Source organism: Alnus glutinosa, chromosome 11 (assembly GCF_958979055.1).
Source record: "Alnus glutinosa chromosome 11, dhAlnGlut1.1, whole genome shotgun sequence".
Taxonomy (NCBI): Eukaryota; Viridiplantae; Streptophyta; class Magnoliopsida; order Fagales; family Betulaceae; genus Alnus; species Alnus glutinosa.
Window position 1 is genome coordinate 11,125,143 of NC_084896.1, and position 72,089 is coordinate 11,197,231.

General features: G+C 38.5%; 3 protein-coding genes across 4 annotated transcripts in view; 1 reads left to right on the forward strand and 2 right to left on the reverse strand.

Moving 5' to 3' along the window:
• Positions 1 to 1,731, forward strand: part of LOC133882748 (uncharacterized) — a 6,987-nt gene extending 5,256 nt beyond the window's left edge. Inside the window, exon 5 of the mRNA XM_062321965.1 lies at positions 1,065 to 1,731. Within this exon, the coding sequence (XP_062177949.1) occupies positions 1,065 to 1,153 (89 nt within the window). The 3' untranslated portion in view covers positions 1,154 to 1,731. The remainder of the gene's footprint in view (positions 1 to 1,064) is intronic.
• Positions 1,732 to 7,859: 6,128 nt separating this feature from the next.
• Positions 7,860 to 38,134, reverse strand: LOC133882104 (RHOMBOID-like protein 10, chloroplastic). The gene is made up of 9 exons (XM_062321207.1): positions 37,909 to 38,134; positions 36,510 to 36,766; positions 36,229 to 36,283; positions 36,048 to 36,128; positions 35,865 to 35,961; positions 35,713 to 35,780; positions 18,841 to 18,939; positions 18,452 to 18,493; positions 7,860 to 8,299 (listed from the first exon to the last, which is right to left on the reverse strand). Exons 1-9 carry the CDS (start codon positions 38,074 to 38,076, stop codon positions 8,147 to 8,149), a joined length of 1,020 nt encoding a protein of 339 aa, XP_062177191.1. The 5' UTR covers positions 38,077 to 38,134; the 3' UTR covers positions 7,860 to 8,146.
• Positions 38,135 to 54,856: 16,722 nt separating this feature from the next.
• Positions 54,857 to 57,376, reverse strand: LOC133882682 (E3 ubiquitin-protein ligase RING1-like). Of its 2 annotated transcripts, XM_062321887.1 has the most exons (4): positions 56,368 to 57,376; positions 55,641 to 55,676; positions 55,372 to 55,487; positions 54,963 to 55,087 (listed from the first exon to the last, which is right to left on the reverse strand). In XM_062321887.1, exons 1-3 carry the CDS (start codon positions 57,224 to 57,226, stop codon positions 55,453 to 55,455), a joined length of 930 nt encoding a protein of 309 aa, XP_062177871.1. In that variant the 5' UTR covers positions 57,227 to 57,376; the 3' UTR covers positions 54,963 to 55,087; positions 55,372 to 55,452. The 2 variants fall into 2 exon arrangements, with proteins under 2 accessions (XP_062177870.1, XP_062177871.1); XM_062321886.1 differs by lacking the exons at positions 55,372 to 55,487; positions 55,641 to 55,676 and having other exon boundaries at positions 54,857 to 55,087; positions 56,368 to 57,374.
• Positions 57,377 to 72,089: the final 14,713 nt, after the last annotated feature.

Sequence of the window (72,089 nt, forward strand, 5' to 3'; positions counted from 1 at the left end):
TGATAGAAATATTGTTCTTTTGTTATTTATGAAACTGCATTCAGCTTCTCTTATATATAATGTGTTCAACTGTTTCAGGTAGTAAGCTATTGAGCTGATGTATAGAATTCTTTGCTTTAGGAAAGATCTCTTTACGAGCAACTCTTTAACTTGAAAAGGTGGATGGGAAGGAGATGTTAGAGCCTGTCAAGCATAGCCTTTGGAACCTTGATTTTAGTCTTGCTCCCTAGTCTTTGGCATTTAGGGCCTTTTTAATTTCTCCCTCTTAAGTGTGTATACAGAAAAACCCTATGTGATTTGTAGTGGTGGTAGTAATGATTATACTAATAATAGTAATTATTATCTTTACCATTGCAAAAGGGAAGAGGTCCCTTTCTTTTCTTCTTTTTTTCCTTTTTTTTTTGGGGGGGGGGGAGGGTGGGGGGGGGGGGGATTTGATGGAAAGGGGAATCTTATTTAGAAGCAGTTTGCTAGAAACCCGAAGTATTTCGACTGGCAGAAGTCCCTGCAAGTGCGATATTACTGCTGATCCTGACCTAATCCAGCTATGGTGGTGAAAGCCTCACTACGGCGAGTCTGGTTTCCCAAACAACCTAGACTCTCGAATCAAGTAACTTATGGAATCTTGTATTACAATTGTTCAAGAAAATTGGTTAAATACAAGGCAACGATCCAACCAAGTACTGATTTATGTGGTTGACGTGTTTCAGTTACATGCTCAACTAATTTGTCTAGAGAATATCCATCCTTCAAACTTGACTAAGTTAATAAGCAAGAAGAGGCAATTAAAGAGAACTCGCACACACCATATCTACAGTCTATATAATAAGTAGGGGCATAATCCAAACTTGTAACTATTAAAAGTAGTGAATGACATAACATTTTGACAACTATTTGATACTCTCTTGGTGGATGCGTTCTTAATGTAGTGTTGATATTCAGTCACAGCTATACATTGCTTTTGCTGGTCAAAATTATTGAAAATTTAAGTCTTTTTTATGCACATATATTTTGTTGTTTTTAAAGGCCCACAAGTTATATTCACATGATGTTTGTTTATGCAGCTTTAGCAGTAGTTACTTTCTACCAGAAGATCTGGCTATTGGGGTTTTCTGGACTCTTGATATTTCTTCTCTTTTGTTGGTCGGCTTGATATTTCTTTCTCATGATACAAACCAAAAACAGATAGTTTCCAAGGCATACAAAAGCACAACAGCATAGAGATGTCCTATACACAGTTTTGTTCTGTCAAGGATGATTAGAAGCTCCTGTAAAAAGTTAATAGATTTCCGTTTCCAAGCAACATTTACATAAATGAGTAAGAAGATGCATTACAGGTCAAAGCCAGAAAAGGTGGCAGGCCTGCCATCTATGTTCTACATTTGTGGATGTTGCAGGAAACCATGGAATGTTCTTCCCAAAGGGAAAGACTCCCAGCGGCTTGCAGATTTCAAAAGGGATCATCTCCTCTCTCTTGTATTCACTGAAGTCTAAAATATGCCGGTTCCTTTTGAGCATCTGCAAAAGGCAAACGATTGTGATGCAGAAATTTGAGAAATTAATGTCATGTACTCAAGGTATACTTTATACGAATGCTGTTGGGTTTGGAGCTGTGAATTTCCTGATTATCTTTTTTATTTTATTACAAAGAAAATGTGAAAAGACAGAAAAGAAAATATAATGTTAAGTGGAAAGAGAAAAATGTCAAAAGTGGGAGCAAGTTTTTGATCAGTAAGATGTTGCATGCTGCAAACAGTCACCTAGCCATTTGAAGATGCAATGTCCTACCACGATAGAGATATGCTAAGATGTTATATTTTGTGTGCACCACTAAAAGTAGTAGACTGTTACATGAATGTCAAATAACTTGATGATGTGGCAATGAAAATTAGCTCATTTATTAGGACTTGTAAAAAAATAAAAAAATAAATAAAATTAAGGGCTAATTTTTATTGCTAGTCATTTCATTTGTTTGACAATCGTATAACGGTTTACTAAATAACATTATACCAAATAATTTGATGATGCAATAATGAATAACGGCTCTTAGATTAGTACTTTTAAATTTTTTTTTTAAAAAAAAAAAAAAAAAAAAAAAAAAAAAAAAAAAACAGAGGGTTAACTTTTACGGCTTGTCATTTCATTTGTTTGGCAATTTATTAACGGTTTACTAAATAATAGTACTCTTAAAAGTAAGACATGTATGTGAATGTGAAGAGAAATGCTAGATATCCCAACACCTTTTTCTAGAATTTGGTTTCAAACTGATGTGTCACAATCCTATGAGATTGTGACACACTTTTCAAAATAATAGATCTCATAATATTATAACACATCAATTTGGAACTAAATTCTGGATGATGGTCGTGGAGAAAAAGCGAATGTGTTGGTCATTTTCATGTGTAGCCCACAAGCTGAACTTTCGTATGTCATCTTTTGGTGTTGATGTGCATCCATTGTTTAGTGCAATGGTAAAAGTCGTGGTCTCCAAACTCAAGTGGATGAATTCGAGCAATAAGAGTAGCCGTGTCATGTGAAAAAAAAAAAAAAAAAAAAAAAAAAAAAAAAAAAAAAAGGGTTTAATGAAGTATAGGACTCGAGGGAGTTGGTCCTCTCAGGGTCTAACTTAAGTGGAACTAGCATTGAGTAATGACCATCTTTTAGTATTGATTAGTGACCGAGAAGAAAAGGAATAATGCTATATAACACTTTTATCTCATTTTGTTAGTATGCTGTTGCCAATAAGTCCTTGATTTTTTTTATTTTTTTTTAATAAACGCTAATTGAAAGTGCCACATTAGTAAATTGGGATAAAAATGTGATTTTTAACATTTCTTAAAAATATATATATATATTGGGGGTAACTAATCCTCTTTGATTAGTTTATCTAAGGTAATGTTAATATATAAAAATCTTGTGTTTCAAGTGAAGGAATACGGTAAAGAGTGTAAACGAACAAAGCTACCTTTGAGCTCGCTCAAGCTCAGTTTGATCAAGCTTGACTCAGTTATTAAATGAGCTATTCATGGATACAAAACTATACTCGATTATTAAACAATACATATCTGTATAAAACTCGGCTCGCTCATTTAAAGTAAGTAACAATAATTAATTGATTATATATATATAAAGTAACATAAATGTATTAATGTACATATATGTTTATAATGTTATATATTTATATATTATAAATTAAAAGTATATACAATAATTTATGTTGTAATAGACGTTAGAAATTTAGAAGTGTATAAATTATATGTAGAATTTTAGAAATATTATACAATATATAATTATAATGCTAACAAAAAAAATATTACTGTGGTATTTAAGTAATGAACATTAGAATCAATAATGTGTTTGGATTTGACAGTATACAAATTAAATAATTAGCATTATAATGAACAACGTATTATAATCACAAATTAAGTATTATAAATAGAACTTATATCATATGATTATATGATCATGATTCATATCATATGTATTATCATTAGATATATAAGACCATATTATTATAAAATAATCTAATATTGAGATTTAAGATCTAATATCATATGAATTGTTACTTGTTAGATCATATGATAATACTTAGATTATATTATGTTATACAAATAATGTAATGTTAATAATAATTAACTTCATAGTGATTAATCAAAAAAATATAATCTATAAATCTATGACTACAATACTAACATTAACATATTAATGTATAATATGTAATAAGTATCTTTATTAACATAAGTTATAAGTAGTTAGAAAGTTAGTTAATAACTTAATATGTACCTTTCAAAAAAAAAAAAAAAACTTAATTAGGGGAAAATGTAATATGTTAATGTGTAACATTAAATACTAACTTATACACTATGTTACCATGTTAGAGAGTGTAACATTATATACTAGCATTATGTTAGTAATTAGGGGTGCAATTTCGGACTGGTTATAACCTTCCGGAAAATCGTAACGGGGCACAAACCGGCTCCGAGTAATCGGTTTGGTACCCGGTTATTTATAACCGGGTAACTGGGCACCTGGAGCCGGAGCCAATTATTCAATTCTTTGAAACCCAGGTATAATCGGGTAATTAACTCCAGGTGTAATAATATTATATATAATATAAAATTACACTTATACCCTTTACCCTAATATTTTTCTACATCTTTCTAGACTTTTCTTTTACTTTCCCTTTCGTTTTGTCTCTTTTCCTTTCAGTGACTTTTCTTCTCTTCAGACGATGCTGCTGCTACATCTAGGTTTGGTCTCTTTGCTGCTGAAAACACTTGTGGACAGCGAAAGAAGCGTATGCGAGAAGGCAATGGGTGCTCTTGACGGGATATACAACGGAGAAAAGAGAAGAGAAAAGGCCTGGAGGTTCTTGAATCTTGCGATTTGCAAAGAAACTTGCGCCTTCATGTTTGCTTCTAATCTCTATCTCTTTGCCCACAAACATCTACCCAAAAGTAAGGAAGACTTATCCCGTTCTACTATATCTCTGTCTTGTTTCAACATTTGGTGGAAAATAGAGAAAAAGAGAGAAGGCAAGAACACCTTAAGGTGAATTTCTCAATTATTAGAGTCTGAATTTATCTGCCTTATGGTTCTTGTTCAGTTTGTCAGATTTAAGCACATGAGATATCTTGTCTAGATGGGTTTGAATATGTTTTGTGGAGCTAGTTTTGGTTAATTTTGTTCTTGGGTGCGGATGTAACATCTGATTCTCGATCTTTATTCCTTCCTTTCATTTTGTTCATTCTTTCTTCCATTGTTGCACAGTCTCTGGATGTAATGGATCTGGTTTTCTTATATATATATTCTGATTTTCTTTCATTGAGAAAATTTTCCTGTTTTTTTTTTTTCATCAACGAGGTTTTATTATTATTCTTTTTTTCAAGTAACCAGTTCGGATAACCGGTTTCACCAGGGGTAACTGGGTAACCTCCGGTTAACTAGGGTACCCAATTTCGAAGCCAGTTACTGATTTTCAATAACCGGAGACTCCGGAATCGATTCCTAGTTATCGGCCAATAACTGAGAACCGGCTCCGAGTTTACATCCCTATTAGTAATTAACTTATATTAACACGTGTTGATATGCATAATTCATAAATAACATATTATACACACACATATATATACACTAACATTAACCTAATAACCTATGATGATATTAATATGTTAGTTAAGTGTTGTTATTATTTTAGTTTAAGTGTAATTAATAAAATTTAGGCGAATTATGTATAATATATCATTTATGGACTTATGTCATTTATGGTTAAGTATAATAAAGTGTAATTTCTATATATATATATATATATATATATATATATATATATATATATATATATATATATATATAAAAAGATTTAAATAATTTGACTATTGTAAACGGTGCGTATTGATTTCCTGCAAACTTTGAGAGACAAAAGCCACAAAACACTGCGTTTTGGCAAACTATTTTGCGGACGAAGGAGTAAATCAGCAAAAGTTACGCATAGTTCCAAAAAAAATCAGTAAAAGTTACATTAAATGGCAATTTTTTTTTTGAAATTAGTGAAAGACCGTTTTTTATTTTATTTTATTATTATTAAATTTAAAGCAGATATGATTACAGCTATAGAGCATTATTTATATAGAAAATGTTTAAGGAGTGGATAAAACCAAAAGAGATAAAAAGAGTTAGACTCTTTCTCTTTCTCCCACAGCTTCTCTCTCTAAGTAAGAAAGTTTATTCTTCTCTTTTGATCTCCCTTGCGGGGGAGGCCTTAAGCCTCCCTCCCGGTTGTTTTTCTTCCTCTTAGCCTTGTAGGGCTAAGGAGCTTTTGTTTTTTTCCCTGATTTTTTCAGTGGAAGCTAGAGCCCCTCAACCATTAGGGTTGTGTGGTGTTTTGTTTTCCCGGCTTAAATCCTGTAATTATTTGTGTCCTTTTTAGTCCTTTTGGACTATGAAGGTTTTGGTTTTGTTATTTTTCTTTGGATTATGGCAGGGAAACACCCAATGAGGTGCCGGAGGAGAAGTGGTGCTCCATTGTGTCATCGGTAGCGGTCCTGGCCGGTTCTAGCGAAACAAGCATGTAGTGAGGACCAGATCTGTGAAACTCCACTGCCTTTTGTTCGACACGCGTCTCTCACCTTGGGTCGCGGAAGTCTTCTGGGTTAGCTGCTGGTTGCTACGGCCGATTCGATGGTCTGTGTTCGGCGTGTAGTCTTCATGCACCAGGTTTTTCTTGTCTTTATGGGAGGCGCATGAGGGCCACGCTATGCTCCCTTTCGTCGTGGTTCGGTGGCGTCCAGTGGTTTTGGTGGCTAACTTGTTGGTAGGGTGTCTTCTCTGTTTGTAGCTCTGGTTGGGTGTTTTCTTGTTTGTTAATGTATTGTTTGAGCTTTCTTACTCAGCTTGAAGTTCACACCCTAAGGGTGTTGTTCTGTGTAAACTTTTAGAGGTGATTTATATCTGTTGATGGGAGATTAATGAAAGTTTCACTTTTGTTTCAAAAAAATAAAAAATAAAAAGAGTGGCTAAACGCACGTTCCTTCGTCTGATTCAACGACTAGGATTAAATCATTATATATGCAACTTTAATCTACTCAAGACCGTTGCATCGAGTTAGGAGAAGCATGGAGATTTGAGCCACCCCACAACTTGCTTTATTCCCCCTAGGCCTAATTTTTCCACTTACAGAAGCTATGCTTTTTTATTTCTCCTCCTCTACACATTTCTAAGCTTCTCGCTCACCGAGCCTTCATCTTCTTTCTCTTATTTTCTCCTGAGTGCATTCTTGGTCACTGCATGGCGTGGTGGCCGTGTGGGGATACTTCTAGGGGCGACATCGTCGACATGTCAACTGTGTATTTTACTCGAGTTGAGCGAGCCGAGTATTCAACAAGGCACTCAACTCAACTAATAGGCAAGCTCGAGCTTCCACAAGATTTTTTCCTTGGCGAGCCGAGCCAGAGTTTAGATACTCAACTCAAGCTCAGCTCGAGCTCGAGTAAAGTTTGAATGAATTGGTCTTGAACATATCCAACTTGCTCAAGCTCAGCTCGTTTACACTCCTGATACGGTGGTAGAAGGGGGTGCAATGGTACAAATGGTAATTCTTTTGTTATTTTTCTACTAATTAATAAATACAAAAGGTAATTTTTGGTTTTTAATGGTCAAAATAAGGCATTTTTTAAACACTTAAGTAAACTTTGATTTTCCATCAAACATAACGGTCAAAATTGACAAATGTGGCTAAATAATAACAGATTGATAGTTTAAAGGGCAAAATCTTGACACTGGTCAGTTCGTGGTGCTTCATAAAAATTGGTTGTTAGTTGAGAGGGCTAAATAATATTTAACCCATAAATTCTAATGGGCCACAAATATAGTATATATAAGAGTAGGCAGTTAGCCTAACCTTAAAACCGCCCCGCCCTAGGCGGTTAGCGATTTTTTAACAACCGCCTATAAAAGCAGTTATGCGGTTAGCGGTTAATAATCGCCAGCTTGTACCCCCATAACTGAAGCTCTTCTTGACACTAGCTATTCTTCCACTCATTTTACCGTTGCACCTCCTTCTACCACCGTATTCCTCCACTAGAAACACGAGATTTTTATATCTTAATATTACCTTAGATTAACTAATCCAAGAGGATTTGTTAATCCAAATAGACCCTGACCAATATAAGCATCATGTCCACCACATGGAATAGGCTGTGCCATGTAAGTATCAGAAGATCTTCTCAGACAAGGCAAACCTGAGCATCATATGTACAATCTTCACATAAAACAGGCACTCCCAAGTCTCTCCTATTATGATTCCCTTTTAAGGGAAAAACAGACTCCTTGGACACTGATTGTAATTGAAGTCAGAATGTGCATACAAAATAACTATCTCAAACAGCATAATCATTAGCTCAATCCCTTTTTAAAACAGATTTCACAATATTTTATTCTTCAGTAATACATGACCTTTGGAAAAAACCAACTATAATCAGATAATACAAATGGCTAAACACACACATACACAGACACGTGTGTGCTTAATATATTTATCCAGGTAGGTGGGAACAAATTGAAGCAATCTCTCATTGTAGATAAAGAATAAGCATTCTTTCACTGTACAATAATTTTGCACATTGCTGATTGTTCTCATTCTAAGCACTCATTAGAATCGCTTGGGTTCCCTTTTTCTCTTGATGATAGAGAATATTGGCGCCCTGTCAGCAAAAACTCTTCGACCATCACTTGACTTGGACTCGTACTTCCATGCAGGTCCGAGAAGCCATGATGCAGCAACTCCACCCACCAAGCCTCCTAACTGAAGTTTAAAACGTTGTATCAACATAGTAATAATAGATCAAATTAGAAGGTTGTCTACTAAGGATCTGTCCATCTGAGATAGATATACAAGGATTAAATCGCAAAAATTTCAATTCAAGTCACCATCTCAATCCAGAATATATAGTATATCAACTAAAGTTTCAGTGGAGTTTTTTTTACCTTCATTTCAAATCATCACTGACCAAAATTAATGCACAAACTTCATTTTGCAGACGAGAGATCCCACATGAACCATGTAAGAGTGCACCATCAAATTCATCAATGAAGCGATAAGCACCCTTAGGGCTGTAAATGAACAGCGCCATTTGCGAACAGGCTCGGGTTCAGTTCATTTATTAAACGAATAGAGTTTGAACAAAAATTTAGGTTTGTTTATTAAACGAGCCGAACTCGAATAGGCTCAGCTCAACTCGTATAACTTCATTTTTATTATTTTTAACTTTGTAATGAGACAATGTTAAGTATTTAAAAAGATGAAAATGACTTCTCATAATGTAACAGATATAACTTGAATTATTGTAATTGCGAGTCTTGATATAGATATGTGTGTTTTTGTGTATATGAGTGGGTTTATGTGTGTTTATATATATGTGTGTGTGCGTGTGTGTGTGTGTGATGAATGTATATACAAACTATAAGATAAACATATAAACTTGTTCACTCAAATAATAAATCTTAACAATAATTAAATAACTAATAATTAGTATGAATTAAAGAAAAAGAAAAGAAACTGAACAATCACGACATTTACCTTATATATAGAACGAATAAATTAACTGAATAGCTTGTTCGAAAAAAAATATATGAACATATTATTTAGTTCAGGTGTTAAGCACGAGCTCGGCTTGTATTACAAAAAAAAATTACACAAACTAAGCTTGAACATTCAATACTCGACTCTCGGCTCGATTACAACCCTAATCACCCTATTAGAATGACAGATAGCTAGCTAGGTTCATGTTTGTGTGAATTGGGATTGTTGTATTGTAAGAAGGAAAACAATGGAATTGAATTACTTCTCCACTTAGGGTAGGAGGACAACACAAACAATTTGTCTGACAAAAGTTCTCAATGATCCTAAGAGACCTAATTGACCTAATTTATAGAAGGATCACCTGATCCTTATTCAACTACTTATTTAAAAACTAGGGGATGACATGGATTAACAATACAATCATAATTGAAATTAATAGATAGCAAATAACAACCAACTATTAAAGGGCAAGATTAAGATCACTAGTCCTTATCCTGTGGCGTCTTCCCTTCCTTCAGTTCTAGTATTTTGGGTTGGGCCTCCTAGTTCTACGGCTTCTACCTTGTCCTCAAGGTTGAGTTCTGGAAATTATTTGATGTAGGATTTTGACCTCTTCCCGTGTAGCATCTTCGAGTGGCGGGTTTTTCTAGTGAACTAGTGCTTTAGTGCCATACTTATCTCCCCGTTTAACCCACCAGTAGTCTTGTGTCAAAAGTGGTTCGAGACACAGAGTGTGGTTGTTGGAGAAAGGAAGTAGGTTTGGTGTGACCTTGCTGGCATCCCCAATTTCTTCTCAAGTACAGATACATGTAATACATGATGAACCTAGGCTTACTCTGAAAGAGTCAATGGGTACGCCACTGCCCCTATTTCTTCAAGGATTTGGGAAGGCCCAAAAAATCTATTGACAAATTTTTGGTAGGCTCGATGGAAGATGCTTCTATGACGGCATGGGTGCAGCTACAGGTAGACCCAATTGCCAACCTTCAGCTTGCATTCTCGTCGACCCTTGGCTACATATTGTTTCATGCAATTGTTAGCCATCTGCAAATTATGTTTCAGTTGCCTCAACAGCTCATCTCTATCTCATAGCTCATGGTCCACTTCATCTACCATTGATGCACCTGCCAGATAATTGACGAATTGGGGATGGTCAGCATAGAGTGCATGAAATGGAGTAGTACCTGTTGACCGATGAAATGTGGTGTTGTACCAGTATTCTGCCCAGGGCAGAAACTGTTCCCACTTCTTGGGATGTTGGCTTGTGAGACACCAAAGGTATTGCTCCAAACTCCTGATTATGACCTCGGTTTGGCCATCCGATTGAGGGTGGTAGGCAGTGTTGCCCTATAACTTAAAGAACTCACACCAAAAAGTACTGAGGGATATAGGATCTCTGTCACTCACCATTAATTTTGGGATCCCATGCAATCAGACCACATTGACAATGAACAGCTCCCCCACTTTCTTCACGGAATATGGATGGGCCACTACAGTGAATTACACATATTTGGTCAATCTATCAACAGCCACCATGATTGAATTCTTCCTTGCCGAGTTTGGTAGTCCGTCGATGAAATCTAAGGAAATCACTTTCCATACTGACGGTACTGGTAATGGTTGCAGCAAGCCAGTTGGCAACCGTGAGCCCCTCTTGTTCCATTGGCAGATGTTGCACTCCGCTACATAATATCTGACATCCTCATCGCCTCTCAACAGAGCGACTGGGCTAGGTGTTTGTAGGTGTGGAGAACTCCAAAATGTCCCCCAATCTTGGAGTCATGGAACTCCTGCGAGAGCTTGGCCTTGAGAAGAGAGAACAGTGGCACCACCATGTGGCCCATGAAGAACAGCAGTTTGTCACGCTCCTGGAGGTATCCAGCCCGTAGGTCGAGTTTGGTGAAATATTTGGACCCATGTAATTCATCTAACATGTCATCAACGGTTGCTATAGGAGAACGATCCTTGATCGTCATCGCATTTAAAACCCTACAGTTTGTGCAAAAATGCCAGGCTCCATCTTTTTTCTTGACTAACAAAATGGGTAAGGAAAATGGACTGGTGATGGGCCTGAGTCTAAGTAGCTAACATCTTATAGACTCGTTTCTCAATCTCATTTTTTTTTTTTCAGAGAACAACTTTTATAGGGACTTGGCACAAACCAAGTCCTTTGTGCCCTCCATTGAGAGGATGACACATCAGCATGCAACAACAAAAGTGAGTGTCGTAAAAACACAAGATCTTTACCTTTTTCTATCACTCATCAACAAAAATTCCCTATTTCTCGCAGGCCAGTGGTATGGTGTTGGGCTCCTTCAATACTAGCTGAAAATCTTGAAGCACCCGCAGGATACACGCATGAATAGGTTGGGCCGGTCTCACCTTCACAGCAAATATCTTGCCCCCTCCGTTTATTTCTTGGCCCATCATAGCATTGCTAATGACCTGTCCAGTCCCAATGGGTTGAGCCACAATCTCATAGGCCCAGTCGCCCCACCTAAACTCCATCGACATTCTTCCCGAATCGCAGATTACCGGCTGCAATTTCTCCAACCATTGAATCCCCAACACAATATCGCCGTTCAACAGAAGGGAGAATAGAGTCACCATCAACTCGAGTCCTTGAATTGACAATCGGAGCCAATCATACTTATCGCGGCATACCAACCATTCATCGTTGGCCACTGTGACCCACGTTGATGGCGGTAACCGGCAGTTCCAGCAATTGAGCAATCCCCTTGTTGATGAAGTTGTGTGTTGAACCACTATCGATGAGGACCATGACCCTTTTGCAACCAATTCAAGCCTCGACCCTCATGTTGCGTGGTCCTAAATACTCTATTGTCTAGAATCTTCTCATTTGGACTTCGCTTCAATTAAAAACACACGATTCACATGGTATTTGTGGCCTGGCATGAATTTGTTGTTGCAATTGAAGCAAAGACCTTTTTCACGCTGCTTCCGCAATTCCTCCCATGAGAGTTTTTTAATAGGTGGTAGAGAGGCAGTTGATTGAACAATGGGGAACCCACCCTATTTCTCCCACTAGATTAACCTTCGATGTCAATTTTGTGACCTCTGGCCGTGAGTTTCTTCTCGATTTGTTCAGCCTATCATCACGCATCCTTGCCAACTCAATTGTATCTTGCACTGTTCGTGGCTGTTAAAGACATATCTAGCCCTCAGCTAGATAAACGATCACAATATAGAGATAAACCTAAATCTACATGTTCTCAAGATAATGATAAGTCTAATGATAAGATTAGTCGTTCAAGTTCAAATACTAGATAACGTAGTTTAGATTTACTATACAAGTGTAACACTTTAGATCAGAACTCTTAAGTCTTTTCTCTCATCACAATTGTAATCTCCTAGTTCTATGTAACTACTTTCTCTATATATACAAGAGCCTTAACCAGTATTTGGTAAGGCAGCACAAAGCAAACACATTAGTCTCTATATTTTATATGGTATCAAAGCCACAACAGTGACTCACGTCTTTTTTTTTTTTTCATTCCTCCCTTTTTTCGATCATGTCTACCTCAACCGCACCCGAATCCAATCCACCCCCTGTTATCATCTCAACCCACTGTCAAACTCCTCCGTTGGTAACCTTCACCAACTTCAACCCTACCAAACTCACCAGCACCAACTATCCAGTCTAGTTGCCTCATATTGTTCAACACCTCAAAGGCGGCAACATCTTTGGATACGTTGATGGTTCCACACCATGCCCGTGTGACGTCCACCAAAGATGGTGTCTCAACTACATCTCCCAATCCGTCTCCCACTGTGACGTCCACCAAAGATGGCGTCTCAACTACATCTCCCAATCTGGTTTTCCTCCACTGGAGCATGCAAGATCAACTGCTGCTTTCCGCTATTAATTCAACTCTTTCCGAAAAGATGTTGACTCATGTCACCCAAGGTGCCACATCCCGTGATGTGTGGACCACCTTGGAGATTCTTTTCACGTCTCAGACGAAGGCGCGCACCATGTAGGTGCACTATCAACTGGCGACCCTCAAGAAAGGCTCCTCATCCATCGCTGATTATTACCACACATTCCAAACGTTGTGTGATGCACTAGCCATCGTTGGCCAACCTCTCAATGGTTTTGAGAAGGAGTCCTTCCTCCTGGCAGGCCTAGGATCTGCTTTGATCCCTTTGTCACCTCTGTTACAACCAGAGCCGACCCTCTCTCTGTGGATGAGATCTATGGCCATCTACTTTTCCATGAGATGCGCTTAGAACAACATCAAGCCTCTCTTGATCTCTCTATTGCCGGTGCTAATTTCGCCACCTGAGGTAACTCATCTCAGCACTCATCCCGTGGCATGTGTGGTGCTCGTGGACACCACTCCTCTGGCCGCAGCTTCTCATCTGAAACATCCCGGCCCTTTTGTGGCAAGGGTCGAGGCTCCTCTAGCTGTCGTTTCTCCTCCAGCAACTCCCACTGACCGTTGTGTCAGGTTTGCAACTGCTATGGTCATGTTGCTCTGGACTGCTACAACCAGTTCAATGAAGCTTACTCTAGTGAATAGACCCCTCAAGCCCAGGCTTATCTCTCTGCCCCCTCCACCAGCAACTCTGATCAGAACTGGTGCCCTGATTCGAGAGCCACTCACCATCTGACATCTGATTGGACCAACCTGAACATCAAGGCAGAAGACTACATGGGCTCGGATCAAATCCTCATAGGTAACGGTAAGGGGCTCTCAATCAATCATATTGGTACCACTTGTCTGTTCACTCCTAATTCTCAAATTGATCTCCTTGATATTCTGCATGTTCCTCACATTTCTAAGAATCTCATCTCTGTTCACAAGTTCACTACATACACTAATATCTTTTTTGAATTTCATCCTTCCTATTTTCTCTTAAAGGACCGTCGCACGGGGAAACTCCTTCTCCACGGGCCGAATAAACATGGGCTTTATCATTTTTTCCCTTCTGCAAATAAGCCTCCTCACTATGCCATGGTGGGTGAGCGCGCCTCTACTTTTCAATGGCACTCAGAGCTAGGCCATCCAACCTTAAAGATCGTTCGTCGTGTCCTATCTAGCTTTAAGCTTCCAGTTGCTGCTCCCAAAGACTCTTGTTTGTACTGCATGTCTCGGTGCCAAGAGCAAGCAACTTCCTTTTGCTGCTTCTTCCGGAACTGCCACCTGTTCTCTTGCTCTAATCTACACTGATGTATGGGGACCAGCCCCAATTACCTCTAGGTCTGGTGCCAAATACTATGTGTCTTTTCTTGATGCTTATAGCAAATACACTTGGCTTTATCCTATTTCGTTAAAAAGTGATGTTAGTTCAGTTTTCTTAAAATTCAAGTCATATGTGGAACGTTTCTTTAACACCAACATAAAAGCAATTCAATCCGACTGGGGTGGTGAGTATCGCCCTGTCAACCAACTCCTCCAGCAGCTTGGTATTCTACATCGTATATCATGCCCACACACTCACCAACAGAATGGTGCAATCGAACGGAAACATCGACACATCGTCGAAACCGGTCTAGCTCTCATGCATATTTACCATTAACCTTTTGGGATGATGCTTTCCCCACTGCATGCTACCTCATCAATCGCATGCCAACCACAATTCTCAAAAATCAATCCCCATTTGAAGTCCTATTCAAACGCAGTCCAAATTATAACTTCTTACGTACCTTTGGATGCCTTTGTTGGCCTAATCTCCGTCCCTATAATACCAACAAACTCCAACCACGTTCGGTCCCATGTATATTCTTAGGTTACAGCACTCTCCACAAAGGCTACAAATGCCTTCATTTACCCACAAATCACCTATATATCTCACGGGATGTTGTTTTTACTGAATCCCAATTTCCATATCCCTCTGACTCCTCACCAACAGAATCTCCTTCTCCAATTTCCAGGCAGCCATTCTCCCTGCCTCTTCTTTCCTCTCCATTGGTTCCACCAATCCCACAACCAATCACTGAGTCTTCCTCTCCCGCTTCCTCTTCCTCTCTACTGTCAGCTCCCTTGCAATCTCCCACTTCGGTATCTGTCACCTCTGCTGAGTCCTCTCTTCCTGATATGTCTGCAACTCCCTCTCCACCTTCAAACCCGCTGGGATCAGTTCATCCCATGGTCACTCGTGCAAAAAACATCTCCAAAACTCGAGAATTTACAGATGGCAGAGTTCGGTATCCAATTCCAAGAGCCCTTCTTGTTGAGCCCTCATCATTTGCAACTGAGCCCACTTGTCACTCATCGGCTGTGTAAACTGGAGAGCTGCCATGAACATTGAGTTTGATGCACTTCTGTAGAACCGCACTTGGACACATGTTCCACCTGACTTGGCCACAAACATCATAGGCTGCAAATGGGTCTTTCGGCTGAAAAGAAAACCCGATGGAACTATTGATTAGTACAAAGCATGGCTTGTCGCTAAGGGATTTCATCAACAACCTGAAATCGACTATGGTGAAACCTACAATCCAGTGATCAAACCTACTATGGTTCGCATTGTTCTCTCTATTGCTCTTTCTAATGGATGCCCTATACATCAGATCGACATACAAAATGTGTTTCTGCATGGCGACATTTCAAAGGTGGTCTACATGTCTCAACCCCCTGGCTTTGCTCACCCTCAGTTTCCCACACACATTTGTAAACTCCAAAAGACATTATATGGTCTTAAACAAGCACCAAGGGCTTGGTTTTCCAGACTTAGTGGCAAGCTACTGACACTCGGATTCAGAGGATCACAATCGGACACGTCTCTATTCATCTACAAATCGGCTACATACACTATCCTAGTGTTGATTTATGTAGAAGATATCTTGATCACATCCTCTAGCCCCTCTGCAGTCCGTAATCTCTTGGACACATTAAAACTAGATTTTGCTGTCAAGGACCTTGGCCTCATCAATTATTTTCTGGGTATTGAAGTCCTTCCCAGCTCCGGTGGCTTTTTGCTTTCTCAGCATCTATACATCTTGGACATCCTCAGCAGAACAAAAATGCTAGAAGCAAAACCGATCAATTGTCCTATGGCATCTTCCACCCACTTGTCTGCTTGTGAAGGTGATTTATTTTCTAATCCCACTCTCTTCCGCAGCGCAGTCGGGGAACTACAGTACCTATGCATCACTAGACCGGACATCTCATTTTGTGTCAACAAGCTAGCTCAGTTCATGCATAACCCCACTGACCTTCACTGGCAGGCCGTGAAAACGCTCCTCCGCTATCTCAAGCAAACCGTTCACTATGGTCTTCAATTTTATCGTGCAACCTCTGCATCCATCCAAGCATACTCCAACGCTGACTAGGCAGGAGACCGAGATGATCGTCGCTCAATGGGCGGCTACTGTATCTTCCTTGGAAAAAATCTCATCTCTTGAAGCTGTAGAAAACAGCATACGGTTGCACGATCCAACACGGAGGCCCAGTACAAATCTCTTGCCAATACTGCAGCTAAACTTTCCTGGATCCTCTGTCTCTGCTCCGAACTTGGTTTGAGTCTCACACATCCACCAACTCTTTGGTGTGACAACATTGGTGCCACATACTTAACCTCCAATCCGGTTTTCCTTGCCCGCACCAAGCATGTTGAAATAGACTTCCATTTTGTTCGGGACACGGTGTCTAAAAAGATTCTTCGAATTCAGTTCATCTCCAGCAAAGATCAACTTGCGGATATCTTCACTAAGCCACTCTCCTCCTCACGGTTTGCCTTTCTTTGTTCCAATCTCAACGTTCTTCCTCTACCGTTGAGATTGCAAGGGCGTGTTAAAGACATATCTAGCCCTCAGCTAGATATACGGTCACAAGATAGAGATAAACCTAAATCTACATGTTCTCAAGATAATGATAAGTCTAATGATAAGATTAGTCGTCAAGTTCAAATACTAGATAACGTAGTTTCGATTTACTGTACAAGTGTAACACTTAGATCATAACTCTAAGTCTTTTCTCTCATTACAATTGTAATCTCCTAGTTCTATGCAACTACTTTCTCTATATATACAAGAGCCTTAACCAGTATTTGGTAAGGCAGCACAAAGCAAACACATTAGTCTCTAGCTTTTATAGTGGCTTGAACATTCTTACCCGTGCGGAGATTTCATCTTTAAGACTGCCCAAGAAGGTCCCAATCAATGCCTTATGCGGCCATTCAGTTACTCAATTTGTCAGGCATTCGAACTCCCACTGGTATTCTCTAAGGGTGTCGTGTTGCCAAATTTGAGACAACGCCCCGTCGTAGTTGAGCCAGGGTGACCTTCTGCTCCTCTGCCGTCTATTGATACTCAAAGAATTGAGTTACTCGATCAAGCTACACAGTTGAGTCTTCCCCAGTATACTAGGGAAAATCCATTTTAACCTGTCGGCGATTGTTATTCGTCTGATGATTTGTCTCAAGTTTGATTGGCCCACAAAGTGGACACTCATTCGTCACCAGCCTTCTTTGGGGTGTGATGTTTGCCATCGTGATTCTTGTAGAGCATGCCCAAAATTTCTTGCAAGGTATCTTCTATACTCTGCATCCTGATTCTGTGCCTTCTGAACCCGCTACCATTTGCTGAATGCCTTCATTTCTTGCATATTAGCTTCTAGGCATGCTCTGATACCAGATTGACAAACTATGCTTGCAGCTAAAGCATACTCTGCATCCCTTGATTCTGTCCTTGTCGTTGCCATGCTCTGATGCCAGATTGATAGGTAGCTAGGTTGATGCTTGTGTGAATTGGGATTGTTGGATTGTGAGAAGGAAAATAATAGGATTGAATTACTTCTCCACTTAGAGTAGGAGAACCGCAACCAATCTGTTCGACAAAACTTCTTAATGAATCCTAAGAAACCTAATTGACCCAACTTATGGAATGTTCACCTGATCCTTTATTCAACTACTTATTTGAAAACTAGGGGATAACAGGGTAGGAGATAATAGGGGCTAACAATACAATCATATTTGAAATTAACAGATAGCTAAAAACAACCGACAAAATAAAGGGTAAGATTAAGACCACTAGTCCTTATTCTGTGGCTTCTTCCTTTAGTTCTGGTATTTCAGGTTGGGCCTCCTAATTTTGCGGCTTCTATCAATAGAGAATAATTTTGAACAAAAAAAGGACAAAAAGAAAAGGAAAAAAGATATCAAGAGAAGATCTTTTCTTTAAGTTTGATTGCATTTTACACACTGTTAACTGGGGCACCGTAGCATTTTCTGTGTGTCTCACTTTGAAGGTATATTGAAATAGGTTTCAATAATACGCTGGAGCATTCACAATCGCACTTTTTATACGCTCATCATTTACTTGGACTTTGATTCTCTTAATTGTTTAAAGAAATAATTAAGACAAGAAAAAAAGTAAGTAGAAAGAAAAGATGCCAATATCATACTTACATGTCCCCAGTTGTCAATGCCTCGGGACAATAGCCCAATAACCTGCATAACATACACTTCTTGCTATTAATTCAACCGAAACAAAAATGAAAAAGGCCTGTTGCAAATATGCCATTAAGTAAATGATACCAAAGCACATGACTTTTCATATGTACTTTTGTAACAAACGTAGCACATTTTTATTTTTTCACTACATGCATTTCTGGGTAGAGCAATGACTAGATGACCTTGACTCATTCACAGAGAATTTTGACAACCCAATGGACTTGATTCAATAGGCTTGGAAGAAAAAGAAATCACTGTTTGATTCCCCTGTATCTTTTTCTTTCAGAAAATAAAATGCAAAAGTTTAAGCCGTTTAAGATTGATAAAGGAAGTGAGGTACATACCATGTTCAGAACAATAACCCGCACTATGTGCTGCAGTTCTTTTTTGCCACCTCCAACCAGTTGTCTATGCCTTGTGACAAACACAGCAACTGCTCCAACCTTAATCAAGCGCAGGGAGTTTTGACTAAATAAGAAGAGCAAACATGCCTCAATATAACTGGTTATTTTTATTGTCATAGAAACTGTAAAGAGGAATGGAAATGGAAGAGAACGTAAATAAAGAAGGGCCGTATCTAATTCACTGTACAACCCTCAATCCATTCCAAATATAAAGGAGAATTAGTTACAATAATTGGGAAAAAGAGAGGTCAAGAATTTAGAATGCTCGATTAATTTCGATGCTAGGGGTGTGGGTTCCAGTAGGGTTAGAGGCAAGAAGTTGGGGGTTTGGTGTAACTTTTCTTCTGTCTTTTGGGTTTTGCGGGTGTTCTTCTTCTTCTTTTTTTGTTTTTCTTTTGTTTTGGTGTCCTTTTTGTATACTCCCTGTATGCTTAGGAGCGCCTTTACGCTTTTTTAATGCATTTTGTTTGCCTATCAAAAAATAATAATTGGGGAAAATATTCTGATAATGACAGCTAGTAGGGACAGCTGGTAGGAACAGATTTACTTTAGAGGAGTACAACATATTGTAGCATGGCATTCTAACACTCTCCTCAAACTGGAGCACATATGTCATATAAGCCCAGCTTAGAACAAATTGACTCTAACCAATATCTACATAATGACTTTGTAAAAAGAGTAATACTATATACTACACCCCTATCCTACTGTGCTATTCTAATAGTGCTACATCAACCCAGTGGGATGGGGGTGTAGTATATAGCATTTCTCTTGCGAAAATATCAGCAAGTTGGTTCTCAAACTTTATAAATGGTGTGGTTGTGTCACCACTCAATATCTTGTCTTGGATAAAATAGCAATCTACTTAAATGTGCTTAGTCCTCTCATGGAACATAACATTGGAGGCAATGGGAGAAAATATGAAGCTTGATTATCATGAAACAGTGGAATAGGAGTAGGTGTTGGGAAGTATATCTCTCGAAGAAAATGTCATAACCAAGTTAGCGCACTAGCTGTATGAGCCATAGTTCTATAATATGCTTTTGCACTTGATCGTGAAACGAAATTATGCTCCTTACTCTTCCATGTTAGGAGATTTCCTCCCAAAAAGGAACAATATCCCATAATCAACCTTCAGATCGAAGGTGATTCTACCCAGTATGCATCAATGAAGCCTTCAACCCTTTTTTTTATGACGTGGAACCCCTAACCTCACCTTTCGGTAGGATCGGGGTAAACCCCGGATACCTGCCCCCTCCCGCTAGAGACAAGTGATGTGGGGAGATTAATCGGAGAAATAAAGCAAGAATTTAAGAGGAAGAAGAAGCAGAAATTAAGAAAGAAAGAGAGAAGAGAGCCGAAGGAGATAGAGAATAGAGAGAAAACATGGCGGCGCACGCTCAATTAATCAATATTTTTCATTCTTCATAAATTGTCTATTACAATAAAATATTATGCTTAAATAGGCTCATAGACTAAACCCTAACCCTAACCCTAATGTGACTCACTTTGGGCCAAGGGCCAAGCCTATTATTAAATAACAAAAACTTAAGCTAATGTGAGGGCTAAGCCCATTATTAAATTACAAATAACTTAAAACTTTGGGTCAAGCCCCATAATTTAATTCAAATAAAACTCATAATTTAAATAAAACTAAAGATCTAATTAATCTTGTCTCATCCTGCATCATTCTCCCATTCTTCGAAAAGAACTCGTCTTCGAGTTTAGATGACAATGCTTTGGACCAAGCCCAATTCCTCAAGTCTTGAAAAGAATGTGAATGGGTTGTTGCTGACTTGGGCTTCAACGTGGACCAAATGAATTGTTGCTGGTATGGGCCTTGCTTCTGAGTTCTGACGAAAATGAGACTCTTTGTTTTTTTGTTTTTTTTTTTTTTTTTTTTTTGTCTTGCTTTTGGAGTCTCTGACAAAAGCTTGAAATAGTGACACATGCTCCCACATTTTGTCTTCGTTTGACAAGCTACTTCCCCATTGACCAGCTGGACAAACATAAGAAACAAGCTTTCTTCTCTTTGACTTTTGAACCAAACCAAAAAAAGACTTAGCCTTTTCCCTTCTCTATAATCCAAACAAAATAGTAACCTCTTGAATGTTGATGCGCTTCTCTCACAACACAGTAGGAGAGGCGAGGGCCAGGAACATGGTGGCAATGCAGTGCAGAAATAGCTCATAGGTGGTGACCTGGCGGCGTGGCGCGATTGAGTATGGCTATTGGCGGTGCAGATTGCCGGAGGACCGGTTGGGGAACGGGTTTTGGCTGATCACTGGAGGCCCAGTTGATGGCACAGACCACCGGCAGCAAAGGTAAAATTTTGGGTGGAGGCAAGGACACCACTTCAGGTGCGGTGGGGGGTTGCAATGTGTGGAGGGGTTTGTGGATTTGGGTGGGTTGTTTGGGATTTACTAGTTGGGTGTCTTTTGTGGGTTGTTGTTCAGGTAGGTTTGCTAAGAGCGATGGTGATGGGGCTAGGGACTTTGATAAACTTACCTTTGCTAGCATCCCGTTGAGGAATGTTGCCATCCGGGAGTTTGTTTCCTCCATCATCTGCATTAGGCTGGAAATCTGTTGCTCTAGTCATTCAAATTGCGACTCTGCCATGGAAGCGTTTGGATCGTGATTGTTGTAGGAAACAATCAAAACCTCTTCATGTTGGATAAACTGTTGCGGTTGGGGGTACTGGGCATGATGGTTAGCCTCGTACTTCTCTTGCAATTTAATTTTTAGACGAAGGCGGTGATGATATTTTGCAACACTGTGCCACCAAACACGTGCTTCACCCTTGAGCATCATCTTTACAAAACACACCTTTCGATTTGGAGAGATACCTATCCATTCAAGATAGTCTTCCAATGCATCAAGCCAATCTTGGAATGCATATGGATCCCTTCCGCCATAAAAATCTGACACATCTTTACCCCCGTATTGAGAATGCCCAGGAGATGGACCACGATCAAGATCTTCATAGTGCCAATAACTCATGTTATGTTTAGGGCTGATAGAGATGCTGGGTTTCAGGGGTGTGGGTCTATGTTGTTGAAAGAACTTTCAATGGAGGACTAAAACGATGGTGGTACAGGGGTGGTAAGGGTTGATGCAAAACTGAGAATATCAAAGCTTTGTTAGGTATGGTGCCTAAGATCGTCGATTGCTTGAGAAAACAACCGGGTTTGTGGCTTTGATACCAATTTGATGTAGGGAGATTAATCAGAGAAATAAAGCAAAAATTTAAGAGGAAGAAGAAGCAGAAATTAAGAAAGAAAGAAAGAGAAGAAAGCCAAAGGAGAGAGAGAATAGAGAGAAAACATGGCGGTGCACGCTAAATTAATCAATATTTTTCATTCATCATAAACTGTCTATTACAATAGAATATTATGCTTAAATAGGCTCATAGACTAAACCCTAACCCTAACCCTAATGTGACTCACTTTGGGCCAAGGGCCAAGCCCATTATTAAATAGCAAAAACTTAAGCTAATGTGAGAGCTAAGCCCATTATTAAATTACAAATAACTTAAAACTTTGGGTCAAGCCCCATAATTTAATTCAAATAAAACTCATAATTTAAATAAAACTAAAGACCTAATTATTCTTGTCTCATCCTGCATCAACAAGTATCGCTTAAGACCAGGGTGTTTGTGTAGGGAGTTGAACCTAGGCATCCCAGCTAGGAAGTGGTACCCCAAGCCGACTCTACGACGCCCATGCGGGTAGTGAAGCCTTCCACCTTAAGATGACCATTTTCTCTAAACAATATGCCTCGTCCTAGGGCTCTCTTCAAGTATCTAACAATATGAATAGACGCGTCCCAATGTGAAAGTCGAGGAGCCTCTAAGAAGTAACTCACCACACTAAGTGCCTGTGAGATATCTAGCCTTGTAATGGTAAGATAATTGAGTTTTCAACTAGTTGTTAGTATCTGGTAGGATCCGAGAATAACTCTCCATCTCTCACGAGTTTATGATTCGGATCCATACAAGTATCAACAAGCCAAGCACCCAACAATCCAGTTTCCTCGAGGATGTCAAGTACATACTTCTTATGAGATATGTCAATGCCTATCTTTGACCTTGTAACCTCAATTCCCAAGAAGTACTGAAGTTTACCCAGATCTTTAGTGTGAAAGCATTGCTGTAAAAACTGCCTCAACTTGATGATTTAGTCAGTTACTTCCAATAATCATATTCATCTACATAGATAACTATGATATACCTAGGAATGCCTTCTTCAATTTGCAGGCACTGCGCTGATACTCCTCCTGGGCAACAAACCCAAGTAGTAGTTCCATATAAACCTCCTAAGTAGACCATCATGAAAAAAATGCATTCTTTACATCTAATTGATAAAGAGGCCAGTCAAGATTGGCAGCAAGAGAAACCAACACGCGTGCAGAAGATATCTTTGCCACAAGAGAAAATGTCTCATCATAGCCAACACCATAGGTCGTAGCCCTTAGCAACCAGCTGAGCCTTAAGGCAATTAACAGAACCATCAAGGTATTTAACAGTATGTACCCACTTGCAACCAACAGTGTGCTTTCTAGAGATTAGAGGAGCAAGCTCCCAAGTCTCACTTTGATGTAAGGCTCGCATTTCTAAATCCATAGCCTTCGAGTCAGAGAGTGCATCATGAATAATCTTGGGAATGGAAAGTGTGGAGATAAAACAAGAAAAAGGAAGCAGATAAAGACTGTCAGGAAACAAAGTTACCAATGGGATGCTTGGTCACACATGAGCGAGTACTTTTCCAGAGATCAATGGGAAGTGAATTAGAGTTAGTGAGGATGCAGGAACTATAGGCTGGGAGGATAAAGGGGGAGCCATTGGAGCTGTCAGACATGGGTGTTGGGAATACACTTGTAACAGAGTTGGAGCCTTTAGAGGCAAAGGCATGGTGGAAGATACAGGAACAAAGGAGGAAGGTAGGGAATTCGGAGTCAGAAAAGGGATAGACGATGAAGAAGACAACTCGAACTGATAATCCTTTGGAGAACTAGCTCCAGGGAAATATGACTAAGAATTAATAAAAGCAGCACCAACACTTGTAAAGTAGTGCTGCAAGACTGGAGAGTAGCACCAATATCCCTTATGAGTCCGAGAATAACCAAGAAAGACACACCAAGTGGAACGAGGATCAAGTTTGTCCAAACCGGGTCCAAGGTTGTGAATGTAACAAACATACCCAAAAATTCAAGGAGATAAAGGGGCGATTGGGGAGGAAGGAAATAAAATGGAGCAAGGAGAGGCACCATCAAGGAGAGTGGAAGACATCTTGCTGATGAGGTGGCATGCAGTAAGGACTTTATCACTCCAAAAACGTTTGGGTACATGCATATGAAACATGAGAGCTTGGGCAACATCTAGCAGGTGCCGGTTCTTGCGATCAACAACACCTTTTTGTAGTGGTGTGTGAGGACAAGTGGTTTGGTGCACAATGCCTTTGTCAGATAAGTAAGAGAAGGAATAAGAAACATATTCTTTGGCATTGTCGGATCATAACACTCAATTTTCTTGATTAAATTGAGTTTTGACCTCTTTGCGAAAAAGCTAAAAAAATGGACCTCAATTCAAAACGATTTTTCATTAAAAACAATCAAGTCATACAAGAGTAGTCATCAACAAAGGTAAAGGATTATATCAAAATGGACTAACTCAAATGAGTTACACACCTAACCAACCAACCTAGATGGAAAAGACACACGATGGTGTTTACTAAACTAACAAGCTTCACCTGAAAAATGTGATATGGGACCAAGACTCTCTACTTGACGCTTCAAAGTGGAAAGAGATGGATAACCAAGTCGATAGTGCCACTGGAAAGGAGATAGCGAGGACTGAAGAGCACGTGGAGGGGCAAATAGGAGCAAATCTAGATAGTAGAGACCACCAACTTCATGCCCCATACCCAATAATCCTCTTCGTCTCGAGATCCCAAAAAATACAGAGGAGAGTAAAAACTCACAGAGTACTGAAGATCTTTTGTGATTTTACTAAGGACAATAAACTAAAGGGAAAACCAGGAATGTGTAAAACAAATAATAACTCTATGAGGACTGAGATGAGTAGTTCCGGAGGTGTGAAGTTTGGCTAAGGAGCCAATGCTAGGGTAACACTCTAAGGTGATGCAAAAGTATGGTAATCAGAAAGATGAGTACACGCCCTATTCATATTCTCAGTCGCACCAGAATCAATGACCCACGAGTCGGAAGTAGAAGATTAGGGACAATGGGATGCAGTACCTAACTAGGCTAGGGTGGTTGTGGAAGAAGAAGAAGCTCACTTTTGATGAGCAAGAAACAAAGCATACTCATCTCTCGAGATGGAGATCATCGTAGAGGAACCAAATGCTGGGGTGGAATCATCATGGTAAATGGCTTGATTGGCATCAAGATCCCAACAGTAATCGACAGAATGATTGTTGCGACTGTAGTGCGTGCACTTCTTAGGTTCTCAACTACTAGAGCGTCCACCACCCCTCTAATCTCGTCCACCTCGTGTACTACAGCCTCCTCAGGATCCACCAAAATTTCCACGAGAGGCAACAAGAGTAAAGCACTCACTTGGAACAAAGTCCATCTCAAAAAGAGTAGAATGCTAAAGACGAGAATAAACCTTATGGAGGGATGGAGATCTGAGCTACACAAGATTTGTGAAAAGATTGGCTCATACTCCATCTTCAAGCAATAAGAAATCAAACAACATCCATATCCCGACCCTACTTCCCCATACGTTTGATACCAATCGTGAGGGGCTGATACATATTCCTTTCCTCGAGAACTCACATGACCTGATAATAGAGTATTCTGCCAAACTCCAATTGCCTAGCTCAAGGCTAAAATATTGCTTGCATACATCACACAAGCAACTGACATTCTCTGCCCCAGAGTAGATATGTTGCAAACGGTCCCAAATGGCCTTCAAAAGGTGCAACAAGGTGGTCCCAATGATGGATCCTATACTGCTAATCATGCCGGATATGATTAGATCATCCTCCTAATCCAAAAGACTCAATGCCGTTAAAGTGTAGGGAATATGTTTGCGTAGCGGAAAATAAAATTCTCATGCCAAGATCACAATTTAAGAAGAACATGTAAAGAACTATGCTATTAAAAATTAAACTGTAGAACATGAATATTTACTTGAAGATCACGACCACTCCTTGGTTTTTATTAATGCAACTCACGCACAAGACTCACAGTTCGAACATGAGTCTTGTGCGCTGCAATCTATTCGGAAGTCTAATGCTAGGATCCGAAGTTCTAGTGCTGATGAGATAAGATACTGTTCTTCTAATGTTTAGCTTCTATGTTCATAGTTAGATAGATAAGAGATAAAGCTTGATAGAGTTCTATCCAATTGTAAAGAGGGCGTAGTGGGAGAACAGGCGTACATCTCTACTCTCATGAGTAGCGCGTGAGAAGCTCGGAGGCGCGTGAGGAGTGTAGTGTAGGAGTTTTATTCAAATTTTATCATGGGTTATGTCGGATTTTTCTACGTTGAGGCGAAATCCTTCGAGATTCGATCTGAGTTTAGTGTTGGGGATGGCATAAGGTTAGCAGAGAGGAGCAAAGGTCTCTTCAAGGCAGTGTTCTTGAATAAGTTAAGTTTATGATGGTTTAGGAGATCAATGGAGGTCGGGGAGATACGAGACTTTTGCAGGACTTTCTGAGTGGGTTCTATGGTGCATATCCTGCAACAGAGAGGAAATGCTCATGGAAGATTTTTGGAGCTGTCAGAATATGGCTATGGTGGTCGACGGACGTGCGTGATTTTACCAGAGGGACGAGAAGGTAGCGGCTGGGCCAATTGTCTTGCACAATTGAGGAAGTTAGAGAAATATTTTGAGAAGAAAGCTGCTGGGGGGAAAATAGGTGGAAAGCTACCAATTGCCCCGACGAGGGTGATGAAGACGGCGATCCATGGCGGCTGAACATTTGCGGCGGTGCTGGTAGGGCAAGGCAATGAACTGGAAAACAGAGAATCAAGCAAGGGCACTTTGGGAACTTCCGGAGAGCAACCCATGTCGATTTTGGCAAGAACGGAAAAGAAGGCAACGGATATGGCGGGAGGAGATCGCATGGAGATTGCTGGAGCGCAATTCATGTTAAACGGCTCTGTGGAGAGGCAACTACAGCTGGCAAATTTTAAACAAATGCTGGTCTCTATTCGAGAAGAAGCTACTAGATGGTTGGGTTTACTCGAATTGGGCCTGTTGAGGGATGAGGCCAAGCCTACCGAAAGCCCAAGACAAGGTCAAACAGACAACGAAGTGGGTCCGGAAGTATTAGAACAGAGGAATAATACTAAGAATTGTTGTAAATTCTGACGTACTCTTCAACTGAGTATGCGTCGATATATATAGAAGAAGAAGTATAGTTTAGATACAACTCTATCTCTAGGTTTAAACTAAGATAAAACTAAACAATATAGCATGCTGGATATTATCATCTCAGCATGCGGTTACAAACAAGAAGACTAATCCTATTACAAGTCTTTAGAGCTAAAGAGTTATCTCTAGGTTCAGTTATCCATAGAGTTTCGAATACAAGTGTTTGAATTGTACAATAAGTCTAGAAGCTAAGATTTATCCTTAGTGACCGGATATGTGTTAATAGGAAGGATTGGGCCTTAAGAAGCAGGACCAGAATGTGCTCAAGGCTAAAGGAAAAGAAATAACCCACCAGGAGAACTGTGGAAGTTCGGTGATAACTTATAGTCACCGGACTCAGCCCAGGCAGATGGTCCAGACTGGAGTGACGATTGAGACGTTGGCTGAAACTGTCGAGCAAGGTCAGAAGACGCTGATGATGACGTTGGAGGTGGTTCCTGAACCAGAGCTTACCGGTACTGGGCTGAAATGTTGGGGAATAGTGTTGTGCGACTGGTGAAGATAATGGAGAAAAACGGGGCTGAATCAGAGGGTATCGATGGTGTCACTGGGGGTTTGACGAAGGCCAGAGAGGAGATTATACTGCATGAAAACCATGATTCCTTATGTACAAGTCCTGGAGTGGCGGAAATAGAGAAGTTGGAGGAGCAGATTGACGATGGAGGTGAGACTGGTGTTGCGGTTAAAACTGATCTTAAGCAATGGAATGAGGAGGTGTTTGGGAATGTCGGGGTTCATAAAAAGAAACTGGAAAAGGGTCTGTGTGAGCTGGATTTGATCGCAGAGGATAGGCCGTTATCTGAAGAAGAAAAGTTCAAGAGAGAAGAGTTTTCTAGAAACTTAGAGCGGCATGTTCTTCTTGAAGAAGTGAGTTGGAGACAGAAATCTAGGGCATTGTGGTTAAAAGAGGGTGACAGTAATACCAAATTCTTCCATCGGCTGGCTAACTCTCATAGAAGACATAATATGATTGAGGCTCTAGTGGTGGATGGACAATTGACTGATGATAGGACAGTTATCCAAGATCACATTGTGGGGTTCTACAAAAAGCTGTACAGTGAGCAATATCAGTGGAGACCAAGGGCAGATGATTTATCTTTTCTTTCCATTGATGAAGAGGATAGAATATGGATGGAACGTGAGTTTGAGGAAGATGAAATTTGGGCGGTAATTCAGAATTTCAAAGGCGGTAAGGCTCCTGGGCCTGATGGTTTTACTATGGCATTTTTTCAAAAGTGTTGGGAGATCTTGAAGACTGATATTATTGCGGTGTTAAAGGAGTTTCAAACCAGTGGAAAGTTCGAAAAGAGCCTTAACACTACCTTTGTGTCGCTGATTCCAAAGAAAGCTGGAGCGGTGGATATCAAGGATTTTCGACCTATCAGTTTAAGAGGTGGAATGTACAAAATCATCTCAAAGGTCCTGGCAAATAGGTTGAAGTCGGTGTTGGGGAAGGTTGTTTCCCATTCTCAGACTGCTTTTATCAAGGGGAGGCAAATATTAGATTCTGTTTTGGTGGCAAATGAATGCGTGGATAGCAGGGTTCGATCTGGAACTCCGGGCATTATTTGTAAGTTGGATTTGGAGAAGGCGTATGATCATGTAAGTTGGGAGTTTCTGCTTTATGTTTTGAAGAGATGCGGTTTTGAGGAGAGATGGCGTGGCTGGATTGCTCATTGTATTTCTACTGTTTGTTTTTCCATAAATATCAATGGGTCGCCTTCAGGGTTTTTTCGTAGCTCACGGGGTCTTCGACAAGGGGATCCTTTGTCTCCGCTTTTGTTTGTGTTGGTGATGGAGGCTTTCAGTCGAATGATATATGCGACGATGGATAGTGGGCGCCTATCGGGGTTCTCAGTGGGATCGAGTACGCAAGATGCTATAATGGTATCCCATCTTTTATTTGCAGATGATATGTTGATCTTTTGTAATCCTATTGCTGACCAAATCTGAGACTTGAGGTGTTTGCTGCTTTGTTTTGAAGCAGCTTCGGGCTTGAGAATTAATTTGTCTAAATCTGAGATGGTTCCGATAGATGAGGTAGGGGATGTGGAGGAGTTGGCTAGTATTCTTGGGTGTGGTGTGGCCTCACTTCCGTTAAAGTATTTGGGTCTGCCGTTGGGTGTTAAGTATAAAGACGCTCATATGTGGAATAGCGTTATTGAGAAGATGGAAGCGAGATTAGCGGGTTGGAAGAGGTTGTATTTATCTAAGAGTGGGAGGTTAACTTTGATTAATAGTACACTTTCAAGTTTACCTACGTATTTTCTGTCTCTCTTCCCTATTCCAGTGGGAGTGGCAAATCGTTTGGAAAAACTTCAGAGAGACTTCCTTTGGGTTGGTATTGGAGATGAATTTAAATTTCATCTGGTTAATTGGCATACGATTTGTTCTTCAAAGGTTTCGGGGGGACTAGGAGTGAAAAATATGGTTATGTTCAATAAAGCTTTGATGGGAAAATGGTTATGGAGGTATACTTTGGAGAGGGATGCTCTGTGGAGAAAGGTGGTGGATTCCAAATATGGAAGTATGGGGGGTGGTTGGTGCTCTAAGGAGGTTGGGGATTCTTTTGGGTTTGGAGTTTGGAAGAGTATTAGGAGGGGATGGGATGCTTTTGCAGTTCATGTGAGATATGAGATCGGGAATGGTTCGAAAGTTCTATTTTGGCATGATGTGTGGAGTGGGGAGATTCCTTTGAAGACTCTTTTTTCAGAATTGTTTCTCATTGCTAGAGGCAAGGATGCTTGGGTGCAAGAGAATATGCAAAGACAAAATGGCACAATTCTGTGGAATATTTTGTTTTCTCGCCCAGTTCATGATTGGGAGGTGGAAGCGGTTAGTAGATTTTTTGAGATGTTGTACACTCTTAAAATTAGAAGTGAGGGAGAGGATAAAATGTGTTGGATTCCAGCGCAAAAGAAATCTTTTCAGGTGAAGTCTAACTATAAGGTTTTATCTAGTCCTATTCAGTCTTCTTTTCGGTGGAAAAGTATTTGGAAAGTTAAGGTCCCCCCGAAAGTGGCATTCTTTGTGTGGATGGCAGCTTTAGGGAAAATCTTAACTTTGGATAATTTACGAAAGAGAAACATTATTGTGATGGAGTGGTGCTATATGTGTAAGATTTCTGGAGAGTCTATTGACCATTTGTTTCTGCATTGTATGGTTGCTATAGATTGTGGAGGACAATTCTGCAAATGCCACGATCGGTGAAAGATATGTTGGGGAGTTGGAGGGGGCAAAAGGGTAATTGGACTTTGATACCGATTTGGCGCATGGCTCCATTGAGTTTGATGTGGTGTGTATGGAGAGAACAAAATCCACGCTATTTTGAAGATTGTGAGACTGATTTGATGAACTTGAAGAAAATGATGCTACAAACGTTGTTTATGTGAAGAGAGAAAATTCAATTTATGCATGAGTGTTCTTATTTTGAATTTATAGATAGGTGCTCTCTTTTTTCTTTGAATTAAGGGCTTCATGTATACGTCCTATGTACTATGGGTTGCGCCCCTTTGCACTTTTTGAATATACTTTACTTATCAAAAAAAGAGGAAGTAGTACTTATCTTGAGTCCTTGTAATCAGTTTATATATATATTTATCAATGAAAGCTCATGTTAATGAGCATGGTTGAAAACCCAATTATTCTATGTTCTATTATGGTATCAGAGCGAATACATAGACAAATGTCTTGATCAATGGCTGAATCAGAATCTGATTCATCCTCTTTCGTCGCTTCCATAGCCTCTACAGCTACTCACCCTCAACAACAACCCACCCAGCAAGTTGTCTTTACTATTCCAAATATGAACCCAATCTCCATATCAAACTTTCCAAAGGAAACTTCATGGTGTGGAATACACAGATCCTTGCCTATATTAAGGGTCAAGATGCCTACAGATTCATTGATGGTTCATCTCCACCCCCTGCTCAGATAATACCGAATACCAATACCGATGATGAAGCTCCTGCTACTATTGTCAATCCGGCTTATCTCGTGTGGTGTCAAAGGGATCAGATGATCCTCAGCATCCTCATCTCCACATTTACCGAACCCTATGTGGTTCATGCCGTTGGTTGTGCCACATCCTCGGCTTTTTATGGAAAACTCTGCTCACTATGTTTGCTTCTCAGGTTCGAGCCAGAGTGATGCAGATTTATTTTCAACTCGCTACTGTCAAAAAGGGCAATAACTCAATCACTGAGTATTTCCATACTATTAAGACCCTCAGTGACACTTTGGCTGCTGCTCAGCCTCTCAACGACTTTGAGAGTGTCTCGTTTCTTCTCAAGGGCCTTGGATCCGAATATGATCCATTTGTTACCTCGGTCACTACCCGTGTTGATCCTCTCTCTATTGACAAATTATATGGCCATCTCCTTGCTCATGAGATGCGTCTGGAGCAGCAAATTCCAACCCTTGATATTCTACAACCTACTGCAAATTTATCCTATCAAGCTCCCATGGCTAGGGGTCGAGGATATCGTGGTCGTGGTGGTCGCCCCTTCAATCGTGGTCATGGATCTTTCAATAACAACCGTGGTCGTGGTTCCTATTTCTCTAATGATGTTGCTTCCTCTTCCCGACCTACATGCCAAATTTGTGGAAAGCTTGGACACACAGCTCTTCGCTGTTATCAAAGGCAAGAAGCCTCTTCCTTCTCTGATTCTCCACAAACGCCTCCACAGGCTTATTATTCTTCTCCAGTCTTGCCAGCTGAGGACACTTGGTACCCTGATACAGGGGCTACCCATCATATCGCCAGCGAGCTTCAGCACCTCAATTTGTCACATGAGGATTACACCGGTCAGGATCAAATCCATGTAGGAGATGGAACAGGTTTGCCGATTTCTCATATTAGTTCTGCTTCTTTAACTCTTTCTCGTTGAAGATTTATTCTTAATCAACTTCTTCATGTCCCTTTAATTTGCAAAAATCTGCTTTCAGTTAGAAAATTTGCTCATGATAATTCTGTCTTTTTTAAATTTCACTCCATTTTGTGATCAAGGACTCACAAACCGGGATCATCCTCCATCAAGGCCTCATTAAGGATGGGTTGTATCAACTCACTCCTTCATCCAGTTCTTCCTTAATGAAACAAGCCCTTGTAGGTAAGTGAACGTTCACTGCTCACTGGCACAAGCGCTTAGGTCATCCTGCTTTCCATACAGTCCACCGAGTCAAGTCTCAATTTCAGCTTCTAGTTCTTCCCAATAAGGCAACATCTCCTTGCACTGCTTGTCCACAAGCCAAGGGTCATCAACTGCCATTTTCTACTTCAAATTCACGCATTTGTAATCCTTTAGACTTAATTTATTCCGATGTATGGGGACCTTCCTCAACTCTTTCTATTAATGGAAATCGGTATTATGTGTCGTTTATTGATGCGTTCAGTCGTTATACTTGGGTTTTTGCAATTCAATCCAAATCCGATGTTATGCCAACCTTTCTTAAATTCCAAGTCATGGTCGAACGCTTACTGAACTCCAAAATTAAAAGTGTTCAACCTGACCGGGGTGGTGAATATCACAATCTTCATACATATTTTCTGTCCATAGGTACAATTCATCGCATCTCTTGCCCTCACACACATCAACAAGGAGGATGTATTGAGAGGAAACATCGTCATCTAATCGATACCACTTTGGCTCTCCTAACCAATAGTCATCTTCCACAAAAAATTTGGGATGAAGCATGTCTTACTTCATGCTATCTCATCAATAGGTTACCAACCCCATTGCTGCATAACAAATCTCCTTTGAGAAACTCTTTCATAGTGCTCTTGATTATAACTTTCTTAAAGTATTCGGGTGTGCATGTTTTCTGATGCAATCAAATAATAAAAAGAAACAAAAGAAAAGATATGGGCTACTTCGAGAGAGCCTTGATCTCCAAAACAACCAATAGGGTCTATGTTTGATTATAATTCAGCATGTTTATTCATTGAGTAGGATTACACTTAAATAGATGACGGCTAGGTCATAAGACTTAACCATTAGGTCTAGCCGTCATAACACGTTGCAGGAAAATAAACTAAGAATGGAAAATATATACCTTATTTAGCTAAGACACTTAGGGAAAGAAAATATGGAGAAGTATTCTACTCCTTATTCGGCTAGAAGCTTCTTATTATGCTAGAGGCAGCTAGGGTTCTATGCAGCTAGGGTTAGGGTTGCTGCTGCAGTGCGGCGGCTAGGGTTAGGGTGTGCTGCTATAGTGCCACATCAGCCCTAACTTGCTGTCCATATCATTTTCCTAACCTTCGTCCGTATAATTCACACAAATTCTCCCCTCGTTCCAAAGAATGTGTCTTTCTAGGTTATAGTACACATCACAAAGGCTATAAATGTCTTCATATATAGAATCTGGTAGAATGTATATCTCCCGAGACGTCATTTTCATCGAAATAGCTTTCCTTTTGCTGCTGTCATATCAGTCACCGAGTCTCCTTCAACTGTCCAGAATTCTGTTCTTCCTCCTCTTCTTTTTCGAGCTACTGTCTCTCCTCGGCCTTCACCTCCTTTGACAGCATCTCCTTCCACATCATCTTCCAGTCCATCTCCTCCTTCTGCAGAACAAAGTATGCCTAGTTCCACCTCTAGCACTGATGAGCCTCCTGCTCGGAATCATCCCATGCGTACAAGAGCCATGGATAACATTATCCAGCAGAGAAAGCTTACAGATGGAACCATCAGGTATCCTATCCCTAGGGTATTACTGGCAGAATCTCCATCTACAATTGTGGAGCCGACCTGCTTCTCCAATGCCATCACTGTTCCTGAATGGCGGAATGCTATGCAAGAAGAATTTAATGCATTGCTTCAAAACCAGACTTGGGTGCTTGTTCCATTACCGACTGCAAACTACTCAAAGTTTAAGACTACAAGGTTTATGGACTAAAACTTAGCGTAATAACTATGTTACTCACACTATAGATCATATTCAATGTAATCCAGTGGCCTTTCACATGCACAATATACATAATCATAATAAGCATGTAAAAGATCATATGCGATATGCTCAAATAAATAGATCAGTGGATAATATCTTTTATTCATTACAAACTTGAATGCTAATCGTACATTGGGATTTACAGCATAATCCTCAACATGAAGAAGCAGATGTGGTAAAGGTAGCAAAACTAGTTGTATTGCCGGAGGACTTAGTAGTAGCCGAGGTAGATTGTGGCTTGTCAAACAAGAGATGATCACATAATTTTTTACTCATAACAACACCTCCACTGATCATGCCCAATAAATGTAATTCTTACAATTAAACTCAATAGATGTCATGGGAGAATCAACTGTAGACAGAGAGGAGATAAACTTAGATCTACTAGCCATAGTTATCAAGCAACAAGTAGGAAACTTGAGAGAAAAATCAAAAGGTTACCCAAAATGATGTCAATCAATCAAGAAAGGCACAAAATATGCTGAACTCGGCTAAGGAGACTGAAAACCCCTATATATTGGCTAAATTTCGTCTGAACTGGTCGAGATAAGCTTTGTTTCGGCCAAATAACTGATGAGCCGACTGAAAAACAATTTAACCTGGTTAAAAAATAACAACCGGCCAAAAATGCCCTGAATTGAACTAAATCAACGTGAACCGGGCTAGAACACCACTGAACTTATCTTAATATGCACTGAATCGAAAGGGAAATCACTGAACCGGCAGGAATATGCTCTAAACCGGCTAGAAGACCACAGGGTCAACTGGATATGGGTCAACCCCATTAGAAACAGGGCTGACCTTTTCTTTTTTTTAGCCCAAACCAATCCACCAAACTGAGTCAATAAAACGAACGGAGGCCCAATCAACGAAGCCCATTCCACAAACCTGAGACCCAAATAGAGACTAAGCCAAGTGAGCCAAAACAAGAAAACAGCTGAGCCCAAACATCAGCCAAACATTAATACCACACGTAGCTTTCCCTATCCAGGATAGTGAATAGCAAGCACCAAGAACCAAACAGGGTCTTCCCTGTTCTAGTGTTCTTGGAGATGCCACCGATCCTTGTTTTCAGCAGCAACAACGATAACGACTACCACAAAACTTACCGGAAGGACCACTTGACACCAGTGAACACCACATACATCGTTGGAGACCATGAAAGTCGTTGATAAACACCACAGACTCCACCAGAACAGCCACCAAACACCAAAAATGGAATACAAAAAACATGGAGAAAACAAGGAAAAATTGCATTTTCAGCAATATATAGTTCTAAGTTCCTTATAATGGAAATCTTGGGGGCATGTGATTGTGTGACACTGAATCTCACTTTACTGGAGCATTTTCCTCTCAAAGGTTCTAATGTAATACAAATTTCTTTTATGGGCCATAAATTGAACTTCAAAAAAGCCAGGGTAATACTGTTTGCTAAAACAGAGTTCAAGAGACTTACTAATCCGAAGATTGCTCCTGAAGCACCAACTGCAGGCGCTTTGCAGAACCAATAACTTGTTGCAGAACCTGATTTTCTTGAAATTACTAAATCAGAATACTATTTTTGTAACCAATTTCATCAGCTAGTGCAGAGAGGTTATGAGCTGTTACTTGCAATTGCAGAGGCAAAGTAAACTGCAAGAAATCTCCTAGGGCCACTGATGTTCTCTGCACTAGGACCAATTGAATTCAAAGAATAACAGTTAACCTGAAAAGGACAATCTTTTTTCAGACCCAGAAATGGCACATAAGCCATTAAATGAGAAGTATCAAGCAGTAAGGTTCAAGCCAGACCATTAGGTGCCCAATGTTTGCATGCAAAAAGGATGACGTTGCCAGCCTCCACAATTGTCCTTTGTCAATGAAACTATTTATCTGTATCAACTCAAACTAATCAACAGAGTACAGAGACCACAAAATAGAAGTTTTGATATTAAAGAGAAAAATATGTTTATATTTTCATTTGCAGTATTACCTTAGCTCCCCATAATAACAGTTTTCCCTGTGTTGCAGTTTGTGCAATAAAAATTCTGTGCACATGATGTAACAAACAATAAGCTGTTTACTCGGGTGCATGCATCAGACACTTAGAAAGTATATATGTCTGCCTAAAAAATTGGGACGTAAAGGAGAATGGAAACAGAGAAGTTGTTGCACTGAATTATCATGTGTAGAACAAACTATTGAACTGCATCCATGAAGAATGCACCACATTAATATTATTCTTGTTTGACAAGACGAGACACTGATACTCACAAGACATTAACAGCAAGCAGAATATTGGTCCATCTTCTTCCATTGAATGAATTCCTACTGGTTATCTTCGAGTGAGGCGCCCCATCATTTCCAAAGTCCTTCCTAGTTTCTCCCCCATTAAAGAAAGAGAAACAAGCCAAATATGTGGATGCCATAGTATCTTTTGACAACTGAAGAAAATTAAACCCCTTGAATTGAAGGGCTTTTTGGCACCATACATCCTTCAATCTAGGCACGTGACCCAAACGAGAGAGTTTCTGTTCAATAAGAAATCAGATGGCAAAGAAAGAAATTTGACCTCAAACATATCTAGAGAATTGTACCCCACGCATCAATGTTGCATTGGGAACAACAAAATCCCCTAGATGCCACTCATTTTAATTATGATCTTTAATTAAAATCAAGCAAAGCAACTTCAAAGTTTAAATGCAACATTATCTCCATGATGATAGCATGTCTAACAACTCACAACATCAAATACTTGTAATGAAAATAAACCTTTTTCCTGAACGAAGGCATATTTTCGGTTTTTCAGTAAAGTCACAAGGATTCACACATAACTGACCCAGTAAAAATGAATTACAAAACCTATTAAATTTGAAAAGTGATAAAGCAAGGCTTGTTTAATATTCAGGTTGAAAAAGATATCCCTGGAAGGAATTACAGTTACAAAAAGTACACAAGATCCATAGACAATGTAGACATATCCGAGGCCATTAACTATTCTTCAACAGCCATCTAACTCATGCCTATCATGCATGCCAAATATAAAGTTTATTGGAGAGTTATCATGCATATATCATTATTAATTAAAAGTCTTATCATAGTTTTACGCCACAGGAATCTTGACTCTGTAGATTGAACAGTCAAGTCAAGATTGAACAGTCAAGGGTACCTCATCAACCTAATATTTCGCATGCATGGCATGACAAGAAACCTACTCCAATTAGCACCATTCAAAGTTGCACCTCACAAGAATGCTAAACAATTCATCGAAGAAACCATCCCAACATACTCAAAGTTTTATAATAGAAATATATCTCAAATTTTTCATGAAGACCCAAATTGGTGAAATGCTAATACCTCAACCTGCTATTTCCAGGAAAAAGAATGAAGACAAGGAAAATGCCAAAACTTGCTATAAAGAGTAAGCCATTTTCTAAGCATTACTGCATTGCCTGGTTACCCTCCTATATCCATACAACTAAACAAACACATAGATTTAGCATAACACACATCAAATTTGTTTTCTTTCTTGTACCAACTTCATTTTCATGGCTTACCCAGAAAACGAAAAGGGAAGAATTGAAGAGTTCAACCCAACAAAACCAACAGGATCGCAGTTTTAGTATTTTCTGAGTAACCAAATGGAAAATTGGCAAATTGAAAGAGAGAGTACCTTGAAGCAGCAATTAAGAAGCAACTCTAGGCGAAGGTGATGGCTGATACGGTGTCCGACGTGGAGAGAAGCCGCGGTGGCGACGAGATTAAGGGGTGTGGGCGAGAAGCCCACCTGCGACACGTTCAACCACTTCAGTTGTGGCAAAGCTGAACCCACCGTTTCCATCTCCCTCTCTCCAAGCTCCAAATACTACCTTGCCTGTGTGTCAGTTTCAACTGAGTCTAACATGTACATTTTAAACAAGTAGAATCAATGATAAATAATTAATTTGTCCCCGACGGTACCTCAATCGGCCGGGGACAATATCTCATGAAGCGGAGGTCATTAATTTGAATCCCTCGTATAGCGTAAACATATAAATAAATAATTAATTAATTCATCCCAAAAAAAACAACCAGTGATAAATAGTATTCATAATAAAAATAATAGTAATTGTATAATAAACGCATCTTTTGTGTTCATTCTCAAAGTTTTTAAAATTTTATTTTAATTACTCACCTTTTTCACGGGAATAATTGCATCATTGGTACATGAGGTTGGCCTAAATTACAAATCACTCCATATGGTTCAAAAAGTTCATGAAGAGTTCTTGTGATAAAATATAATTACAAACCAGTCACTGAACACGTTTTTCATTCACCAAGTTAACAGATTCTGTTAGCCATCCACGTCACACCCAATAAAAAGCCGATATATGTCTATTACAATAAAAAAAATATATAAAATGTTGATACTTGAAGATGTATAGCATTTGCACCCAACCAAATGAAAATTAAGAAGAACCAAATTCGCCGAAAATGTTGTATGGTTGGTCCTTTTGTTTCCTTTAATTGAATTTGGGACCATATGACATATTCGACCTCTAGAGACATATAAGATCATATCTTAACTTTATTTATGTTTCACACCATATGAGATTGTGTAACAAGCTCAACTTGAAGTTCACCATGTGGTTGACGCTCGCCTGTTGAGTACTAACGACACGTGTAGAGTACGTGGCAAGCTGACACAAGACTTGGCGGTGGAAGGAATAAACGCTGTCGTTTAGTTGCGTATAGTTTGTATTTCTATTTCTTTCTGTTAAGTGTTCCAATTGGGCGGGACTCGAGCATTTGTATATAAGGGCCAAGAGGCGAGAGACTAAGGCATTTAATAGGTTGTGAACTTTATTGAATTTGGAGGTTATTGGCTCCTCGAACTGCCATTGTTGCTCTGTAAATCCCTAGCTTGATCAATTCCAATTTCTTCTTCATCTCTCGATCTTTTCTCTCAATTCTCCATTCTCTTTTCTCTCCTTTCTCTCATAAAACAGTAACAGATCTTGAGGACTGTTACAAGTGGTATCAGAGACTCGATCCATTGTTCTTACTCTCGATTTCCTTTCATCGGCAATAACTCAGACAAGATCAGCTTCGGCTGAAGTTCGCGATCTGCAGGATGGTTTGCAAACCTTGCACGTGGTGATTTTGGGAGTTCAAGCGAATATGCGATAGAATCAATCGGATGTGCAATCTAGCATCCGATCTCAAGAGGAACTTCGACGAACGCAAGAGGAGATGTTCGGAATGCTCAAACGGCAGGAGGAGCAATTTCGATAGATTAATTTGCGCTTCAAGTTCATAGATCTGGAGCACACAAATGCTAATCCTGGACAAGGCGAAACCAGTAGAAACGGCGATCCAAAAGTTCAGACAAAGACTTTTGGAGGATATGTGTTTCAGACAAGGCCTTTGTGGCTTGATTTTCCTCGATTTGACGGCGAGGATCCGAAAAGTTGGTGCTATCGAGCTTCACAGTTTTTTGATTATTATTGTATATCTGATCCATAGTAATTTACAATCTCTAGCTAACATATGGAAGGAAAAGCACCGGTCTGGCTCCAGGAATTGTGTAACAGCAATAATCTGACCACATGGATTGAGTTTCTTAAAGCTCTCAAGACTAGGTTCGGTAGGGGTTCATATGATGATCCAATGGAATCTCTTGTTTCACCAAAACAAACTGGAAGTATAGACGAGTACAAATCACAGTTTGAATTGCTGGCTAATAGAGTAGTTGGATTGTTGGAGAATTTGAAGCTTAGTTGCTTCCTTAGAGGATTAAGTGAGGATATTAGGCTCCCTGTTAGGATGTTTAATCCTAGAACTATGACAGATGCCTATTCCTTAGCCAAAATTCAAGAGGAATTAATGTTGAATGCTAAGAAAACCACTAGAAATTCCTTGAGTAGCACTCAACTTCGGAATTCTAGTTTGGTTACAAGCTCTTACGAACCTAGGATGAGTCTACAAGGACCATCTAAATTGTTCCAGCGTGGTTTTATACCTGGACAAGCCAAAGGAGGGGATAACAGTAGGGCATTAGTGCCAGTGCAGAATATTTCCTTTACTCAAATGGAAGATAGAAGGAAGAGGGATCTTTGTTACTCCTGTGATGTTAAGTGGAGCAGGGGGCATGTATGTGAAGGCCCGAAACTATTTTTAATAGAGGAAGTAGAAAATAAGGAGATAGAAGAGGCGGATGAGGCTACCTTAATGGAGATTGTAGAAGAGGAACCGGAGATCTCTTTAAATGCTATCATTGGTACTCCTACACCTAAGACCATGAGAATTGTTGGATGGGTGAAAGGTCATCAAGTGATTGTGTTGATAGACTTGGGAAGTACACATAATTTTTTGGATGAGAATCTAGCTATAGTGTTATGAGTAAAACCGATTGGACAAGGAGTTATTAAGGTGAGAATTGCCAATGGACAGGAAGTTACTAGTCCGGGCAGGTGTAGTGACTTGTCATTAAGAATGCAGGGAACTGAATTTGTGGTAGGTTTGTATATCTTGCCTATGGCAGGATGTAATGTGGTGTTGGGTATTCAGTGGCTCAAGTTGTTGGGCCCGATTTTATGGGACTTTGCAACCTTGTCCATGGAATTTGTGTATGCTAGACAAAAGTGTGCGCTCAAGGGATTACAGCAAGGTAAACCTTGGGTTTTGGAGGGTGATGAGAACTTCAAGGTCTTTAGGCAGAGTGGTAAGGGAGTTTTTCTCCAACTCTTGGAAGCTGAGGCAGTGCCTTCCACCGAAGGGGTGCAAAATTGAAATCTTGAAGAATTGGCTAGCTTGGAGGAGCTATTGACCAGTTATGCTGATATCTTCATGGAACCAACGGAGCTGCCACCACAAAGAGCTCATGATCACTCAATTCCGTTGCAAGAGGGGGTGCAACTGGTGTCAATGAGACCATACAGATACCCCTTCTATCAAAAAGAAGAAATAGATAAGATTGTAAGAGAATTGCTTGCTACAGGGGTGATCAGGCCGAGTACTAATCCATTTTCCTCACCTGTTTTGTTGGTCCGCAAGTCAGATGGCTCGTGGAGAATTGTGCATGGATTATCGATCTCTCAACAAGGTCATCATCAAAGATAAGCTCCCCATGCCTATTGTGGATGAATTATTAGATGAGTTGTGGGGTTCTAAAATTTTTTCTAAGCTAGATTTGAGGTCCGGCTATCACCAAATCAGGGTGGTTGAGAAGGATATCCATAAAACGGCCTTCCGAACTCATGAGGGACACTATGAGTTCTTGGTTATGCCTTTTGGCTTAACTAATGCACCATCAACATTCCAAAGTTTGATGAACCATGTTTTCAAGCCATACTTAAGGAAATTCATCCTTGTTTTTTTTTTTTTTTTTTTTTTTTTTTTTTTTTTTTTATGACATTCTTATTTATAGCAAAGACTTCAAAACTCATCCATCTCACCTTTCACTTAACCTAGATTTTCTTAGGCTTAATAAGCTATTTGCTAAGAAGTCTAAGTGTAGATTTGCATGTCCTAAAGTAGACTACGTGGGCCATATTGTATCGGGAAATGGGGTAAGGGCTGATTTGGGAAAAATTCAAGCTATGGTGGAATGGCCCCTTCCTAAAACTATTAAGTCCCTAAGCGGGTTCTTAGGACTTACTGGTTATTATAGGAAGTTCATTAAACACTATGGTTCAATAGCTGCACCACTAACAACCATGCTTAAAAAGAATTCTTTTGAATGGATAGATGATGCCGAGGAGGCCTTCAATGTGTTGAAGAGATCTATGACACAAGCTCCTGTGCTGGCCTTGTCGAATTTGCTCAGTCCTTTGTCATTGAGTGTGATGCCAATGGGGTTGGAGTGGGAGCTGTGTTGATGCAGAACAACAAGCCAATTGCTTTCCTTAGCAAGGCCTTGAAGGGCAAGGCCATCCACATGTCTACTTATGAAAAAGAGCTCTTTGCTCTTGTCACTGCCATCCAAAAGTGGAGGCCCTATTTGCTTGGCCAGACCTTCATAGTCAAAACTAATCAACAAAGCCTTATGTTTTTGTTGGAGCAAAAGGTTGGGACTCCATTTCAGCAGAAATGGCTCACCAAACTATTGGGATGTAGTTTCCAAATGGAATACAAGAAGGGAACAAAAAATTGAGTAGCAGATGCTCTCTCTCGAAGGGAAGGCTGGGAAATGGAAGGAGATTTGAGTATCTCTCTCTTATCCATTCCCACCCCTACCTGGTTGACAGAGGTAAAGAGCCATTATTAGGAGGATGATGAAATGCAGGACCTCTTGGCTAAGTGGCACACTGGAAACTTGGATGTACATAATTATATTTTGAGAGATGGGCTGTTGTTTTACAAAGGTCACTTGATGTTGGGAGGAAATCAGCATCTCAAGACTTAAGTGCTCCAGTATGTTCACAGTGATCCCATGGCTAGTCATTCTGGCTATGAGAGGACTATGCAACGTGCCAAGAGAGATTTCTTCTAAAGGGGCATGAAGAAAGATTTAAAGAAATTTATTAGGGAATGTTCTGTATGTCAGCAGAATAAACATGGCAATAACCTCCCTGCTGGACTCCTTCAACCAATTCTTATACCAAATAGGATTTGGTCAGATATAAGTTTAGACTTTGTGGAAAGACTTCTTGTTTCTCAAGGCTACTCTGTGGTTTTTGTGGTTGTGGGCCGTCTCTCCAAATACAGCCACTTTATTCCTCTCTTGCATCCTTATACTGTAGCAAGAGTTGCTCGAGCCTTCATCCCTCATGTGTTCAAGTTGCATGGCATGCCCACATCCATAGTCTCGGATCGAGATGCCACTTTCACAAGTACATTTTGGAAAGAGCTTTCTGGACTGCAGGGAACCACCTTGTGTATGAGCACTAGCTACGATCCCTAATCAGATGGTCAGACAGAAATTGTGAACAAATGCCTTGAGAATTACCTCAGGTGCTTCACAAAAGACAGGCCAAAAACAGTGGCCTTCTTGGTTTCCATGGGATGAGTATCGGTATATTACTACCTGGCATGCTTCCATTCGGATGACACCTTTTGAGGTTGTGTATGGCACTCCGCCCAGTCGGCTTCTCACTTATGTATCGAGTGTTGGGGGTGAAGGCCAATTACAAAATCACAGCGAAAATTATTTACCCCTCTTTGTGCAAATTAAATAGTCAATTTAGCACCAAAAATATCAACTCACCCAAGAACAATGCAGAAAAATAAATCCAGCAACCACCACAAGCAAGACACCAAAATTTGTACGTGGAACACCCTTCGGTGTGAAGGGAAAAACCACGGGACCTACTCCAGTTAAAACTTCCACTATCAACAAAAATGGGCTTACAAATATTTTCTCTAGAACAATATCTAAAAGTTATCACTACATCAAGAATACACACATTCTTGGATTAAAATATAAATTAATCACTTCAAAAGTGGATTTCAACAAGAACAAAGAAAGGCCTCACCAAGTGGGGATGAACTGAGCAATTGGGGAGGAAGTCCAATGATCGACACCAGTCAATGCGTAGCCCTCATCGTCAGGAACAACATATTGAAATTTCATCAAAATCGGGCCATAAACGATCCTCCAATCTCTGACGGAAATAGCTAGGTGAGAAAACTCTATTGGTCTCTCTTCCCTCTCTGTTTTGGATGAAGCTCTCTCCCTCCCAAACTCTCTGTTTCTTTTTCTCCCTCACACAGCTGTAAAACCAACATGCCTTTCTTTTCTTTCTATTTTTTTTTCTTCTTCTTTGCTGGTCGCAAGTCACGCACAGTGCGTGACTTGCTTTGCTACCAGCATAATGGGTTGGTCCCCCATGTAGGAAGGACCACCCAACAAATCTCCCCCTCCCGACTACACGGGGGGGCTCCACCAAGCCCGCTTTCCTTCTGTAAATTTCAAGGTTTTGCATAGGCAACGTTTTTGTCATCATATCTAAACCATTATCATTAGTATGGATTTTTTCAATGTGCAACAATTTCTCATCCAACGCATCACGAATCCAATGATACCTAACATCAATATGTTTGGATCTTGAATGGAAGGTTGAATTCTTACTAAGATGGATGGTACTTTGACTGTCACAGTAAAGCAAATACCTCTCTTACTGTAAACTCAGTTCTTGTAAGAATTTTTTCATCCATAACAATTATTTGGCAGCTTCTGTGATAGGAATGTACTCAGCCTCTGTAGTAGACAAAGCAACACACTTCTGCAATCTGGATTGCCATGACATTGCTCCCCCTGAATAAGTAATCAGGTACCCTGAAGTAGACTTTCTGGAGTCAATATCACTGGCCATATCTGCATCTGTAAACCCATCAAGCACATGCTTACCGTTATCGAAGCACAAGCATACCCTCGAAGTACCTCTGAGATACCTGAGAATTCATTTCACAACTACCCAATGTTCTTTGTCGGGATTAGAAAGGAACCGACTTGCAACTCCAACAGAATGAGCGATATCAGGCCTCGTGCACACCATGGCATACATCAAGCTACCCACAGCTGAAGCATAAGGCACTTTCTTCATTTCTTCATTTTCTTTCTCACTTGTAAGACTTTGCTTTGAACTTAGCTTCAAATGACCTGCAAATGGAGAGCTCACTGGTTTTGCCTTGCTCATGTTGAACCTGTCTAATACCTTCTCAATATAACTCTCTTGTGATAGCCACAATCTTTCATTTTTCATGTCACGAGAGATCTTCATACCAAGAATCTGTCTTGCGGGTCCCAAGTCCTTCATAGCAAAGGACTTGCTCAACTCCTCCTTCAATCTGTCAATTTTACTAGTGTCACGACCAACTATCAACATGTCATCCACGTATAGCAAGAGAATAATAAATTCTCCATCTGAGAACTTCTTCACAAATACACAGTGATCAAAAGTAGTTCTGTCATACCCGTGCTCAACCATGAAGGAATCAAATTTCTTGTACCACTGTCTCAGTGCCTGCTTGAGTCCATACAAGCTCTTTTTCAACTGACGCACTAGATGTTCCTTGCCTCTAGTTGTAAACCCCTCTGGTTGCTCCATATATATTCCCTCCTCCAAGTCACCATGAAGGATAACAGTCTTTACATCGAGCTGTTCAATCTCCAAATTCATATTGGCAACTAGACTTAGAACAACTCTGATAGAAGACATCTTCACCATGGGTGAAAAAATTTCTTCAAAGTCAATACCCTTCTTCTGACTAAACCCCTTCACAACCAGCCGTGCCTTGGACCTTGGTTGTGATCTGTTTGGTTCAATCTTGCATCTGAACACCCATTTATTCTTGAGTGCTCTCTTGCCTTTAGGCAGTTCCACCAAATCATATGTGTGGTTCTCATGCAAGGATTTCATCTCTTCTTGCATGGCTTTTTGCCACTCATGTTTCTGGTTATGTAACATAGCCTCCTGATAACTTTCTGGCTCTCCCCCATCAGAAAATAACACATACTCATCAAATGAATATCTTCTGGAAGGTTGGCGCTCTCTAGTAGATCTCCTCAACTGAATCTCAGTAGATGGCTCTGAGGAAGCTTGCTTTAGGTGCTCTTCTGACTCCACATTATCAATTGCAGGCTCACCATTTCTACCAACTATGTCAACATGTTCTTCTTGTACATCTCTCCTATGTTCATCATGTGTCACACAAGGAGGAACAACTGGACCCAAATCAACACGTTCTTCACAGAGAGACTCTGGCTTTTTAGTATGTTCTATGTCTTCAATGGTTTGATCTTTAAAGAAAACAACATCTCTGCTCCGTAAGATTTTCTTAGAAACTGGATCCCAAAGTTTGTAACCAAACTCCTCATGTCCATAACCCAGGAAGATACACTGTTTAGCCTTGCTATTAAGCTTGGACCTCTCATCTCTAGGAACATGAGCAAATGCCCTACAGCCAAACACTCTCAAGTGCCCAAAAGAAACATCTTTCCCTATCCACACCCTTTGAGGAAAGTCACAATTCAAAGGAACTGACGGAGAAAGATTGATCAAGTCAACGGCGGTCTTCATTGCCTCACCCCAAAAGGATTTAGGCAATTTTGCATGAGAGAGCATACATCTCATTCTTTCACAAATAGTTCTGTTCATTCTCTTTGCTACGCCATTATGCTGCGAAGTCTTGGGCACAGTTTTCTCAAGCCCGATGCCATGGCTTTTGCAATACTCTTCAAAAGGACCTCTGTATTCACCACCATTATCTACTGAACACATTTCAACTGCCTCTCAGTATCTCTTTCAACCTTCTTGTGAAAGGCTTTGAACACATCCAACACTTGATCTTTAGCTTTCAAAGCAAAAACCCAACTTTTCTAGAGTAATCATCAATAAAGGTCACATAATAAAGTACACCACCAAGAGTTTTAGTGTTCATAGTGTAGACATCAATGTGAACAAAATCAAGAATATTAGTATCTCTTGATTGTGGGGATTTATGAAATGAAACTCTTCTTTGTTTTCCAACAAGACAATGAGTACATGGCATTAGTGACGTACCTTTGATATTAGGTAGGAGCTGCTTCTTGGCAAGAACTTGAAGTCCCTTCTCACTCATGTGACCAAGCCTCTTGTGCCATAGCTCAGTGGAAGTTTCATTCTCAACAACATTCACATTTCCTTTAACTAATCTTGCTTTAGTCTTGTAGAGAGTGTTAATCTTCTTTCCTCTGGCTAAAATAAGAGAACCCTTGCAAAGTTTCCATTGTCCACCTCCAAGGTAATTATGGTAGCCTTCATCATCAAGCTTCCCAATGGAAATCAAGCTAAAGCGTATTTCAAGAACATATCTGATATCTTTGAGAAGCAATTTGCACCCAATGCTGGTTTTTAACTGTAATCTCCCACGCCCATAATTTCACATTTTGCTTTGTTTCCCATCTTGACCCAACCAAAATTGCCACTGGTGTAGGAAGAGAAGAAATCTCTATGTGGCGTAATATGAAAGGAGGTTACCGTATCAACTACCCACATAGACTCATGATATGCGAGATTAACATAAGCATCTTCACAAACAACTAAATTATCACCATCAGATGCAACTACTGCAGTTCTTCACCTTTTTCTTTCAACTGTTCCCTTTTAAATTTTCTGCACTCTCTCTTCATATGCCCAGGCTTGCCACAGTGAAAACATTTTATCTCTTTTCTTCTCTTGGACTTTCCCCTTGACTTGTCACGATTGTCATCACCACAAAGTTTTCTACTTTTACTTCTCCCCCGCTTTTCTGTAACAAGTGCCTCTGTATGAGAAGAAATACCCTACTCTTTTCTTCTTGCCTCTTTATTGAACATGTTGTCTTTTACCATAAATATAGTCATCACACTGTTAGGAGCCGAATTGCTGAGTGACACTACCAAGGTTTCCCAACTGTCCGGCAAAGAACTCAACATAAGTAATGCTTGCACCTCATCATCTAGCACAAGTTTCATGGTAGACAACTCATTCAATAATCCCTGAAAATTACTCAAATACTCCATAACACTTTGCCCATCTTTGTACTTCAAATTCACAAGCCTTCTTATCATAAAGGCTTTGTTATGAGCAGTCCTTCGCTCATAAAGACTCTGTAACTTCAACCAAAGTAAGTAAGCATCAACTTTTTTGGCTACATGATAGAAGATACTTTGATCAACCCATTGCCTAATATGTCCGACGGCTTTCCTATTTAATTTCTTCCATTCATCATCGGTTTTGACATCCGGTTTAATCCCATTCAACTCAATAGGCTCAAACAATTCTTTACAGTACAAAATATCTTCCATCCTAGTCTTCCAAATTGAATAATTGGAAGCTGTGAGTTTAACCATGCTATTAGATGACTCCTTCATTTAATTACACAGCAATTTCACAACCAAAGCTTTGATACCACTTTCTTGGAGTGAAGGCCAATTACAAAATCACAGCGAAAATTATCTACCCCTCTTTGTACAAATTAAATAGTCAATCTAGCACCAAAAATATCAACTCACCCAAGAACAATGCAGAAAAATAAATACAGCAACCACCACAAGCAATACACCAAAATTTGTACGTGGAAAACTCTCCGGTGTGAAGGGAAAAACCACGGGACCTACTCCAGTTAAAACTTCCTTTATCAACAATAATGGGCTTACAAATATATTCTCTAGAACAATATCTAGAGGTTATCACTACATCAAGAATACACACATTCTTAGATTAAAACATAAATTCATCACTTCAAAAGTGAATTCCAACAAGAACAAAGAAAGGTCTCACCAAGTGGGGATGAACAACTGAGCAATTGGAGAGGAAGTCCAACGATCGACACCAGTCAATGCGTAACCCTTGTCATCAGGAACAACATATTGAAATTTCATCAAAATCGGACCATAAACGATCCTCCAATCTCTGACGGAAATAGCTAGGTGAGAAAACTCTATTTTTCTCTCTTCCCTCTTTGTTTTGGACGAAGCTCTCCCCTTCCTAAACTCTCTTTTTCTTTTTCTCCCTCACACTGCTGTATAACCAGCCTGCCTTTCTTTTCTTTCTATTTTTTTTTCTTCTTCTTTGATGATTGCAAGTCACGCACAGTGCGTGACTTGCTCTGTTACCAGCAGAATGGGTTGGTCCCCCACGTAGGAGGGACCACCCAACACCGGGCTCCACTACTGTTGAATCAGTAGATGCTTCACTTCGAGAAAGGACACAACTCCTTAGTCTTCTTCGCCACAACCTGCAGCAAGCTCAGCAGCGCATGAAGCGATATGTAGACCTGAGAAGGAGTGAGAGACAATTTGAAGTTGGCAAGGAAGTCTATCTTCGGCTGCAACCTTTCCGCCAAAATTTGGCGATGACTAAAAAGTCTCTGAAGTTAGCACCGAGGTTCTTTGGACCCTTTACAATCCTAAGGAAGATAGGATCAATGGCGTATGAATTAGACTTGCCTTCCTCATCCCGCATTCACCATGTGTTCCATGTGTCTTAGTTGAAGCTCAAACTGGGAACTTTAACCATAGCTACACCTGTCTTGCCACTTGTTAATGAGGCCGGAATCATTCAACCAGAGCTCGAAATAGTTCTCCTCCGTCGCAGCAGGCCCAAGAATAATCACCCTATCATTGAATTATTGATTCAGTGGACTGGGCAATCTCCAGATCAATGATGCGACCTAGGTCGAGTGCTACACTTTGAAGAATGCTTACCCCCACCTTGCCGGCAAAGTGTTCTAAGGAGAGGGTAATGTAACAAGCTCAGCTTGAAGTTCACCACGTGGCTGACGCTTGGTTGTTGAGTACTAACGACACGTGTGGAGTACGTGGCAAGTTGACGCAAGACTTGGCGGTGGAAGGAATAAACACTGTCGTTTAGTTACTTATAGTTTGTATTTCTGTTTCTTTCTGTTAAGTGTTCCAATTGGGCGGGACTTGAGCACTTGTATATAAGGGCCGAGAGGCGAGAGAATAAGGCATTCAATAGGTTGTGAACTAGATTGAATTTGGAGGTTATTGGCTCCTCGAACTGCCATTGTTGCTCTATAAATCCCTAGCTTGATCAATTCCAATTTCTTCTTCATCTTTTAATTCTCCATTCTCTTTTCTCTCATAAAATCAGTAACAGATCTTGAGGATTGTTACAAATAGGAATTTTTACAAATGTACAGGATTGCTAATTTGCAGCCAAAAGATACTCTTTACTAATGTAAAGATAAATTTGTTTTATCTTATTCGCTTAGAGGAAGAAACATTTGGCTCGTAGAAACGCGGTCATTTTCGAAGAGGACTTTACCCATCCCTCAAAGTTGGTAAAAAGGTGCAAAAGAGCCCTTCGAAGAATTTCAAAAGTTTTATACAAGAGACAAAGTCAAGACCGTGTGAACAACATGCAAAAGTTCGGGACAACCCAACTCAAAAGTATTGAAAGCTCTCCCTGCTAGTGTAGGTGGTAGCTCATCTCCAACAAGTTTCCATTTTAAGGTTGAGAATATTGTCACACCTAATAGGAAGCCGACTTGTGTCTATTATAATAAAAAAAATTATTATTATTATTATTATTTTAAAAAAAAATTACTGAAGGGGTGGCTGCCACCCCTAGGGGCTGGGGGATGGCATATATATATATATATATATATATATATATATATATATATTAAATCAGTCCCTTCAGTATTTTTTTTTTTTAAAAAAAACAAATATTTTTGTTTTATTTATTTATATTTTTATTAGATTTTTTTATTATAATGGACAGGTATCGGCTTCCTATTAGGTGTGCCGTGGCTGACTAATGGAATCTGTTAACTTGGTGGATGGAAAACGTGTTTAGGGACTGATTTGTAATTATAGTTTACCACAAGGACCTTCCATGTACTTTTTGAACGACAGGGAGCGATATGTAATTTAGGCAAATCTCATGGACCAATGGTTCAATTATCCCTTTTCACGGATTTAAAATGGGTTTTTAGCTGTGTTTTTCGTCTAATAAAGTGACTCTCATTGAGTCAAGTTAGTATTTTTTGCCATATCATATTAAAATAATACTTATTTATTTAATAATTAAATTTCTAAAAAAAATTAAAAAAAAAATAAAAAAGGAAAGAAAAGAAAAAAAGAGGAGTAGCTCAACCTAAAAAGAGAGGATCGGTTGAACTCTCGGTTGTAGAATGTTCAAATGATATTGTCCACAAATTAACAATAAGGAATTTTCCAAAGAAACTAAAGTTCTAAGGTTTGAATTGAGATAGGTTTTATAAATGGATTTAAAGAGGATTAAGTGAAAATTATGACTTTGGGTTTTGATGGTTTAAACCCCTGCTACTAATGCAACAATTTGCGACTACAATGCGACACATTTTGAGAATTGTAAACAAGGGAATAATCAAGTGCTGTAAGTCAATCTCCTTAAAAAACAATAAAATTATTTTCAAAAATAGTGTCCAGAGCCGACTGGAGCCTTAGGCGGCAACCTAAGGTCCCCAATTAAGAAACATTAGTGGAGATTTGTTTCCAACAATAAAAAAATAAGGACTTAATTACTGTCAATATTCTTTAATTAAGGCCCCGAATTATAGTAAAATGAAAGACATTAATATCATTGCATGAGATATGGGTTTTCTCTCTCTCTCTCTCTCCTACATGTGTTGTTTTAGTATACACAACGTTAAAAAATAGTGCATTTATGATTGGAGTTCAACGTTCATAATAGAGTGAAAAAAAAAATGTTAAGAAGATTAAAAGTCTCTAAATATTTTATTCAATTAGAAATTTCTCTCTTTATAAGTTTTCATTTTTTCTCTCAATTTCTCTATTCTAGTCTTATTCAAATTTGAATTCCTCTCTTCTTCTCAAATTTCATTATTTTCCCAATAACTGACTATTCAAGTCCTTAAAATCATCCTATACTTGATCAGTGATAAAAAAAGAAAAAAAAAAAGAAAAAGAAAAAGAAAAAGAAAAGGGTTAGTTACCAAAAACTCAATCAATCAATTGCATTAAATTTTTTTATTTGATTTTAGGAAATATTTTTACACTAATTTGCAAAAAAAAAAAAAAGTCTTAATCTTGAAGGTTTTCTCTAAAACATGATATCTATTATGATATTGATGACTTAGATTTATTTTTAGAACTAAAAGTTTGAAAGCAATTTTACAAATAAAAGAAAGTGCTCCAATTAACACATTAAGTTATATAAAAACACTTTATTCTTTTCTTAATGCAAGTATCGCTAATAGAATTTTATTGACAATACATGTTACAGTTGCTTCTGCATAAAGAAGTATTTTTAAAAATTAAAATTGATAAAGTCCTACCTAAGATTAACAATGTCACAAGAAAGATTAAATGGATTAGCCATATTATCAATTGAAAAGGAAATGTTAGAAAAATTTGAATATAAACAAAACAAATAGTCATTTTACATCAGCTCAAAAATTAACCTAAAGGGAAAAAATATAATTAGATTCAATAGGCATGTGACACTTTTCACACGACACTATTAATCACAATTGACTCCACTAAACAAATGTGATTGCAGTCTAATATGTGTTTTCAATTAATCAATTAATCTATGTGACATACTTATTACATATTAACCTTCTATAGAATCATTCCATCGTTGAACAAAGTTCATTCACTGTTACTTTGTTCAATACCTCATTTTCTTGATAACCTGATTTAATTACATGATTATCATTTTGTATCATGTGAGATTCAATCTCACTTTATACATATAAGTTTCAGTAAATCCCACTGAAATACTCAGGCACGAGCTTTAAAATAATCATTCACATTAAACCTACATTAAGGGAAATATTCCTTATCACTTTGTTCCTGACAAAGGATTTGTATTATTTCTTGAAGAGGGTATTCACACAATGCTATATGCGATTATCCAATGCAAAGAGATGTTGAACATGGAAAGATCTCGTTCATAGATACATCAAAGTAAACTAAACTTTACATCTAAGTTCACGATCTCAGAATTTAAAGTAATTGTTATAAGTCGTCGTGCATGTACATCATTCTTTAATACAATGTTAAAAGAATGATGACTCACGTGGTTCATTTGGTGCATGGCACTACCTTGTTCTTACACCAATAAAAAGTCCTTTGAAATTCTTTTCTAAAGAAGAGAAAGCAAAAGCTCATAAAGAGCATAGTTTTATAAGAAATACGTGGAATTCTCCAAATTGCTTTCAATTTGTCAATTAGTATATTACATATAGGGAAAAATATATATTAACCCCACAAATTACTACCCTTTCTCCGGATGGCACCTCGAACTACCACCACTTGCACTCCGACCCCCCAAACTACCACTTTCTGATTTTTTGGCTTCATCCGTCTATTTATACCGTTAATTTTAACAGAAATTGGCAAAAAACCCGAAAATACCCCTCCCTTAACTGTGAGAATTTCAAAGCGTAGGAGGGGAATTTTCGAAATTCTGTTTAGAATTGACGACATAAATGGACGGATGGGGCCAAAAAATCAGAAAGTGGTAGTTTGGAGGGCCAGAATCTAAGCATTGGTAGTTCAGAAGGCCATCCGAAAAAAGGGTGGTAGTTTGGGGGGCTTATATATATTTTTCCCTTACATATATAAAAAGTGAACCTAAACTTTGTTGCCAGTTGTTATTTCTTTTTCTAATTTTCTAGTTGCTATTTTAATTTGAAAAAGTTTGAAAGAATCCAAACCAGCATATCTGCGGCTAAAATTAAACCCTTAGTTGAAAATTCGCAACATAACAGACAGCCAAGATTCACATATCTGCCGAAAGAATTCTTTGTAGAAGTTTTTTTATACAACCTTCCTCTTTTGCTTTATTCTTACTCAATTTGTTATTGTTATCATAACATTTATTATTAATGCCATAAAAGGTTGTCATTTATAAGGACAAAACTTTATTTTTATTTTAGAGAGATAAATTCATATATGATAGATAGATTGAATAAATATCAAGTGAATAAATGAATGAAGTAAATGGATCTATAAATATAAAATTTTACATTATCGTTAATTCAATAATCAAAGAATTCACAACACTAAAAGGGATTGGACAGCTTGCTGAAAAAATGATAGAGATGAAAATGGGTTTTTTGTATCCATTGGTTTATTAATCGGTGACATTATCATTGATTCTACCAGTTGCAATATCTACTATATTAAAAGAGCATTTCAGCAATAAATATTGTTAAAAATTGTTTACTTAACCGAATGAAAAATCAATGGATGAATGATTATATGATTACATACATTAAGAATTATATATTCAAGTCTATCAGGAATGAAGAAATCATGTAACAATCTCAAAATATGAAGACTCGTCAAGGACAACTAAATACATTAACGCTAAGCGTGACAAAAAAATTAAGGTACATTTATATATTTTAAAAAATAATTATTGAATTGTTTATTTATTTCATTCTTTATATATATATTTTTTAAATTTTTAATCAATTTTTATTTAAATATATTTTTTAATTTTGACCCTCTTAAACTAAAATCCTGGCTCCACCACTTGCCACGACCCAAATAAATCTCACCAAGGATTGCATTAACACCATCATATCACTCTAGAAAAGGGAATAACTTCGCAAGGAAAGGGTCCAGAAGACTGTAACGCTAGGAAAGTAGAATTGCTTAACCCCAACGGGCAAGGGTGAGGCAAGTATGAAAAGCATTGAAAACCTCGTCACCAATCCAGCCGATAATCACTCCTCCCGACATAAAGGGATCATTCTATAGAAACTCCCAAGCAAAACACCAATTGGTAACCCATTCTGGAATAATAGTCTCTAATTACTCTTGCTTATTACATAATTTTATTATTCATTGTGCTTTGATTATTGGTATTCCATTTGTTATTTCATCATTTTGTTTACTGACTTCAGCATTGGAGGTGGTGCCACCGCCATCCCCCCTTTGCATGGTACGCCACATCTAATCTTTTGTCTGGTCTGTAGGATTTTGAGATCTCTGGCTGTCAAGCGTGACAACTGCATTAACATCACTAAAGGCTGTTTTTCCTTGCAGGCATTTCCGATCTATACTTTGGCATGCGGCCAACTATTGTAACAGATATGATGTTAGGTTTTTTTTTTTTTTTTTTTTTTTTTTTTTTTTTTTTTTTAATCTCAACTACTAAATTCTTATCTTTAAAATAATTGATGTGGGAAGGAGGATCTTATATTATAGTTACAGGTACGTATTTTGTACAGATATATATATATATATATGTACAGCCACATGGGACGCTATAGTGTTGGTCCCAATACAGGAGGGTAGGTTGATCAGATAACTCTTGAAAGATTACATATAAACTGGTTAATTACTGTTACAATTTCCAAAACCAAACCCATCAAGGTAATGAAGATCTCAAAGCATATATCGCCCCTTAGAAGAAAATTAACTGCAAGATTAGAGGGAGAAAGAAGTGTTATTATAGATTGAAGATAATTTGAATATATTTAACATTAATATATAGGTGGCAAATATTTGTATGTCACGCACAAATGAAAATATTGTTTAATTGAAATATATATTATATTCTAAATATCGAAAAAAAAAATTAAAAAAAAATTAGGATGATATAATTCTAAAATATTATATATTGACTTCCCCGCCCCTCAAATTCATGCGATTTAGTGGAATTTTCAACGAGTAAAGTTTTAGATATAGGCCATAACAACGTACCTGCTAAGCTTCGGGCTATCTTTAAAATAATTATCACAATCTATTTTTACCTTCCTTAGAAACAAATATTATTATACAAAGCTATAGAATGGGCCAAGAGCGCCACCAGGAGCTACCTGCAAGGAGACCAATGCTTTATACAATTTTTGACATGATTCATAAATTTAACATGAATTTAACACAAAATTAATGGGTTAGACTTAAAATGTCTGATCCGTTGAATTAAACAAGTCAAGTTAAGAATAATCTACATAATCTTATATCCATACCTCGACATGATCTGAACTTGACACTCGACATAATAGCTGGGAATTTTTTACACGACCCGCGAACTCGACAAAAACACAATATAAAATTAGCGGATTAGTGTCGAAGGGTCTTACCCGTTTAATTGAATGTATTAAAAAGAAATTTCACTTATAACCCCTGATCTTTCATCACTTTTGCAATTAAGTACTCAAATTAAGAAGTGTCGATTTATGGTATCTATTTTTTATTTTTATTTTTCAATTTCAACCATTCGTTAGAATTTTCTATTAAATTCTGTCAAAATTCTCAAAATAATCCTATGTTTTTTTTTTTAAAAAAAAAAAATTATAAAATTTTTCAAAGATTCAGGCATGTGTATTTTTACAAATTCCGTTAAATTCTGACCAACACTTAAATCCTTGCAATTTTTTTTTCTAAAAAAAAAAATGGTATTTTGAGAATTTTAATAGAATTTAACGAAAAATTCTAACGGATTGTTGAAATTGAAAAAAATTAAAAAATAAATACATTAAATTGACACTTTTCAAAGATTGAATGCTTAATTGTAAAAGTGATGAAAAGTCTAAAATTATAAATAAAAATTTTCCTCTATTAAATATTCAAGATTTATATAATTTTATGCATATGCTTATCCTAATCCAACACATTAATCTATATATTTGCCCCCCAAAGCAACATGTTTTTTTTACAAAAAAAAATAAGGGCGTGGATTCGAATGTTACGTACCCCTGTGAGAGCTAGTATCTCCAATATGAAGGCGGCGGTGTGTCCAATCTGAGAGTGCACGGAAAGGCCACAAAGACAACAGCTGACTCCACCACCAGGTCAGTCCGTTTGTCACGTCTTCAACTCGAAAATCTTCATCAATGGCGTCTTCAAGATCGTCGTTGTCGTCGCAAGAATTGTGTAACAGCTCGTAGCGGCAAACGGGACAAGTGTTGTGGATGCGCAGCCAAGGCACAATGCAATCTGAATGATAAAAATGCGCGCACGGCAGTTCCTTAACTTCCCCACCCACCTCAAACTCTTCCTTGCATACGGGGCAACTCGGGTCGTTATCCAAATGCATTCGCGTCAGTTTCACCATCGGCAAGCCTTCAATGACTGAAGCGGGCGTCGGCGGCGGCCCTCGCCGGTCATTCTGCACGGCCATCCCTTCTATGAAATCATTTAGCAGGTTATCGACCACGGCATCGCTTACAATATTTTCGGGTACTGGAGAAATGGGTGTTGGTGGCCGACGAGGAGGCGGTCCAACAAATTGGAGGGTGATCCAAGACTGTTGAACCGGTTCAGTTTCAGTTTCGGATACCCATTCAAAGGGGTCGAGCAGGATAGCCAAGGAGTCCAATAGCCGGGCGGCAGAGGAGCTTTCCCGGCCGGCGAGGTCAGTGATAAGCCTACGCCTTGATATGTCCAGCTCAAAGCGTAACTGATGGAAACAGTTGGGGCAAAAGATTTGATTTGAGTTTGCGGAGAGGCTCCTTACAGTGCGTCGGCAATTTTGACACCAGAAGTTATGGAAGCTTCTCATTCTTCGGGTTCCGGTAGCCGTGAGACGAGGCCGGCCACCGGTAAAAGACATAATAGTTGTTTTGGATCCCAATTCCAAAGGGAAATTGGTTTAATTAGTATTTTATAGGCGAGTTTTAATTATGAGGAGAGAGAGAGAGAGAGAGAGAGAGAGAGAAGGATGGCTTTAGCTTCCAGTTCCGGGCGGTGCAGAAAAGATTCTGTTTGTAAATTGTATTTGTTGGTTTCTTTTCTTCAACAGTTGTGTCTCCTCTTGACAAAGCAAAGGATGATTGGCAAGCGTTTCTGGTTTGCGATTATAAATAAATAGTACCAACTTACCCGCCAAGGAATTATTATTATTATTTTTAAGTTAAGTACTTGCCCGCCAAGGAAGTTAGTTCTGCTGGGTGGAGTTGACAATAAGTTTTTTTTTTTTTTTTTTTAATGGTTAATAACTTTTTGGGAATAATAACAATACCCTTAATATAAATTTAAAATTTTTAAAAGAAAAGTTCACGCATCCCACTCAAACGACCACTCAATTGACAACGTTTTTCTTAAAGTTTCAATTGTAACAATGTCCCTCAATACTACTAAAAAATTGTCTGTGTCTTCTAATAACAAAAATATCCTTAATAAAATAAAAAAAAATAAAAGAAAAACTTTTTTTTTTTTTAAAAAAAAAAACCCAGGGGTGGTTAAGCCAAATTGTGTAGTTCCTTCTTTATTGAAATTTATGTTTTTAGATTTAATTTTTAACACAATAAAAATTTTATTATTTTAAGGTGATTTGACAAAAGTGTTGATGTGACACTAACCGAGCGTTTGGAAATTAGACGGAAAAGAAACGGAGGGACCTATTTCAAATTCACGAAAATTCAAGTAAAGGAAATTGAAAATTAAAAAGTGAGTGAATGATTTTATGATGCGAGTTAGTTTCATCAGTTTTTGGGTAGACTAAAACCCCTTGTTGTCGTCCAATTATCCATCATTTCCAAGACATTCCTAGGTCTAATTTAAAGATCAGTATCTTATCTTTCCAACAAAAAAGGTTTTAGTAGAATGGTTTGGCTTCTCGGGAATATGCATTAAGATGGCTGTTTGTCCCCTTGTCTGCTGCATTAATTGATTATTGTTTTCTATCATTATTACTTATTTAACTACATTAAGTGTGAAAAATAAAAGACTTATAATTTACGGTGTGTGTATGTGTGTGTGTGAACAACGTGTAACAAAATATCAAAAGTGTAGAATTTAAATGAGACATATATTTTGTTAATGAAGTGAAAACTCAATTAATAGAAAAACTACTCTGGAGCAGCCAAACCCAGGAAATCCACTATTCAGAAGACAAAGTTAGTACAAAGACAGTGACACTCATATACTCATATGCAGCGATCGTATCTTGCACTCTGACACGTAACCCAACATGAATGCCTCCCAACTAAGTCACCGACTTGAAGGGGTCTTTAATGGGTTCTTTTACCTTAAGGCTCCTCCGTAAAATAGACTTCACACGAAACAGCAACAGCACACCGGCAACAGCTTGAGAGCTAGCAGATCTTCACAATATCTCCCTAAACATCCTCTTTAAGCTATAGAGAATTCAATACCGAATTTTGTAAAGAATATATGCCTAGAGGCCTCTATTTATAAGCTTAGAAGACCTAGAATGAGTCTGTCTCTGATTTCTCTAGGGAGCATCCAGACGGAAGCATTGAGCGTCCAGACGGTCAGCTGTGCAGCTGCCTTTCCATAATGCGCTTCATGTGTTTCCATATTAAGGCTATGTTCGGACGGTGTTGCCCTAGAGTCCGGACAGTTGCACTTTGTCTACACGTAATTGCCTTATCAAGGATCGTGTCCAGACGGTGTTGCCTTGGAGTCTGGACAGATGCAAAATGTATGCACACAATTTCCTTATCAAAGATCTTGGCATCTGGACGGTGTTACCCTGTCGTCCGGATGGGTGCAAACTGTCTTCCCACTCCATGTTTGCAAAGGAAAGCTGAATCTTCTAGAACTCTGAAGAGTGTCCAGACGTGTTGTCATGACGTCTAAACGGATGCAACCTGGAACTGTTCAAAAGCTTCTCGACACTGATGGGCGTCCAAACGCATGACTGGGCCGTCTGGGCGGAAACATAGGATCCGACTTTTCTGAGTTGGAATCTGCACAGAATCTTCCTTGAATACTTGAAATAGCTTTCTCTAGATACTTTGAAGATTCTAAAATATACGACATCCCTGTTTATGACAACAACATTACATAGTAGTGATTTTGTCAACAGAATGCAGCCAACAAAACTAACAAATTTCCCCTTTGGCCATTTTGGGACAAAAATCACTTAACCGGTTTTAAAAATATATTTCCGGTTCAAAAATAAAAATACTCTTCATTTTTATCTAAAAAGAACAAAAGGTAAACAGAGTATAGAAAAACCACAGTTATAAATTACTCCCCCTTAATGTCTCAACAGGACAAGGGTAAATAGAGTATATAAAATCCCATAGTAGCAAAATTACTAATGTTCAACAACAAGAATAAAAGTATATTGTCTCAACAAAACAACAAAAAATAAATCGAGTAAACAACACTCAATCCTCATCATAATGAGATGGATGATAGTGCTTGAGACACTCCTAGATTATAGATCTGACCTCCCGTTGAATAGAGATGACCTCCCGCTAAATAGAGCTCAAGGCACTCATAACCGAAGCAAAGATATCATCATGTGATGGAGGAGGTGGAGCAGTTTGAGAAGAAGAGGCTCATGTGGGTAGCTCAACCTGAACAGGAGGAGGCTGTGGAGCTTCTCCTTGACCTTCATGCTGCAACTGGGCATTAGACTTCATGAGAGTCTGACTACCAAGGGGGTCTTGTACTCTCATCTTGGGCTCTGCAGAGATATCAGTCACAAACTGAAGACAGATCTTCGTGACCAAGCATGGAAAAGGAAGACTTGTAGCATGATCATCTCTCGAATCGAGCATAATGTTGAGGATGTGCTTGCACAAGCAAAAAGGCATCCTCATAGACATAGCATAAAAAAATTGAGCCCTCTTTAGAACAAGCTCACTTCTACGAGCAGTGGGCCAGAGATTGTGTAAAACAATTTTTGCGAGCAGCCGGTGCGGGGGAGAAAAGGCACCAATCTTGATATGAGCATGAGCATGAGCTCACTCATCATCCAGTGGATGAGCATCAAAGTAATCTCTAAGCTGCTCTAGGCTAGGAGGCTCCATAACCTTTGTGAAAGGATTGGCTGAAATAGTAAGCACATGAACCTCGATGATGGAACTAATAACCTGAGGATCAATATGAATGGTGTGCCCTTGAACAGTAAACTCTAGAGTGATCCCTCAGTCATCATCCTGAACTACTTCCAAGTGCCCATAAAAATCACGCACAAGCCTGGGATACACCATACATGCACAATTGTATAGTTATCCCCAGTGATTTGCCTGGATTATTTCAGCAATAAAATTCAGAGGAGTCATCATAATATCTGCTCCGAGTACGTTCCTATTTGGGATCGCTTGCCTATTCTCCATTCGAGCCCTGGTGGCTGCTATGCCCTCATCTGTCCTTTGCTTGACCCTGCGCTGAAAGCTGCCTAATGACATATTTTTGAAAAAGATGCAAAGAAATATATGCCCAAAAATGCCACAAATAGTTAAAACTTTGTTAGTTTTTTTTAAAAAAAAAAATCAACATTATAATGGCAAAAAAATGGACTTTCCAAAAAAAATTACACATGAACATCAAATAGCCCAAAATAGTTTAAATAACTAACAGAAAATCCCAACCTCAACAACAGATAATATAGAAAAATTCATGCATTATTTATCTTAACAAAAATATTCCAAAGAGAAACCTAATATTCTAACAGTTTAAAATAAACTGAAAAGAATATAAAAAATATATCACAATACCTGAACAGGAGACAATATGCAGAAAAGGACAAAAGAGGACAAAAACTCGTGATAAAACACAATCAAACCGCAACAAAACGCACAAAAAAGCAAGAAAAACCGAATGTAAAACAGGTATGGTGCAACGTAGCGATAAAAAGATGCGGACTTAAACCTATAGGGTATCCGTCTAGACACATAACTTACTAGTTTGGACGGCTACTGACATGTTAGCACTCAGCAAGACCGCATGTGTCCGGACGTCTGAGCCGCATGCGTCTGGACACAAGAGTAGGTCCGTCCGGCCGCTTCACACTGAAAAATTGAAACTAGAGGAAAATTTACAGAAAAAATATTTTCCCTAAAGTTAGCTTCAAAACATGCATGCATAATCAACTGATAAAGCAGTTCAAATAGCGTTTCAAAAATATGTCTAGATATAATTGAGAGTTATGTATTCAATAAGCACAAATTTCTTTGCAGATAGAAAATTTAAATAGATTACTCAACTCATGCAATGCATGTGTGTGTGAAAGCTTTCTCAATAAGGTATAAAGTTTGCTGATATGATTTAAAGCAACTGAATTTTTTAAACAAGAGAGAAAATTAATGATAGATCAGTCAAAAGTCAAACCTTATTTTGCCAGGGCCTAGCTACCATCATCTGATATACTCCCCCTAAGCTGCAACACTTTTCTTTTACTTAGTCTTTTAGTGACCGTTTATTTCTGCTATGATTTGGTCACTGGCTGTTTTTTTAGGGACAAGTTTAAGAACAAATTTATAGCATAAAAGGAGTGGATCATTTCCAATATTATATATTGAAATTTAAATGCTTTTTATCACTTGGTGCTGCAACCTAGAAAGAATGCCTGAATTTATGGGTTCTAGGTTCAACTAGCGAGTTGGTCGACTTGACCATCTTAGCAAAAAAAATCTCTCTTGTCAGAATTTCCAGAAACTAAAAATCAGAGAGTAAAAAAAGTACCTTAGGGGAGCTTTGGATCGTGCACAATTTTCATCGCATTGAAAAAGTAACTATTTACCATTAAGATGCACATGAAAACTTAGCAGATGTAACGCCCGAGAAATAAATAAATTACTTAAAATAAAAATATATCGAAAGGTTAGATAAATAAAAGTTTGGTTAATGCATAAATGTAAGTATATGTTTTTGGTAAATGTGAATATGCACATATGAGAATATTAGACATAATTGACCTATGTATATATATGTATATATATAGATGTATTTAATTAATTCTTGCAAGAGGTTCTAATTATATGGCATGTTAATTAAATATATAGGGATATATACTTGAGCAATATATATATGTATTTATGTGACCAACTAGATTGAAAAACATAATCTTAAAGATGATGACTTCTAGAGCACCGGTTTTCTAGCTTAGTAAACTTTGTGGGAATAAAACTATGTAGGTGTTTTTAAAAGTATGGACCATCATCATAGATCCCTTAAAACTCAGCTTAAATAGAAACAGATCAGGCCATGCAATGGGCTCGCAGTAGGGTTGAATCATAATTTTTGGTTGAAAGATACAAGGGTTAACATGCTGGAAGTTACTGAGTGAATAGTAACTGAATGCTTAGCTGGAAGTATTTTTTTTTAGTAGTCATCATTGCTAATAAGATATTTTGGGGTGAAATATGAGTTTAAAATGGGTGAAAGGAGTCTTAGTTTAGGTGAAACCAGGAAATGGTTAGTTAGCTCAATTAGTTAGAATTCAAATTATAGTTAAAGGAGATAAGAGATATTTAAGAAATCTAATGATGGTTTTTATCCTAATCCGACATTCACCGAACACTTGGTTGCTCCCTACCATAGATCATTTTGCTTAAAGAAATCTGGACCCCTCATGTTCTCCATAGATATGAGTTTAAGCTTCAGCCATTGTTCAAGAAAAATATCAACTGAACTTTATTTCTGTATTAAAATTCCTGCAACATTCCTTATCTTCGGTTAGAGCATAAAAACCAGAACTGAAATCATCCCCTCATTGTCGTTTCTGTTATCAAAACATGGAGAAAAGCTTAGAAAGTTATAAACATCTTTTCCTCCTTGTGATATTAACCGGCCAGTTGCAAGACAACAAAAAAATAGAACTTCAATTCTCTGTTTTTACATTTCCTCTTTCCCTTGTTGTTTGAAGTTCTTGAGAACAAGTGTTACACCTTGTACCTTGTCCCTTCACGGTATGTTCAATATACAACAGAAAAATGAACCAAGGAACTCAGTTTCAGTTTCATTCCTCACACCTTCGGACAGTAACCTTTAAAAAGACAAAGAAGAGTTTAACTTGAATCTCAACCCAACCTGTAATTTTCAGACAGCAGCTCCTAGTTTTCACCATCAGCAATAGGTTCTTTATTTACCTATTTGAACAGAGGAAATCTTCTCTTTTCACCATATAATCATGTCCTTACTTATTCTTCTTTTTATATGGTTGCTAGTGACCTTTGGATTCGGTTGATAGCAGCAAAAAGGGATAAGTACAACACTTATTCCATCCAAGAAGAAACCGGTATGTTTTCTAAAGTAGAAGAATAACATGATATGTAAATAGATAAATGTTTAGATGGAGGAATGAAAGGCATGATTTGTTGCATATATATATATATATATATATATATATATATATATATGAGTACATAGCAAAAACCAAAAATGATATGTAAGTATGTACATAACAGAACCGGAAAAATGACATGTGTTTATGCTGTGATAAACCAAACCTGTTTGCTAGAGAACTGAAACATGTGAGTTGGAGAGTGTGAATGAGTCATAGATGTGTGTATTATGGACATATATGGGGTGCTGAAACAGAGAAGTGTGTGCTGTCATGAAGCAGTGGAAGCCGTGTGTGCTGTGTATGTGTACAGGTGAGTGTTTTGGTGTAAAGTGCTTCATGTGGGAGTGTTTTGGGTAAACATGTGTTGTGTCTTTATGGTGAACGTGTATGTAAATAGTGGAGGCATAATATATATATATATATATATATATATATATATATATATAAGTGCACTTAGTGGTGAGAAAACCGTGTGTGTACATGTGTTGCAAGTGTGTGGGTTTAAGTGTTCATGCTATTGGTGTTTGATAAGAAGTGTGTGAATGTGATTTTGTTATCAAGAAAAGTGAACGTGTGTAAAAGTGAATGGTAGATTTGTAGTTCGGATTAGTGTACAGAATTTAGTGCAAAACAGTGAAGGAAAATTTAAGGAAATTAAGGGAAGACATAGGGGAAGTCCACGGGTAGCTTGAACAAAGTACTAAAAATAATATATATAGTTATGTATGTATATGTATATTCTTGACATGAATGTAAGTAAATATATATATATATATATATATATATATATATATATATATATATATATATATGTACTTATTTATTGTAGGGTTAAATACAAGAAGTTAAAGGCTTCAAAAATGTAATGTTAAAGTAGACTATACTTAGAGGATATGTATATATATATATATATATATATATATATATATATATATATATATATATATATATATGTATGTATGTATGTATGTATGTATGTATGTATGTATGTATGTATGTATGTATGTATGTATGTATGTATGTATGTATGTATGTATGTATGTATGTATGTATGTATGTATGTATGTATGTATGTATGTATGATCTCATTTGTTAGAATGAAGTGATAAGGTTATAAATAACATGTAGTTATGAAAATGTCTAAACAAATAATAAATTCATCTAATAAAGAACTAGAAAAAGATAGTGATAGATGATAATTTTCTCAGCATTATTTACTGATTTAATATTTTATGAATATAGCCCTGCAGTTGATACTTTGTGGACCTTGTGGAAGCAAATGACTGTAAGTATAAATTACTTACTGAGGGTAGTACTGGATTTCAATAGTGTTGTGTTTATGTTTTATTTTAATTGGACGTGTGTGATTGGATATTGCATACTGCGAATAATCAACTTATTAATATTGGGCGCTACGTTTCCCAAAGGTTCAGGATGGGAATAGTGCCTGAAATCGAAAACTCAATAATTCATATTGATTGCTACTGTCTCTCAAAGTGCTAGTAGAGTAACGTGGAACGTACTCTGCTAGTGCGAAAAGATGCTAATAAAATGTAATGTAGGGGGACACGTCGTCGAACGTCCCAAATAAGGCGAAATTGACGGGTGACGGCTCTAAACGAGAGGAGTGCAATAACTATATTGAACTGTTAAACTTTGCATACAAAACTGTCAACTAATCATTGTGCCATATCTCTGTTCCTTAAATAACGCATGAATCATTGATATTATTGAATGACAGTTAGCTCACTTATGGAACTATGGATTTGTGTTAATAACCACCCTCTCATAGATGATTGTGCAGGTACAGACACTGACGAGTATTAGGATTATCAAGATCCTTGTGATGATCCTGGTTTCATAGATGAGACTGTCTAATGTCTCCCTTTTTGTGATAGACTTGCTAAACAGTCTATCTTCTATGTTGATATTATGTTTCATTTTATGTACTTCCTAAACCTCTTATGTTTTATTTTATGGTTTGTAATATGATTACAATTATGTAGGATACGAGCCGTATGTGGCTCTTATGTTATAGCTTCCGTGTGTATTTATTTGTAAGACCTTTTTATTATCATAATGCAAATCGAGGTATTTCATTCAAAGCTCTATATGTGTCGAAAGGAAATTATCCCTGTTGGTTTAAAAAAAAAAAAAGATATTCATATTTTCTGCTACGAGATTTATCATCTCTGAATGGTTAATGACACGTAATTATGCAGATATAATTACTTACGCTCTTTTGTAAAAAGTGGGTCGTTGCAGCAGATATTAGGCATAAACTATTAATCATATATAAGCATATTCAATCAATATACAATGAACTAAGATATCAGGAAAAAAGACATGCAATATCTGAAAAGCTATCAAAAGAAAAAATAAAATTTTGCATCTTCTCCCTCATTTTTTTTTTATGTAAAAAATAAAAAATAAAAATAAAAACATGCTTGACAGTAAAGAAACATAAACTAAACCAAACATGTGTGGTAAGATCAAACTTGTCCTCAAGGAGAGAGGTTCAGAATTACCAAGATAGAAAAGCAGCTGCCTAACGTGCTTTTTCTGTCATCCCCAATTAGTACCTACAGAAGTTTCTCAAGACAACACGAGAAAACAATGGGGATAAAACAATGATGGTTCCTAGATTGCAAGGCAAAAAAACCTGATATGCTCTAGGATTAGGAACCAAATCCTAGGCAAGTGTACCCTCACCATCTAGGTGAGTCCATTCCCCTTCAAAGGATGAATGGCTTCATCCTTTCCATACCTGCCTTCCCGGTGGTGGTTGTTGACAGGCCTTCATCTGATGGTCCATCCACCTTATCATGCTTCGCATCAACATAGGCAACTCCTTATAGAATTGGTCACTTTCAGGCTTCTGCGACTTCTTCATGCAGTGCCTTGATTTGTTTGTCTTGGGTTTACCATTCTGATTGGCAGGAACAATCGCTGTTGTTGCCGCTGATACTGAGGCGCCTAATGCCGTGGAACGTGATGCTGTGGAACCTGATGCCATGAAGCTTGATGTTGTGGAGCCTGATGACCTGCTAGAGGTTTGGTGCCGGATGTAGCTTATCTCGGCAACTCCTTTTTGACCTTCGATCTTTGAGCCTTGAGAAGTGAACACTAAGGTCGAATGTGACCACTTAAACCATAGTGGTGGCATATAGGAGGCCTTCTAATGGTAGGAGGCTTTTGAATGGCCTTTGCAACAACCATCATATCTCCACCAATTACTTCATTTCCTTTATCCACGCAGGCAGGTGGAGGCTCGGGGACAATGGGCTTGGCAAACACAATCTTGGAAGTAGAGGGGATATCAGAGGTACAAGCTACATACCCGAGTCTGGTATTGTTAGTTGGGCTTTTCTCGATTGATAGCACATAGGTAAGCTTTTCATCAGTGACCCCCTCCAACTGTAGTTGTGTCTCCAACAGCTTCTCCTCTAGATCATGAATCTTGAGTAGTAAGGACGTTTGATTGTACTTATGGAAATTCAAATTGATTACTCTGAGCTACAATCGATTTTAGAATTTATTGTCAAATCATGAAGAACAGGTTCAATATGAATCTACTTAGACTTTGCAAAATACAAAGGAAGTAGAATTAAGAAAATCCTTTAGAATAAGGAGACTAGCAATCCTTAGTGATTATGTTGTACATTTCAAGAGTTTGATTTTGAGGATGATCCAAAAAAAAATTCACAAGCCATGAGTGGAGATAACTCCACATTGTGGTTTAATGCCATGAAAGAAAAGATAAAATCCATGGCTAAAAATCAAGTCTAGGATCTTGTTGACTTACCAAAATAAGTAGTAGCCATAGGCTACAAATTGGTTCAAAAAACCAAAAGGGATGCTTTCGGTAATGTAAAAAGATATAAAGCTAGACTTGTATCCAAGGGTTTTACTCAAAAGGAATGCATTGATTATCATGAAACCTTATCTTCAATATTAAAGAATGATTCATAATCATGGCATTAGTAGCTTATTTTGACCTGAAGCTACGTCAAATGAATGTGAAAACAACTTTCCTAAATAGGGGATCTTAAAGAAGAGGTTTACAAGAGACACCTAAAGGTTTTATGGATAACAGTCAGAATGCTTGCAAATTAAAGAAATCTATTTATGGGTTGAGATAGATGCGTGTCGGTGGTATAAAAAATCTTTACAAGATTATTATATATGTCTTAAAGTCAGTGGGAGTAAAATAATATTTCTAGTCCTATATGTAAATATTATTTTGCAAGTAGTGATTTAGGTTTGCTACATGAAGTTTCTCTTACAAAACTTTGAATGAAGGATTTGGGTGAAAACTCTTATGTCTTTGACATAGAGATTCATAGAGACATAAATTAAAGAATATTTGCATTGTCCCAGAAGGCCTACATTGAAAAAGTTTTGGGAAGATTTAGAATGAAAGATTTTGAACTTTTAGTAGCAACTAAAAGGGATAAATTCAATACAGATTAATGTCTCCAAAATGTATTGAAACAAGAACAAATGAAAAGTCTTTTGTAAGCATCTGCAGTATGCAGCCTAATGTATACTCAGTTCTACACTAGACCTAACATTGGATTGACAGTAGGACTACTAGGCCAATAAGGAGCTGCAAATAAAGTCTTGCGATATATGTAAGGAATCAAGAATTACAACTTAACCTAAAGATAGACTTACCATTTGGAGGATATTGGTTATTCATATTTGAATTTTGCTGAATGTGTAGATAGTAGAAAGTCTACTTCATGATATATTTTCTTATTGATAAATGGTTATATCCTAGAAATGCAGTATGCAAACTATAGTTGCTATGTCTACCATGAAAGCTAAAATTCTTGCATGCTATGAATTCACTACACAAACATGATGGTTGAGACATTTTGTTAAAGGTCACAAGATTGCCGATTTTACAATTAGACCATAAATATATTATGCAATAATTCTACTATTAGTTTTCTTTTATAAGAATAATGAGTAGAAACAGAAGTAAATATATCAACATCAAGTATCTCAGTACGAGAAAGAACATTAAGAAACATAAATTGTGTATTGAGCATATAAGCACTTAATTAATGATTTCATATCCTATGACTAAAAGTTTACCGGTAAAAAATGTATCAAGTCATGTGAAGTATATGAAACTCATTAATTCATTTTTGCTTAGTTTCTCTCTATTTGGTCTATAGACATAAAGTTATTATAATAAAGATTTTTTTTGTGCACATTTGTTACTTTATCCATGAGAATAAACTTAAAGTAGGACCTGAATAACTTATGTGAAGTTTATTCATAAAATTTGATTGCCCATATAATACTTATTTAGAGAATATGATATATGTAATGCATAGAAGTGATGACTTATTATATAAAGTTTTATCGCTATGATTCATGTGTTGTATTCCTTGTTTGAGTGAGAGGATTCCATAAATGATTGGAATAAATAAAGTAATGATAATATTGTAGAACCAAACACCAGAAGGAATTATGTGTCATAAGGGCCAAATAGGAGAATGTAAGAAATTCCATATATGTCCCTATGTCACATCTGTAATTATGGTATTCAATATGACTTATTCCATATAAGTGATTCATGAGAATCCATTATGATATTATTCTGATTTTATTCTAAATTTGATCATTAATGGGAGGAGAAAAATTAGCAATCAGTTTTGATTGAAGGTCTCTGAACTACCTATATATAAGGAGTAGTGCTATACGTGCGTCAAGAGTTCGGCTGGTGTCCGGCTCTTGACCCACGTGGCACATCTTTTTTTTTTTTTTTTTTAATTTAAAAAAAAATAAAAAGAAACGTTGAAAACGCGGGTGGAAGGAAAGCGTTGTCCACGATCCAGAGGAGGAAAGCAAAAACCCATTCGGTCTTTCTACAAAAAATTAAGAAATACCTCCTCTGGATCGTGGACAACGCTCGGGCTGCTGGGTCCGACAGAGAGAGAGAGGCGCTCGGTCCAGCTGGGTTCGAGAGAGAGAGAGAGAGCTGGGCAAGGGTCGGTCGGTCATTCGCCGCCGGTCGCCGGTTTGTTGGGTTCGCGAGAAAGAGAGAAAGAGAGCAACAGAGAGCTGAGAGAGACAGCGAGCTGGCCAAGGAACGGTGTGGGTTAGAGGGCGTCGATCGGTGGGGGAGGGGACGGTCACCGGAGAGGGGGAGATTTGGGTTCGTGAGAAAGAGAGAAAGAGAGAGACAGAGAGCTGAGAGAGACATAGCTGGCCGAGGGACGGTGTGGGTCGGTGGGCGCCGGTGGGTCGGTAGGGGAGGGGACGGTGGAGAGGGGGAGATTTGGGAAATGGGGGGAAAATTTCTAATGTAAATCTGAAATGCTTTCCTTCCACCCGCGTTTTCAACGTTTCTTTTTTATTTTTTATTTTTTTAATAAAAAAAGAAAAAAGATGTGCCACGTGGGTCAAGAGCCGAACACCAGCTGGACTCTTGACGCACGTATAGCACTACTCATATATAAGAGCCCTGTGTAACCATCTACTGGTATTGGTAGGCATAGTTCAGAAGAACCTCTCTAAATTTCTGTTTTCCAAACTCTCTCATTGTTGCAGAAAAGTTTTCTTCACTTCGCTTGAGCAAAGCAATGACCAAAGGTATTTATATAATTAATTATTTCACTACTAATTTATATTGTTAATTAGCATTTAATTATATATTGCTAACAAATATGCCAATAAATCCTTGCTTAAGAAAAAAATTTCTGATTACCATCCTTATTAGGCGTGATAAAATAAATTCTAGGTTACATTTATATGTATTAAACAATAATTAAATTTTTTAAATTGTTTATTTGTTTGGTTAGTTATATTCTTTAATTTTTTTAACTCTATTTTTTAGTCATGTCGCCTGTTGTTAGGGAATAATCCCGATTCTGCCCAATGGGCCAAGATCATGGCCCATTAAGACCAGCAGCTAATTGCCATGACTGTCATATCCAACAGGCTCGGTAATTTGCCGTCTCTACATAAAGATCAAGGACGGTTAAAAGCCGACCTTATGATGACCGTGAAGGAAGTCCCATGATCTACACAATAGGAAGGTGCCCCCACGATCTAAAGCAGGTTGAGGACTGACTCCGCAATGATCGCGGAGTACGAACCACGACTCCACGATCTCAAGTCGGTTAAAGACCAACTTGGCAACGATCGTGGAGAGTATACCTCAATCCCGCGATCCGAGTAGTCGACAAGCACTCCAGATCTGACACGTGGTCCAATGGAAAAGCCGGACCGCTCTCAACATTCCATTTATAAATACCTCACAACTAGACAGGTATTATTTCGAATTTGCTCACTGTGATTAAGAGTAATATACACTTGAGATAATACTGACAAAAGCATCTGAGTGGGATTGTCGAATTCCCCCCGACGAAGTTTTTCTCTTTTATAGGATATTGGAGGTAGCCTCTTCCGTTCATCAACTACCATATCAGAATCTGTTCTAACAGATTGGCGCTGTTTGTGGAAAACGACTAGCAAGTGTGCGTCGTTTACTACGCAAAAATATATCTGAAATGGTACGAACAAGAGCCACAGCTTCAGGAGCAAATAACCCTCTTAACGAGGTGGGGGATACATCTCATCAACATACGGCTAAGATGGAGGCTCAAATAGCCCAAATGTCTAGGGACATGGAGGTCCTAACTCAGCAAAACATCCGTCTGCAGAGGCGGTTGGTGGAAGAACGAGTTCCTGAAGTACCTGGAGGACATGAAGAAGGAGAAAGCAATACCCACGAGGAAAAAGACAGGGAAAGTAGAAGGCTCACAGAAAGAACTCAACCTGAAAACCGATCTCAGCGAGCTGAAAGAGTCGTGAACCCTCATCCTAGCGAAGGGATGGTGAATCACCGTTATGAAGAACGAAGGCTCAATGAAGCCATTGCCACGCTTGATGAGAAGTACGAAGAAAAGTATAACCAATTACAGCTTGAAATCCAGCAAAAGGGCAAGGGGAAAATTTCTCGAGTAGATAGTCTCTTGAGTAGGTCTTCCCCATTCGCTGAGTGTATCATGGCGGTCCAACTGCCCGAAAAATTCAAAATTCCGGCTATCCAAACTTATACCGGGGTTGAAGATCCTACCGAGCACCTGGACAGCTACAAAACACACATGGATCTGCAGGGGACTCCACAAGAACTGGCCTGCCGAGCCTTCCCACTCACCTTGTCCGGTTCTGCCCGAGACTGGTTCCGAAAACTCCTACCGAGTTCCATCACGAGTTTTGAAGATCTCGGACGAAAATTTATAACCCAATTCCTGGTTGGGTGCAAACAGAAGAAGCCATCCGATCAATTGATGGTGATGCGCCAAAAGGGAGACGAGTCTCTAAAGGATTATGTGATCCGGTTCAATCAAGCAAAGCTCACGGTTGATAACCCAACTGAGGAGATGGTTTATGCTGCTCTTTACCA

Coding starts and splice junctions, on each gene's coding strand:
- LOC133882682 (XM_062321886.1), bottom strand. CDS start 57,226: ATGTCTTTTACCGGTGGCCGGCCTCGTCTCACGGCTACCGGAACCCGA. Junction 55,088..56,367: donor AGATACTAGCTCTCACAGGG/GTACGTAACATT, acceptor CTAATCTTGCAG/TTAATTTTCTTCTAAGGGGC.
- LOC133882104 (XM_062321207.1), bottom strand. CDS start 38,076: ATGGAAACGGTGGGTTCAGCTTTGCCACAACTGAAGTGGTTGAACGTG. Junction 18,940..35,712: donor CAGGAGCAATCTTCGGATTA/GTAAGTCTCTTG, acceptor CGCTTGATTAAG/GTTGGAGCAGTTGCTGTGTT. Junction 18,494..18,840: donor GGGTTATTGTTCTGAACATG/GTATGTACCTCA, acceptor TATGTTATGCAG/GTTATTGGGCTATTGTCCCG.